The 72089-nt window shown below is 42.6% G+C and overlaps 1 protein-coding gene across 4 annotated transcripts; it reads right to left on the reverse strand.

The window, feature by feature from the left end:
* Window positions 1–11695: 11695 nt before the first annotated feature.
* On the reverse strand, window positions 11696–56860 carry LOC147622111 (Eukaryotic translation initiation factor eIF2A family protein). 4 transcript variants are annotated; one of them, XM_086823201.1, is made up of 17 exons: window positions 56725–56860; window positions 56535–56607; window positions 55947–56219; window positions 54188–54374; window positions 28929–29163; window positions 28702–28770; window positions 28449–28550; window positions 28261–28301; window positions 27989–28166; window positions 27800–27875; window positions 27590–27653; window positions 27365–27449; window positions 26954–27057; window positions 12984–13006; window positions 12754–12871; window positions 12384–12438; window positions 11696–12283 (listed from the first exon to the last, which is right to left on the reverse strand). In XM_086823201.1, exons 1-17 carry the CDS (start codon window positions 56750–56752, stop codon window positions 12108–12110), a joined length of 1887 nt encoding a protein of 628 aa, XP_086679327.1. In that variant the 5' UTR covers window positions 56753–56860; the 3' UTR covers window positions 11696–12107. The 4 variants fall into 4 exon arrangements, 3 of the variants coding, with proteins under 3 accessions (XP_086679327.1, XP_086679329.1, XP_086679328.1); XR_015269645.1 differs by lacking the exon at window positions 12984–13006; XM_086823203.1 differs by lacking the exon at window positions 55947–56219.
* Window positions 56861–72089: the final 15229 nt, after the last annotated feature.

A 72089-nucleotide genomic window follows, 5' to 3' on the forward strand; every position in this document is an offset into this window, starting at 1 on the left:
CTATGGCATCATTGGCAACTAGAACGCTCAGGGGCCGTTTCGATAGTTCCTAGCCTTAATACTCGGCAATATAATCACTTATCAAGATGGACTCTCGTTGAAGATCAGCAAGATCAACCAACAGATCCATATAAAGAGCCATGGACTCATCCATTGAAGACCAGCAAGGTCAATCAACCAGATCCATGCCCGATTTCAGAAAACAACTCCAACTCTGTTCCAATATCTTTCTCGACGCACGCGTGGGTATCCTAGGCGACCCAGAGCCCGAGCATCGTATGGTCAGCACCCTCTAGGATCCTTCGCAGGTGACCTAGCGCTTCACTCATAGGCCGCTTCCTTGGCCCCTCATCCACCGTACCGAAAGCTCACCATTTTAATCGCACCGAGGCTGGTCAAGACCTCGGCCGACCTTGCTACGCGAGACGTCCTTCATTGACTCCCCGTCAGCAGTTGCAACTTTATCATCACGACCTTAATCACAAGACGGTCAAAATGCTCCCCCAGCATTCTTGACATAAAACAATCATTTACAAACAGCATTTACAAACAGCATTTACAAACAGTTTACAATACAATTTCTATTTTATCTTTCATTTTTTCACATTATCCCTCATCAATCTACACTACTTATTCCATATTCCATTTATATGTATACTCATCCCATCACATCATTTCCATCTCATCACTTCAGATTCCCTCACATCACATATCGTATAATCACATCCATACATCCACATCTATATGCGTACATTCACATCTACATGCATACATCTACATCTCTATGCATACATCCACATCCACATTCACATTCACCTCCATACATCTACATCTATATGCATACATCCACCTCCACATTCACATTCACACCCACATCTATACATCTACATCTACATGCATACACCCACCTCTACATCCACATCTACATCTATACACCTACATCTACATGCATACATCCACATCTCCATTCACATCTACATCTATACATCTACATCTACATGCATCCATCCACCTCCACATCCACATCTACATCTATACATCTACATCTACATGCATACATCCATATCTCCATTCCCATCTACATCTATACATCTACATCTACATGCATCCATCCACCTCCACATCCACATCTACATCTATACATCTACATCTACATGCATACATCCATATCTCCATTCCCATCTACATCTATACATCTACATCTACATGCATCCATCCATATCTCCATTCCCATCTACATCTATACATCTACATCTACATGCATCCATCCACCTCCACATCCACATCTACATCTATACATCTACATCTACATGTATACATCCACATCTCCATTCACATCTACATCTATACATCTACATCTACATGCATACATCCATATCTCCATTTACATCCTCATCTACACATCTATTTCTACATGCATACATCCACATCTCCATGCATATATCCACCTCCACATTCACACTCACATCCATACCTCTACATCTACATGCAAACATCCATATCTCCATGCATAATAATATTCTTTTAATTAATCTAGGATGATAGTTCCTAGAATATGGTAGGAAGTCCTCTTTTTATGCTTTGAATGAAATTATTTTATGCGTAATTTCTATAAAAATTTTGCCATAGCTCCGCTACTATGACTGATAAGTCTCAATTTTTTCTAAGGGATAAGGTTTATCATTAAGAAAATAATTAGAATGGTCTCTAATTGGATCATCAATCCATAATGGATTGAATCATCGATAAACATAAACTAAAAGTATAGAAAAAAGCCATTAATTTGGCCTCAAGCATAGCTTAATCTTGGATTAAGGAAAAGCCTTATGAAAAGCTTCATTTGGATTGAAAAGGGTCATGAGTATGACCATTTCTTAAGTGAGAGAGAGAAAAACCATTAGAATTAAATATAAATAGAATCTTATGTAATTCTTTACTATCATTAATTAATTAACTTCAATAGCATTTCAAAAACCATATCAATTAAGCTTCTCAAGCTTGAGAGGGGTTGAGAAGAGAGAATCATTGAGAAATTATAGAAAAGATCAAAATTCACTATACTTATCTTATAATTTGCTTGATTCTTTGATCACGGTAGAGGCCCCCAACCAATCAATTGGTTTAGTATGTTGATGGAGCCACCAATGGGGATTGAAGAAAGAGAGAAGTGTCAAGAACTAGTGAATTATTAATGAATTCATAGTTCTTGGCTTAGGTGGAGTAGAGTAACAATGCACTAAACACTATATTTTTTTCAACAAGGGGAGGCTTCTATTTATAGGAAAATTTGAGCTCCTAACCAAACAAACTGATTCTAGAATTTTCCAAGTCAGTTTGGTCACTTTTTGACCATTTTTAGGTCAGTTAAGCTAACTTTTTGGAACTAGACTTGAATGAGGAGAGAGGAGAGATGAAATATCTCAATTTTTATGAGTTTAAAACTCATTAAAGCATGTGAAATATGCACCTCCTTTAAAGAACTCTCCTTCCTTACATATGTGTCATAGTTTTTTTTACTAATAAACCTTGTACATTTTCAACTCTTCATCTTATGTGAAATATGCACCTCCTTTAAAGAACTCCCCTTCCTTACATATGTGTTTTTTTACTAATAAACCTTGTACATTTTCAACTCTTCATCTTATGTGAGCATTTACTCATTTTCGGATACCCAAAATATCTCATATTTTTAATATTGCTCATAGTTTTTTACTAATAAACCTTGTACATTTTCAACTCTTCATCTTATGTGAAATATGCACCTCCTTTAAAGAACTCCTCTTCCTTACATATGTGTCAGTTTTTTTTTTACTAATAAACCTTGTACATTTTCAACTCTTCATCTTATGTGAAATATGCACCTCCTTTAAAGAACTCCCCTTCCTTACATATGTGTTTTTTTACTAATAAACCTTGTACATTTTCAACTCTTCACCTTATGTGAGCATTTACTCATTTTTGGGTATCTTCTTTTTACAATTTGGATTTATCTCCTCCCTACACATGGATTGATGCTATTGGCCCATAGGAACCTTAATTGGACCATAATCTAAAAATTTCTGAAAATCTAGACCCTTAGACTAAGGTTCTTTATACCTATTTCCAATTAATTCCAATTGCACATTGAAAAATTCTTTTTGAATTTCTGTTTCAAGGGAACTTATTTTAATAAGATGAGTTATTTTTCTATCCAAAAATATTCATAATCTGAATATTCTCTCTCTAGAATAATTTTCTCTCTCTAGGCTAAAACAGTTAGAAACAAGGCCTTTATATTTCTGAAGAGGGATTGATTATAGGGGAAGATACTAGACATTAAAAAAGGAGTGAGGGAGGAATCTTACATTCAAGAAGAGACCTTACCATGAATTGTCCAATTTAGGGGAACCCTCTAGATCACCCTTTAATCAATTGCTGTGCTACCAAGGTCACCATCCTACTAAATCCCCTCATCCACTCAAGGCTCTTAACCCTTCAAACTTACCCCCTCGAAACTTTTTCATGAATCCACAAACTAATCCTAGGGAAAGAGCTACTTCCATTCAACAACCCAGTCAAGTAAGAAACAAAGTTCAAGTCCCCAGAGGTGGATATCATGGAAGGGGTCATGGAAGAGGAAGAGTTGCTATGATCCCAATTAAAGAAGCAACCCTTGAAGATGATGAAGAGGATAGAGGACGAGTACATGCTACGATAGATCACCAAGGTGAACATCGGTAATTTTCAGTGATCCACACACCACCATCTGTAAACATTTTAAATTGTTGATTGATTCTAGAAGTACTCAATATAGTTATAGCTTGACAGTTAAGTTCACACTTTGTTTCATGAAAATTAAACATCCTACCATTTATGTTAGCCTTTGCAAATAAGAGGCATTGATTTTTAAATTTTTCCACAAAGAACCCAAGTGAGGATTGAACCTCACTTGTAGACCCTACTCAACCATTTGTCCAATAGAAGCTCGGTTTTCTGTAATATTGGGAACATAGAGTACATCTACCACCAAGTATTTCATTTTGCCATTTTGCATAAACAATGGCATTTTACCAACATGCACAATGGGGTGCACAATACCATCATATGTTTCCATATACCTTGGTTTTTTTATTTTTTTCATCTCTCAACCACTCACCATTGTTGAAATTTGAGCATTGTGATGAGCTATGGTGGATCAAACACTAGAATCAACATCATTAACAAAGTGATTAGCAAATAATTAAGACATAATTAGTGGGTAATTAGCAAATAGATTAATGTAAGCATGGATAGTCAAAAACCAACAAATTCTCATTAGGGCAATGCCTCAATTTATATAGTTTACATCAAGCATCAAATCCCACTGATTTCTCCATGATTCACTCCACCTCTTTTCCCTGATTCTCTCCACCTCTTCACTTTTCCCAGAATATTTCCCAGAATATCTCCACACTTCCTAAATCTTCTCATGCTACCCTTTATTCTCCCCCAGTAGATTCTTCTCACCTTTTCACAGGTTCTTTCACATTTACACATCCTCTTTTACAGCCTCTAACCAAGGGCTTGTTCCCGCACACACCCTATTCACTTGTATTTTCAACACCTCCCCTCAAGTGAATACTTTTAGTACACCTAGACCCTATACCAAGTTTGCCTCCCCTTACTTGATAGTCCGCGACTAGTGTCTACTCCTCCCCTCAAGTTATCTTAGCACACCTGGACCCTGTACCAAGTTTCTCTCTTACTTGATAGCCCGTGACGACCAGTGCCTCAAGTCCCTAAACTCCATAGTCCTTGACACTCTCTCTCTTTATGTGTCCAAGGCTACTATAAGTGCCCGCGACCTTGACTAAAGTGCTCACACATACATCTACCACGTGGCCTACATCCGGTGGCTCAGAGGTGGTTTTACTTTGTTGGGGCAGGTTACATTGGGTTGTGGGGTCTCTCTCTCTCTCTCTCTCTCTCTATCTCTCTCTCTCTCTCTCTCTGAGATTTTCACATGGCTCCTCACTCTTTGGAGCCTCACATCTTCTGTTTTCTTCAGTCTTCTTGTAATGGCAGCTTCTCTCCACGCGTCTGTCTCTTCTTTCAGTCTTCTTGGGGCAGCTTCTCTTCTTGTGGCAGCTTCTCTTCTCGTGTCCATATCTTCCTTTAGATCTTCTTGGTGTGGATCCTCTTCTTGGAAAGAGATATTCTTCTTCTTTCATGGCTGGGGCCATGAGCTCGTCCGTCAGGTCTTCTTGCTCCATGTGAGCAACATGTTTCAAAATTTTGCTGACAGTTCCTTTGGGTTTTTGATGTTTATCTTGTGTCATTATGTAATGCAAACCCAAATTTATGCGGGAGGTCTTACCTCTTGCCTTATTCTGGACAAGGGCAATGTCTGTTCCCATTTTTACACTGATGTAATGTGCCCAATACATAATGCGTATAGCATTCATTCTCATGCACATTCCCAAATGCAACTCTGGCTGTGAATAATCTTGATTTTGAGTGAGATTTACAGGCATTAACCAAGGGTTAAATGCAAAATGATGATTTTCACAAATTTATCAGCACAATTTTACCAGAAATTACATTAAATCAAGGGTAACCAATTTGTACGGGATGGTTGGAGTATCAAACCAACTCCGATTTGCAATATGAAGTTATAAGGATCTGTATCAGATACCTAATGGTTAATTTGAACCCTCAATTGCACCAAAATATAGTGATTAGTACTGATCACTGATTAGCAAATTAATGCTCTGTTTTGTGTGCAAAAAACAGAGTATGCGGGGAGTCTAGATCTGGTGCCTTAGACTTCAAATGAGCTCAAATGCTTTCAAAGGCATCAATAGCAATGAGTCTAGTAGAGGATTAAGCCAAGAAACAAAGGATTTGACCAAATATTGAAAGCTTAATCTCTGTCTTACCAAAGTCCCCTAACAGATTTGATGAAGAGCTTGGATCTCACTGTAGGCTTGATGAAATTGAATTCTGTCTTCACCAGCTTGTAGAGCATGCTTGAAAACACCTTGGGCTAGGAGGAATTAGAGACCTTTGATCTGTGCAAGCTGCAATGTCACTTTTACTTAGAAAAAAACGCGCCTGGTAAAAACGTGATTTCTCCCTCCTTCGCTAGCGGTTTGCTGCGCCGTTTTGATGAGCTTGAAGAGCATTGAAGTGGCTACCATATGCTAGAAGGGTTTGCCCTAATTGTGAGTGTGCAAGGTGAATGGACTCCTCCACTGGCTGGGGGTGAAGGGATGAAGTGAAAAATAACTAAAATTTTGATTATTTCCTAATTATCTACTAATCCTAATTAATTAGATAATGGGCTCATAAATCTGATGGATTCTAGGCATGGCTCTGATACCATGTTGAAATTTGAGCATTGTGATGAGCTATGGTGGATCAAACACTAGAATCAATATCATTAACAAAGTGATTAGTAAATAATTAAGACGTAATTAGTGGATAATTAGCAAATAGATTAATGTAGGCATGGATACTCAAAAACCAGCAAATTCTTATTAGGGCAATGCCTCAATTTATAGAGTTTACATCAAGCATCAAATCCCACTGATTTCTCCATGATTCACTCCCTCTTTTCCCTGATTCTCTCCACCTCTTCACTTTTCCCAGAATATTTCCCAGAATATCTCCACACTTCCTAAATCTTCTCATGCTACCCTTTATTCTCTCCCAGTAGATTCTTCTCACCTTTTCATAGGTTCTTTCACATTTACACATCCTCTTTTACAGCCTCTAACCAAGGGCTTGTTCCCGCACACACCCTATTCACTTGTATTTTCAAAAACCATGACTAGAATGTGGTTAGAGATGATAGAATCCATATCTCACACATCTCTTGTCGTGGAATTAAGCACATGTTGCATCACAAATAGTTGCTCACTTCTGTCATCATCATGTTAACTTGATGATGCATAGTTGTCTTGTTGCGACTTTCCACTTTTGATATGATTCTACTTTTTATAGAATTCCTTTGCAATTTACCCTAGCTAGCCATAATAATAGCACTTTATGCTATTTGTATTTTGATTTCTTTACCAACAACCACCTCGGTCTCTCTGGCTCTCCCTACCTCTAGAGTGGTCTCTTCCACCTATATGAGACTGATTTTCTTCTTGTTGTTGTTACCACTGCTTTTTATTTTCAAATCAACCACCACCATATCCTTTAAATGACGATCTTCCTCTATCTCTACCTGTCTAAGTAGAAGGCATGCTCATGTGAATTCTAGAGGATGAACCTCCCCCAAGATTCATCTCCTCTCATAGATGAGGAGAGCCATCAATTCCTCAAAATTAGAAAAGTTCTCTCGAGCTCCAATGGAGGTTTAAAATTGACTGTATTCCTTAGTACCAAGACCATTCAAGATCACCAAATTATACCATGTCATCATCATCTACTAGTAATTTAATATAAGCAAGGGCATTTTCAAACCCTTTAACTTTCATCAAATAATTATTTATATTCAGCATCCCTCTAGCCACATTATGTAGAGATACTACTTTAGTTGCACCTTTTGGGCTTGAGTGTTTGTACTGTACATCTTCACCAAGGTGTCCAAAGCCTCCTTCGGCATTTGTACGTCTTGCATATGTACAATAATAGAGTTTCTCACACTGACAAACATGTATGTAAGGTGGGATTTCTTTACTAATCTCTGGCTCCTTTTCATCACCTATGATAAATTCCTAATATCCTTTTTCCATAAGAAAATTGGTCATCTTGAACTTCCACGCTTGAAAGTTGTTCTTGTCTAACTTCTCGCTCACAATCTGGGATAGACTATCAGACATGATTACCTGTAGCAACTTACCAAAATAGTGCTTGCAAAAACTTCTGCACTTACACCAAACTAGCAATCTTCAACACAGTGGTACTATACACTTGTTATACTGCAATTGTATATGGAACACTCACACACACATAAATCTACCAACTATCTGCAATTCTCATATTCTCTACATAGACTATCCCCCTATAACTAAATTTATGCTGCAACTTTGCATCGAACCAAGAATTTAGCGTATATATAGCCAAAATCAACACTTTGAGAGAGTGCCTATAGAAAACTTGCACAGTATTCAAGGATGCCAATTTCAAATTTTGGGTTGTCTCATAAACTTGTTATTTGATTTACTCAAGCTAATCTACCAAAACTAGTTTACCTTGATAAATGTCTTATAAGGGTGGTGCACTACCCTCTGTGTAGAAAATTGAAGCCTTATTGTCTCCAAAAGCCCACGATTTTTCTTGATGATCCCAAGAGCTTGTATAAGTCTCAAAATTTATCATATTTTTAAGCCTAATTGAGTACTTAAAGCCTAGGTATTGTAATCATATGACTAAAGAGTATGTGCATCACTAAAATTCATGCAAAAGTACTCTCTTTTCTCAAGAATTTCGTATGGGCAAGGGGACAAAGATCAAAATGATGAGTCACCACTCCACAAGATTCCCTATTAACTCAATATTGGTAGCCCATAATATCCCATGCAACTCAATCTTAGACTTTATGCATCCTCTCATTTTCCATGCACCCAATGACTCCCACATGCATATCTACTCATACGTTAACTCCTACATATATGCACGGCTCGAGTATCTATTAGTCTCCATGCTTATACTTCATTTAATATTTAGTTTACTTCTTTCTATAGGAGGTTTATTAAGAAGTATGCCCAAGTGGCGGTGTCACACTCACTGACAAGATAAAGAGAGAATTCTTCTTCTAGAATGTCATTACCAAGAAAATCTTTGAAGAGCTAAAATATTACTCACTTCCGCTCCTATCTTGGTGTGTCCAGATTTCTCAAAGCCATTCACCATTTGCGTGGATGCATGTGGAAGAGGAATTGGTGCCATTCTCTATCAAGATTATGGTGTGGCAATACATGTGCATGAGCAAGAAATGATTGCCATATTATTGTAATCAAGAAATGGCATCATTATCTTTATGGTAGCCGATTCTATGTGAGAAGTGATCATAGGGTGTTAAAAGTATTTCATGTGTCAAGGCACTCTCGCACCTAAGTAAAGGAGGTGGTTGGCTACACTTCAAGGTTGTGACTTTGAAATCACATACACCAAGATATGGCGGCAGATGTACTCTCAAGAATGTGTGCATGCTTGGTTTCAACCATTAGTGAGGTGCATAATGATTGGATTGTAGACACATAGAAGAAGAATATTTGTTGGATGAGGAAGTATCTCAAATTTTTAAAAAATTACAGCATGGTACTCATGATAAGTTGCCACATTTTTTACTTCAAAATGGTCTCATACATTATAAGGATAAAGTCTACTTGGTGCCTTACTCATCATCCAAGCAAAAGGTCATGAAGGAAATGCATGCAAGCCCAATGGTGAGACACTTGGGAATCTTCAAAACCTATGACGTCAATGTGTATGCCCTTGCCAATTCAACAAAGAACCTACACTAAGCTCAATGGGTTGCTTCAGCCCTTGCCTATTCCCAAAGGCAAGTGGACTCATATTTCTATGGACTTTGTTACAGGAGTGCCTTCTACAAGAAGGGGATAGAAACAACTTGTATGTGGTGGTGGAGCATACAAGAAGGGGATAGAAACAACTTGTATGTGGTGGTGGAGCATACAACAAAGGTAGCTCATTTTATCCCTACCAAGATCAAATATACGACATCTTTGATTGTCAAGCAATTTATGAAGCATGTGTTCAAATTGCATGGTATACTAGTGGAGATTGTGAGTGACCGGGATGTCAAGTTTATGAGCTCACTTTGGGACACATTATTTGCTATCATGGACACTAAGTTGATGCCTAGAATCGCTTATCAACCAGAGACCGATGATCAAACAGAGAGGTTGAATAAGTGGGTGGAGACCTACTTGAGGCACTTTTGCTATGAGACACAAAGTGCTTGGGATGAATGGTTGCCTGGTCTCGCTGAATTTGCACACAATAGCACCCATCATTAGAGCATTGGCATGTTACCTTTTGAGGCGTTGTAAGGGTACAAAGTAAATGTTCCATGATGGTCACATAGCAAGATAATGGTGAATCAAAATGCAAAGGAAGAGACCTATAAGATGCAAGCTTTGCTTTCAACAATGCAAGGCACATATGAAGCAAACCTAAGAGAGTATGAAGCATTATGCAAACAAGCATAGAAGACGCTTGGAGTTCAAGCAGGATGACTATGTGTTCTTGAGATTGCCAAAATCAAAATATGGATCACTCAAAGACAATACTAGTACCCAATTAGCTTATCGGTATTATGACCCTCTTCGCAATCGAACTCTTTTGGAATACCTTGTGAAATGAAAAGGATTGTCCAAAGAAGAAGCTTCATAGCAACCCGGTTCTATGATGGAGCATCGCAAAGGATTGTTGGATAACTTTGATGAAGAAAATGTGGGGAAATAATAGTGAATGTACTTGCTGAAAACTACTATAAATTCACAGTCTTTAACCTATATGTGGTTGTGGAAAGCTCAATGGTTGAGGAATTCATCCAATTGATCCTTTTTTCAATGCATAATGAGATCTAGTGGAAACTTGTCTCTAGGAGACCATTACCAAACCTATGGAATTATTTCTTTATTAAAGTTGTACTATTTTTCATAATAGCAAGACACTTATACAAACAATTTATTTCCATGTCCAAGGTAGAATGCACTACTCAATAAGATTTTGCTTAACTACAAGACATGATGAGACTGGACATTGCTTTAAGAAGAAACAATGACAAGTGGAAGAATGATAAGACTATGGGATTCCTTATACATAGCTTGGTGTGCTAGCCAATTTCTCAACTATCTATAGACAACTTATATTCCCTATGGCACAAACAGAAAGTTTGAACCCATGTGGAATCATCATGCTTTTTTTTTATCAAGTGTGTAACTTGCAATTTGCAAACATTGTGCTTAAGAGGCACTCCTTAAGAACTATGAATATGGTCCATTAGCATATACCACCTATATATTGGGGATCCAAACCATCTTGTTTCCAAAGACCTCATTTGGTGTCCAAACAAAATGTCACACATTATCTCAAACTTGGCTTCTCCCCATTAATGAAGCCTTGTAAACATGAGCAAGATGGAATTACACATAATAGGGTGAATGTGTGTGTATAAACACCCATTATGTGTAGGATAAAGTTGATGGCTTGAGCCCTCCAACAAATGGGAAAAGTTTACCTTGACAGTCTTTATACACCTCCTTAGGCTTTTGAAGGCAATCGAGAATACTTAAAAGCTATAGGCAGCATTCCAAAAAAGGGGGCTTGCTTGGACACATCTACTCTATTGTAGTCGAAAACTAGTATATCATTAGCCTACGTGATTTTTTGGGTCCATCATCTAATACTACCTTGGCAGGGTCGGTCATTACAAGAATTTCCTCATGGAGCTTTCATCAAAAACATCAAAATTCTCACCCTTCCCAAATTCAATCCAAGAGCTTCCAGCATTCCTCTAGTCCAACAGCATCTCATCGTTTTCGTTGGTTGATTGTGTTAGGTGAGAACACAAGGTTAATAGGTGAAGTGAGGCTACTGACAACAGATTGGCAAGGACGACAAAGGAGTAAATGCAAACCTTGAATGCAAAAAGGGACACATTGTATGGTAGATAAGAAAACACTGGCATGCTCACATTTTGAGAGAGAGAGAGAGACAAGAGACAGAGACAGAGACAGAGAGAGCAATCCGATACTAATGCAAACACAACAATTCAAAACCCCTTGTTATGTCAAGCCATATGCACTTATTATCTTTTCATGGACCTTCAAGCATTATAAATTGCCATACCATGCATATGTTGGTGAAGCTATCCAGTTACTTTTCTGTACTTATTCCGAGATGTATATATCAATGTGGAGAAAGACATAGAACTGGTGCTTCCACATTTAATTCACCTTTTTTTTGGCTCCACATCCCAAATAAAGAGCACACCTTTCAAGCCCTATACCCTGGAATGACTGAGATAGCCCAAGAAGTTGAAAATTTGTAAGTTTAGTGCACACATCAGCAAATGGTGTGCCCAAATCCGCCATGCCCAATGGCCCATTGCAGAGTTATATGTGAGCCTCTTTGGAGCAATACCTGACAACTTTAGAATATAGTTACTATTGAGGTTCCAAAGTTCTTATATCTTCCCTAAGGGCAGCTTCTTGTGATAGTTTTTCCTGCTGTGCAGGAGTCAGAGAATAGCTTCCAGCCCCATCTATTAGCTTTTGCTTTATCTCTTCAATCTGTCGAAGCTTTTTGTAAAGTGACCTCAACTTTTTCCCCGCATCATCACCTTAAAAAAATGCACATGTGCCCACACACACTCACAAATAAGCTCGTGAATCAAGACTCCCTTCAATATGTGAGAGTGCTAAAGATGGTGCATTGTAAACCTGTAGCATCAGCATTGCTGTTCAGGACCACAGGGAGAGCTTCAAGTTGATTTCCCTGCCAAAGATAAAACAGAAAAAAAAATTTACTCACTTGAACTACAACATGCCTGCTGGGTCACCAGCGATAAAGAATAGATATGATTCATCAAAGCCCTATTGGGATGAATCAGACTAAGGCTGGTTACTGGTTACACAAAGAAGTGTGCCCACCACAGTGGGAAGCCTATCCCGGCTACCCGAGATGTGCCCCTACCAAACAAATCGCTCTTATGAATCAAGACCCATGACTTCAACTTCATTTACGACATCTCATAGGAAACTATGCTTTTGAATGTTGAAAACTATCATTAACATCAGAATCAGACCATACCAGAACAGAAACATCTTCATTTGAAGCTGGAACCAAATCTACAGCATCTTTCTTTTCCTTTTGCTTCTCTCTCCGTTTCTTATTTTTCAAGGCACTCTTGCTCAGCTCCGCACTGGATCTGCAACCTCCACATACAGAACCTCAATGAGTAGACTAGACTAGATGAAAACAAAGAATACGATACATAAGAGCAGAATGTGTTCCCAGCACAGATGTTGAGACACACGTACCCCAATGTATCTTCTCCAAGCAGCTTTAGACAGGTACAAAAGAGTCCATTAGCTCTCTCTCTCTCTCTCTCTCTCTCTCTCTCTCTCTCTCTCTCATGGATACGTTGTAACACTTTTGGTCTCACAGATCCTTTGGTCTTTTGTCGACGTTAATAGAACTTTCTTTCTTCCTCTTTCCAGCTCCAGATCCAAGGTATCCTTCAACTCCAGGATGTGATGAGTCGACATCGAGGTGCACAGGGAGGCACCACCTTAGGAAGTGGATATCACCGCCCTATACTCCATCCAGGACACATGAGATTTTTGTTTCTGCTTACTACAATGTAATAATGTATACACAAGGACCTACGTAGTACAGAGGCCCTGCTCTTTTTCTTTCAATGTTGTCTTGACATCCAGTATGTACTCTTTGGTCTCATAGACCCTTTGGGTCTTTAGACAACATCTCTCTCTCTCTCTCTCTCTCTCTCTCCCTCCACCATCGCACAGGCGCTGATGTTGCAGCCTGCAGGCAGCTAGGGTTTCTTCTTCTTATGCATCTCCCCACCCCCCGCTGGGTGCAGCCCTCCACCCAATCCAAAGGGGGCTCAGCCTTTAGCAGTGGGCACCCCAGGCGGCTACATCCGATGTCTTTTGGTCCAGCTCTGGTGACGTGACCTCTTTCTACAACCTTACAGTCCTGCATGTCCGTATATGCACTCTTGCCTGCCACCAACAACACGCTTGCTTGCTCCAAGTCGGCGCTTCGAGCCAATGCAGACCACAATGACGTAAAACCTAACTCGAGTTTCAGACTTTACACTTGCGTGTACAGGGGGAGGAAATAGTGGACATCACACGTCCCCATCCAACAAAGAAAAATGGATCAGAGATGCCCGGGTGTGTACTTGATGGAGCTCAGACCTACACAAGGATGTAGTGCTGAGGTAGCATGCTGAGAAACAGGCCCAGCCCCAACAGGACACCTCCCAGAGAGCCATTACAAATTTCTTTGTGATACACGCATCCACATCAGAGTCCACCACCCATACCATTGCCTCTCCTCCGTTTTTAAAGCCCACCACCCATACCCGAACTCCAGATCCGTGCCCTGAAGGAACAGATCCAGGAAGATCTCCGCCGACATGACATGCTCCCATCACAGAGGCCTGACCCTCTTTCTGCCCTAAGGAGGGATCATAGGATAATCATCTGCTATCTGGATGTATACACACATGGTGTTTTTTCCATTTTTCTTTTATTTCCTTTTCTGTTCTTCCATGGCTCAGTATATCCATGGTACCATTGTATTACTTAATGGTCTCATAGACCCTTGGGGTCTTCCGTAGACCTTAATCCGAGCCCGACGTCCCACTCCCTGGACCTCACCAACAACATAGACATCAACCCCAGCTTGAGGAGATCTTGGAGAGGCATAGAGCCACCTTCCCACGCCCAACAGATCTGCAGAGCCTTCTATAGGCTACCCCCATGCTTGATATCCTTGATGGCCCCCTCCTCCAACAGGGGGTTTAGCACCATAGGTTGTATGATGACGATGGTCCCATTTTGTATCATTTGACTCAGATTTAATCCGACATTCCTAGCTCATAGCGCTAGTCTTTGTTTTCTTTTGTACCAAGATGAGATTACATGGACACTATTGTATCACTTTTGGTCTCATAGACCCATTGGGTCTTTCGAAGACGTTTAATATAACTTTCTTTCTTTTTTTCTTAGGTATCTCCATAGACACATGTCACATTCCATGTGGATTGCTATTGACCAGCTGAGGGTATATCTCACTTATGCAACTATTTTGTTTGATAGGGAATTGATGAAACAATGTTGTTTACCTTTGAACAGGTGTAGCAAGGCAAAGGGTATCCCATGAGAGGCACGATTATGTAGACTGGGGAAGTGGAGACGTAGGAGCATTACCTATTCAGATGCCCACCCTACTATGAGATCTGCTGGGGATCCTAGTGTCTTTTCCGAGATGGATTCAGCCCCCTCTCAAATTATGCATTATAAGGATCAGAGATACTTGGGCATGTACTTATTGAAGCTTTTCCACCACAGAAAGATCTGTTGGAAACATGGCCAGGTCCAAGAGGGAGTTAGTGAGAGTGGAAGGAGAGATGGAGAGATCAAGCCATGGTGTGTGGATGCATAGACATGGATATGGAAGAGAGAGAGAGAGAGAGAGAGAGAGAGAGAGAGAGATGCAATAGAAATCAAGTGAGAGAGAGATGCAATAGAAATCAAGTGAGAGAGAGATTGAACATGAACAAAATGTTTGTATTATGAATGATAATACTCACACCATGAACAATGTATTCATAGGGCACTAAGGCCTTATCTTCTGACCCTTACTAAGAGGTGGTTCACACCTGGAGTGTTCACACCAAAAGACTCAATAACCCTTTCACACTACTGAGACTCCGATTATTCCAACACCCCCTCTCGGAGAAGCGACGGTGGTGAGACCCGAATGCAAAAGAAGCAACCAACCTCCAACTCCATCACATCACTACAGAGAGGCGACCTAGCCATGTGCACCTCTCGTGCCATGCTATTCCCACAATCAACTCATGACCGAAGCTAAGATTATTGCTTAGTCACCCCTCCTGACTCCTAACTCGGATAAGAATACATCTTTGCCTTTTATATCAAGGCATTACAACAACTCCAAAAAACATCCAAAATTTTCAGATTTCGGGAGACAACACGGGCAGACACCTTTGACTCAACATAGAATAGAAAATAGATTTTCCTTTTTCTTTTTCGTAATAAAAGATATATTACCAAAATTACTTTACAAATGGCCACATGGCCGCCATGTGATGTACTAGCTTGCCCTTACTAATTACTCCGAGCCACAGGTGTATCTCGGAGTACCCTCATCCAATATATAGCCATGTCATTCTCCACCAAATGAGCTGACCGCAAGGAAGAGACTTGCCACAATAGTAGCCCTTTAACACGACCTATGTGAGGTGTAATACCAACTTTTGCATCAAATATGAAGACATTCCTAGTTAACCAGATATGCCACAAACCTGTCCACCTAAAAAAATGAAATAAAACTGAATGTTAAGGGTTATCTGGCCCATTCGGAATCTTGCCAAAAATCTAATCTTTAACCTTTACGGGCCTATCTGTCAATGGAGTCCATACGCGAGAAAGGAAATCCCACACCTTCTTTGCCACCGGACATGAAATGAAAAGATGTGGACATGTTTCCAAGCATGTAGTACAAAACACACAATTACCAAAAGCAATCCGCCGCTTTCACAATGGTAGGCCTCCAACTAGCATGCGCCATAGGAACACCTTCCCTTGATATGGAATCTTAGATCACTAGCCCTGTAAGATTACTTCCTTCCACCTGGCCCTACTCTTCTTGATGTTCCATACCCTATTAGCCTTCTCAGTGATCCAGTGCTTATCTTCCACCATCATATGGTACACTTGATTTGTTGTACGTTGGACAATGTCTTGAGGCTTTCTAAATGCCCAATCTAACCAAGGTTGCTGATCCGCCAACTGAGGAATACCATCAAATGGTGTGAGTGCTGCCCTCACCTTCTCCCATAACTGTACATATCCACGTGGAACCCGAAAATATTAACGGATTTTCCGAAAAGACAATAAGCGGCCTCTACGTGGCAATAAAGCATTCAGAATTTTCACTAGTCCCAATCGAGCCATTCTATTGAATTTTGGCCGCTCAACAAGTTTGTCAGGCCACTCCAGAAGTCCTGAAGTAGCCAACACCTCACCTGCCATAGAATTCAACTGCAACTGCTGATCTGAAGGCTTCCATTTAGTGTGTGCCAACACCTCCTTCCATGAGATCATCAAATGAGAAAGGAGAGCTGAAGCCACCACTCGAACCTGTTGAGAACCGTTCACTACATCCCACCATCTACCATCAATCCTAGTATGACCATGCACAAGTGTGACCTCCTCTATAAGGGCCTTAGCCATTACCACCTATGGCTCTTGAGACACACACATATCTTCCAATAAAGGCCATCTCCTAGCGACCATATGTAATCTGACATCTAATAGGGCTGCCCCTCCACTCCTCTTCGGAGTAGTAACATGGTCCCAAGAAATCCACATCTATCCTAGCTTATTTCTTGCTCTTTTCCATTGCATAAATCAAATTGGCTGTTGTATCTGATGCAAAGCGTGGTCTCTCTATCTGAGTCCACCAATGGGTAGCAAGGCCTGGCGCCCATACCGCTGCTCCATACATCAATGCCGGTGTGACTAATGTGTCAAATAGCCACCCCTTCGTCCGGGGCTCCTGAAAGTGCGCCTGGTGGTACTGTCTCTCTAGCATAGCCAATGCTGCATATCCCCGTGTCAATCTAGCTCTGGATGCTGAACCCATGGTGAAGCGTGTGGCTGCTGTAGAGAAGGTAACCCCTAGGTACACGTATGATGTCACCACCTCCACCTGGCGTCCTGCGAGAGTGAATGTCAGCTGACTCCTGCCCTGTCTCGATGTATGAAAGACCATAACCTTGGTTTTCCCAAGGTTCACAGTAAGAAAAGACACTAATACAATATCATCACCATAAAGCATAATATGTACTGAGGTACCTGCTAAATCAACTCCATCTCCGCCCCCCGTGTAATAAAGTCAGCCACCTCATCAATGTATAACCCACATAGCGTGGGCAAAAGTGGGCATCCTTGCTTCACACCAATGGTGCTAGCAATAGTCTCGGACATACCTCCTGGACATCTGACTCGCCCAAAAACCTGCTCATATAATGCATAGATGCCCCATGTCATATCTGCTGGTATGCCAAGAGACTACAGGCGCTGAAAGAGCCTCTCTCGTGGTACTGTGTCAAATGCCTTGCGAAAATCCACAAAGCAGCAATAGAGCTTTCTCTTTCTCACTCTGGCCTGATCAATCATACATCTCAAAGTGAATACATGGTCAGTGGTAGAGAAAGCTCTCCTGAAGCCTGCCTGCCCTGATGAGCGTAAACCTGCTCACTCAGCATATAAGCTAAGCTCTTGCTCCAACACTGCACCTTAGAGTTTGGCCAGCACGTGGCCAACCATAACCGTCGTGTAGTTGCTCGGATCGAGCATATCCCCTGTTTTGTGAATCGGCACAATGGTGTGCATCGTCCACTCCGCAGGCAAACCCTCTGCTAGTGCCCTGTTAAACAGGTGTGCAAGAAAAAGAGCCAAAGAATCTACTGCATATATGAGATGCTCACCCTGCAGGCCCATATGGTCGGCGGCCCGTCCATGCTGTAGGCGGCGGATAGCTTCCTGTACCATCGAGTGAGTAAAGAAGCTAGCTGTGGTAGGTCGAGGCTCCTGTGGCTGAGGTATAGGTGGCTACTGTGGGGCGTGGTATAGGCCCTCTGCATATGTGTGCCATGTCTGTGGGTCTGCAATAGGTGTCGCTGTCCGGGGCTCTTTGAAGTGCCGCCATGAGACAGGGCTATCTCTACTCATGAAGAAATGAAAGATCTCTAGCTCCTGTATCTCTGCGAAGGCCCGCCTTTTGCGGCGAGTAAGTCTCCTCATCTCTCTCCTCCATTCCTGCTCTGTGATGGCTCCCAAGGCTCTCTGTATGCGGAGCCGTGAGTATAGGGCTCTGCACTCATCATCATACCATCTGTTCTGGGGCATAGTCCCAGATCTCGCACGCTCTCCTGAATGGACACGATGTGGGAAGCTCTGTAATGCAGCCGTGTGTAGGAGTGATGCCAGCTGGGCTGTAATGGTATCCATAGGTGCCAGGGGATCCATGAGTAGGAGCCCGCCAGTGTATATGTCTGCCATGTCATGTGTGAAGTAAATGGTAGTGTGTGGCGTCGGTATGTGGGGGGCTGGTGATACTGGTGATCCGGCTAGTGAAAATGCCAAGTATGTATGATCTGCCCCAATAGGACGAGGTGGAATGGAGAATGAGGTGACAAGCTGTGATGCCTCCAAAGACCCCATAATGTAGTCTACCACCGTGCCTCTGGTCCATGTATGACCCCCATGTGGGAAGCATGTCAACCCTCCTGATCCCGGCCACTGTAGCATCCCGTTATAAATAACGAGACGATGTCTGGCTCCCAACTCTAGTAAGTGGTCCCCATAATGTCCTCTGTCTGGTCCAGTGTCCTCTGATGCCCGACTAGCCGCTATCTCCTTTGGATCCACAAGGTGGAGGATCTCCATGTCATCATAGTCATACACCTCACACTGTCTGCTCTGTGTGTGGGCATTGAAGTTGCCCGTAAGAAATACTTCCCCTAGTGTAGAATAATGCATAATCTCCTCAGACAAGTGTATGGCGAGGCTCCTGTCTCCTCCTCCTGTGGCATGTCCTCTGTAATGACATAGGAGGATCCTGATGGAGAAAAGTACCATAGAGCTATGTATATAACCCTGTCCTGTGAGAACTGTAAGCTGATCCACATGTATCTGGCCTCTGGATCCTGTGCTACCACTCTCAGTCTCCCCTGTAGCTCCCGTCTGAATAGAAGTGCTACTCCCCCCAACCCTCTCGAGGTACCCTGGCGTGTGGTCCTCCTGTATGCTGACTCCCACTGGAATCCCTCTACTCGAGGTAGCCCTCTCTCTGGGCTCTGATGTGTCTCTATTAAAAGTATGATGTCTCTCCCCACCATAACATGCTCCAGTCGTCCAGGCTGCACCCATAGTGAACCATTACAGTTCCATACTGCCATGTGTATCTCTATCAGTGGCCTAGTCTATGTCCCATAGGCCCCAAACCGCTAATCCATGGGCCGGCCATCAATGATGACCCGACCATCTCGATAGAAGGCCTTCTTGCCTTCTCTCCTCGCGTGTAAGACTCGTGGCATGCAAGCTCTCCTATGCTCAAGCTGCATCCTCGTGAGATCATCATCCAAGAAAATAGGAGCTCCCTCTAAACCTCGTAGTATGACCCTCTTCCTCATGAAGGTGACCCTCTCCGTCTCTCCTGCAAACTATAGGATGAGGGCTCGCTTGCGTGTTGAGTCTTTCCCGGCTCTCCATGCTTTGGTGAAGGGGAGAGGGTGCTCTTCCCTGTAGCCAAGCTTCATGTATAGAACCATCTTTCTCGGGAGTGGAGTCGGGTGTCTCGGCTATACCTGTGACTCGAATGTTGAGGCGGCAGGCATGCCTCATCTTCTCCTCCTCAATGGTGGTGTGAATGATTTGGTGTTCTTCCCTTTGAGTCTCCTCCCTCACTTCTTTACGGATGTTCTTCTTCACCACCTCAACCCATCCTGACTGCTTGGCTTTGAGTTTTCCCTCCATGTCCTTTGTGATCTCCTTGGAGATCTCTTCTTTGATGGCCGTGAGAGTGTTGTCATTGATCTCCCCTTCTTCCTTCTCAGTATTCTTGATGGCTACCATTTCCACTTTCAATGCACTCACCTCCTCCTTGAGTGCCGTGTTCTCTTGTTCGAGGTTCGTGACCCGTGCTTCGAGAGCCATGATGTGCCGGTGTAGTTTGTTCTCCACCTCATTGAGGTTGGAATCGGATGTCTTCTTGATCTCCAAGGAGATCACAAAGGACATGGAGGGAAAACTCGAAGCCAAGCAGTCAGGATGGGTTGAGGTGGTGAAGAAGAACATCCGTAAAGAAGTGAGGGAGTAGACTCAAAGGGAAGAACACCAAATCATTCACACCACCATTGAGGAGAAGAAGATGAGGCATGCCCGCCGCGTCAACATTCGAGTCATAGGTATAGCCGAGACACCCGACTCCACTCCCGAGAAAGATGGACAGCTTCTATGCATGAAGCTCGGCTACAGGGAAGAGCACCCTCTCCCCTTCACCAGAGCATGGAGAGCCGAAAAAGACTCAACACGCAAGCGAGCCCTCATCCTACAGTTTGCAGGAGAGACGGAGAGGGTCACCTTCATGAGGAAGAGGGTCATACTACGAGGTTTAGAGGGAGCTCCTATTTTCTTGGATGATGATCTCACGAGGATGCAGCTTGAGCATAGGAGAGCTTGCATGCCACGAGTCTTACACGCGAGGAGAGAAGGCAAGAAGGCCTTCTATCGAGATGGTCGGGTCATCATTGATGGCCGACCCATGGACTAGCGGTTTGGGGCCTATGGGACAAAGACCAAGCCACTGACAGAGATACACATGGCAGTATGGAACTGTAATGGTTCACTATGGGTGCAGCCTGGACGACTGGAGCATGTTATGGTGGGGAGAGACATCATACTTCTGACAGAGACACATCAGAGCCCAGAGAGAGAGCTACCTCGAGTAGAGGGATTCTAGTGGGAGTCAGCATACAGGAGAACCACACGCCAGGGTACCTCGAGAGGGTCGGGGGGAGTAGCACTTCTATTCAGACGGGAGCTACAGGGGAGACTGAGAGTGGTAGCATAGGATCCAGAGGCCAGATACATGTGGATCAGCTTACAGCTCTCACAGGACAGGGTTATATACATAGCTCTATGTTACTTTTCTCCATCAGGATCCTCCTATGTCATTACAGAGGACATGCCACAAGAGGAGGAGACAGGAGCCTCGCCATGCACTTGTCTGTTAGAGGAGATTATGCATTATTCTACACTAGGGGAAGTATTTCTTACGGGCGACTTCAATGCCCACACACAGAGCACAGAGCAGACAGTGTGAGGTGTATGACTATGATGACATGGAGATCCTCCACCCTGTGGATCCAAAGGAGATAGCGGCTAGTCGGGCATCAGAGGACACTGGACCAGACAGAGGACATTATGGGGACCACTTACTAGAGTTGGGAGCCAGGCATCGTCTCGTTATTTATAACGGGATGCTACAGTGGCCGGGATCAGGAGGGCTGACATGCTTCCCACATGGGGGTCATACACGGACTGGAGGCACGGTGGTAGACTACATTATGGGGTCTTTGGAGGCATCACAGCTTGTCACCTCATTCTCCATTCCACCTCGTCTTATTGGGGTAGATCATACATACTTGGCATTTTCACTAGCCGGATCACCAGTATCACCAGCCCCCCACATACCGACGCCACACACTACCATTTACTTCACACATAACATGGCAGACATATACACTGGCAGAGTAGAGGATGGGCTCCTACTCATGGATCCCCTGGCACCTATGGATACCATTACAGCCCAGCTGGCATCACTCCTACACACGGCTGCATTACAGAGCTTCCCACATCGTGTCCATTCAGGAGAGCCTGCGAGATCTGGGACTATGCCCCAGAACAGATGGTATGATGACGAGTGCAGAGCCCTATACTCACGGCTCCGCATACATAGAGCCTTGGGAGCCATCACAGAGCAGGAATAGAGGAGAGAGATGAGGAGACTTACTCGCCGCAAAAGGCGGACCTTCGCAGAGATACAGGAGCTAGAGATCTTTCATTTCTTCATGAGTAGAGATAGCCCTGTCTCATGGCGGCACTTCAAAGAGCCCCGGACACCGACACCTATTGCAGACCCACAGACATGGCACACATATGCAGAGGGCCTATACCACGCCCCACAGCAGCCACCTATACCTCAGCCACCACAGGAGCCTCGACCTACCACAACTAGCTTCTTTACCCACTCGATGGTACAGGAAGCTATCCGCCGCCTACAGCATGGACGGGCCGCCGACCATATGGGCCTGCAAGGTGAGCATGTCATATATGCAGTAGATTCTTTGGCTCCTTTTCTTGCACACCCGTTTAATAGGGCACTAGCAGAGGGTTTGCCTGCGGAGTGGACGATGCACACCATTGTGCCGATTCACAAAGCAGGGGATATGCTCGATCCGAGCAACTACACGACGGTTATGGTTGGCCACGTGCTGGCCAAACTCTATGGTGCAGTGTTGGAGCAAGAGCTTAGCTTATATGCTGAGTGAGCAGGTTTACGCTCATCAAGGCAGGCAGGCTTCAGGAGAGCTTTCTCTACCACTGACCATGTATTCACTTTGAGATGTATGATTGATCAGGCCAGAGTGAGGAAGAGAAAGCTCTATTGCTGCTTTGTGGATTTTCGCAAGGCGTTTGACACAGTACCACGAGAGAGGCTCTTTCAGCGCCTGTAGTCTCTTGGCATACCAGCAGATATGACATGGGGCATCTATGAATTACATGAGCAGGTTTTTGGGCGAGTCAGATGTCCAGGAGGTATGTCCGAGACTATTGCTAGCACCATTCGTGTGAAGCAAGGATGCCCACTTTCCCCCACGCTATTTGGGTTATACATTGATGAGGTGGCTGACTTCATTACACGGGGAGGCGGAGATGGAGTTGATTTAGTAGGTACCTCACTACATATTATGCTTTATGCTGATGATATTGTATTAGTGTCGAGTCTCCAGGTGGTCTACAGTAGCATCTACATGCACTCGGTGATTTCTGCACACAGAGGGGTCTTACTGTGAACCTTGGGAAAACCAAGGTTATGGTCTTTCATACATCGAGTTAGGGCAGGAGTTAGCTGACATTCACTCTCGCAGGACGCCAGGTGGAGGTGGTGACATCATACGTGTACCTAGGGGTTACCTTCTCTGCAGCAGCCACACGCTTCACCATGGGTTCAGCAGCCAGAGCTAGATTGACACGGGGATATGCAACATTGGCTATGCTAGAGAGACAGTGCCACCAAGCGCATTTTCAGGAGCCCCGGACGAAGGGGTGGCTATTTGACACATTAGTCACACCGGCATTGATGTATGGAGCAGCGGTATGGGTGCCAGGCCTTGCTACCCATTGGTGGACACAGACAGAGAGACCACAGGCCCCGGACGAAGGGGTGGCTATTTGACGCATTAGTCACACCGGCATTGATGTATGGAGCAGCGGTATGGACGCCAGGCCTTGCTACCCATTGGTGGACACAGATAGAGAGACCACAGGCCCCGGACGAAGGGGTGGCTATTTGACACATTAGTCACACCGGCATTGATGTATGGAGCAGCGGTATGGGCGCCATGCCTTGCTACCCATTGGTGGACACAGATAGAGAGACCACAGGCCCTCATGATGGCACGCATGATACGCAGCAAACCGTCAGTATCTCATGACATTATCCGAGCAGAGTTTGCTGCGCCTCCTATGATGGTAGAGGCCATATTTCAGACTATATGCCTGCTAGACAGATTCAGAGAGATGCCACAGGACAGATTGTCATACAGAGCTTTTGAGGCATCTAGACAGCTGGCTGAGGCAGGAGACAGAGGATCATGGTATGCACAGGTCACACATTGGTTCTCACAGCATGGCCTAGACATGGATCATCTACCACCATTCCAGTATGACAGGGATACACCACATATCCGTCTCTCTCATAGTGAGAGGAACAAAGTATTGAGACAGGACCTATGGCAGCTCTATACACGAGAGACATGGATATCGCCTACATAGCCTCTTCCACCGAAGATGCTATACTACAGAGATCACTTCATGAGTATCACTGATGATGGATTTATAGAGAGGCCTAGATACATGGAGGGCTTTTTACCACACGGCTCCCAAGTGGCTATTGGTCAGCTTAGAGTTTCATCACACCGATTGGAGATTGAGACTAGCAGAGCAGAACGGATCCCCGGAGAGGAGAGGGTATGCAGATTGTGCAGAGAGGAGCTGGAGAGTGAGGAGCATTATGTATGCAGATGCAGAGCATATACAGCCATCACAGAGAGATATCCCATTTTATTCACAGAGCCACATTCCCTACGCCAGATCTTTGAGGCAGCAGACCAGCGCATACTGGGGAGATTCATTCTAGACATACAGCGCCAGAGAGAGACATCATTACAGGCTCAGACAACTCCAGAGGGGGGATGACAGACACAGATTACTACATTTTTTCAGAGATCCATCCCACTCCCAGCCCCTACACGACAGGGAATTACTCTCCAGAGATCAGAGACATTCAAAGCCCGCAGGAGACACAGGACACCTGGCTTTCGGACACCACGCCTATACCAGAGAGAGATGACAGAGATCAGAGCTCAGTTTCACAGAGAGGGTGCGGAGCGACTGGCTCGCCTCAGAGCACACCCAGGCATGTTCTTCAGGGAGCTGTGGACACCCCCTTCATTGATGTATACCATTTTATACCCCCAGTATGGTACAGGATGGAGCTAGCTAGGTTGCATATCATGATTGTATACTCCATGCATATAGCTTTGCATTCTCCTAGTAGTAGAGCTCCATCCCCTCCCCCACTCATTGCACACCCAGATTCAGTTTTTTAGTTCAGTACTTTTTCATTTTGTTGGGATGACAAAGGATACCCCATACAGGTACACCGATTTGTCTCATAGGCCGAGTTCGGTCTTTTGGAAGACGTTAATAAAATCTTTCTTTCTTTCTCTCTCTCTCTCTCTCTCTCTCTCTCTCTCTCTCAGCATCATGCATCATACAAAGGTTACTTGTACTCTGCTAGATAGCTAGTTTCTTTTCTAGTTTTTTTCCAAGACTGTACTTTGTCATGGATACATTGTACTACTTTTTAGTCTTATAGACCCTTTGGGTTAGACGTTTCGTCCAGAGACCAGGGTACCTTGATATATACATGTCACACGCCATGCGGATTGCAGTAGGCCAACTACAGGTAACTTCACACCACCTTCGGATAGAGACAGTGAGATCTGAGAGGATACCCCAGGAGGATAAGATCTGCAGATTGTACCAGCAAGAGTCAAAGGAGCACTACATTTGCCATTGCCCACTATACTATGAGATCCGGGAGAGATTTCATTGCCTTTTCAGAGAGGTCCTTGGGCCTCTGGCTAGGATCATAGACTATCCAGATCAGCACTGCCTCAGACTCTTCCTCCTTGAGCTCCATTGACACAGAAAGTCACTCCTCAAAGAGTCCCAACCCTGACACCGCCAACTTCCCCTCCAGCCAACCATCACCCGTTTCTTCCAACCACAAGAGGATAGGCCACAGACAGCCGACCCACCTCCCATAGTGCAGCCCAGAGTCTTGGCTGCACTATCCTCTACCAGGCCACACCCTGGACTCTGGAGTCATCTTGGATTGAGCCACTACACTCCAGTGAACCTGGCGCGCTGACCTCAAGGACCCTGCCCCCACTCCGCCCACCAGCTCTAGATTCAGGAGACTTTTAACTTTTAAGCGACATAGGGTCACTTTTCCACACCCAGACGGATTCATTGAGAGCCCGGAGTACAGACAGACACATATGTCACATGCCATGTAGATAGTGATTGGTCAGCTCAGGGTATCCTCTCACTACCTTAGAGTGGAGACTAGGAGGACCGGATATGCAGGGTATGCACTACAGGAGAGGTGGAAGGTGAGGAGCACTGCATGTTCAGATGCCTGGCCTACTATGAGATCTGAGAGAGATTCTATCCTCTTCTCTGAGGCGATTTTGATCTACTGAGGCGATTTCGGTCTACTCTCACGGGTGATGCAGTATGAGGATCAGAGATGCCTAGGCATGATCCTCATGGAGCTCGGACACCATAGAGAGGCAATATTGAGGCACCCTCCGAGAGACAGACTCAGCAGGACTCATCTCAGACTATCATCACATTTCTTTGACATACACCCCCATACCACAGAGGCCACGGTCCACCATTCAGACACACGACCCCTCGGTCCCATGCACCCAGGAGGGTTGCTAGTGAAAGGGCCCGATCTATACTACAGGCGAGACATCCCCAGCCCCGAGCATCACGATCCTCCACCCACCAGATGCAGATCCAGGATGCTCTCCGATGTCAAGGCAGACTCCCATCACAGAGGCTAGACATCCTTTCAGCCATCAGATCTGTACTGGCCAAGGATGGTTCACCATCAGCTGATCGTTGTTGCGAGGCTCCCACTCACATGGTGCCATGCACTTATACCACAGGCATTGGCAGCATTTGTTTTTCTCTTTTGGTTATTTTCTTTCCATGGCAATATTGTATCACCTTTTGGTCTTATAGACCCTTTGGGCCTTTCATAGATGTTAATGTTTTACTCTCTCTCTCTCTCACACACATACCTGAGCCCTAATAGCAGCAGCAGCTTTCGCATGCGGAGCTTGATATGCCGTGGGCTTCGATGTAGCTGCTGCAGGTTTGCTTAAAGCAATTCCAACCTTTGCCCCTGTCAAAGCACAAAGCAAATCAGCATGCATGTCAACTCTTATGAGCATTCCATTCATCAAAAAAGTATGTCTTTCCTCTACTTCAACCCTCCATAATGTATCAAACAAATGACAAAGCATTTGGGCGTCACTACTCATGCTGTCCCATGTACCTCTATGGAAGGTTGGTCTGATAGACAGGCTGCGTTAGGACCAGCAAACCAGATGTGGGCAGCCAAACATGCCCAATCAGGCCCCTCCTCTGTTCTATTGTTCCATATAATTGCATCACGGTTCTAAAATTGAGGTATTAAAAGAAGGGAAGACCTTTGTTTGTTTTCTTATCCTTGCCAATCGGTGGAGAAGCTGGTCTATCTTCATAAACTCCGATGGTGGCTGGTCTCCATTCTGCCTGCAACTCACACCTCACAGGCAATTACAAAGCAGAAAAAAAAACACAAGCACAAGCAGATGCAAGCTTAGTTCAAAAAGACCACAATTAGGTGATCTACATTTTCTGATTGTTTTATTTTTTTTTTAAAGCAACCACACCTGATATAGCTTGTCATACTTCTTTTCAAAGTAAAGAGAGCCATCATATTTGAAGATTTTTATCCTGAAATTTTCCCAATCGAAGCCAATTACATTAGGGCATCAACACATCATCTATGGAATGCATGCATGCATGTCGGCTTCTAAACCAACATGCATGCATGCATGTGAGCTGATGTGCAATGTGAGAAAGAAGGCTCCCTATTTCACCTGCAAAAAATTGAGAAACCCTTCAACAACCATAGGAAATGGGCAAAGATTTTCATAAACCACGCACCCCTCCATGCTAAAAAATCAACAGCAAAACTTCAGAGCGCCTTTGAAGGCTTACTACTTGGGTCTTTTCAAAAGCCCCATCAAAGAAAGGGATTCTCGTCGATTCAGTGCTAATGTACTCACAAAAAACAAGCACCAAATTCAATAAGTAGACTAGGGTAAAGTACCCATTATCTACTTGCAAACGAGGAGCTGTTGTTGCCGTCAAAAAGTATCTACCGTCAGCTGACCATTCACTGGTAACTGAGCACTCTGCTCTTGTACTTCCCAGACAGTTCAAGCCTGTCCGCTCCCAAAACATCTGCATAGAAACACAATAAGGAGAAGTCCAATGCAAAAAAAAAACATGTGAATATAGACTTTTTTAGGAAGAAAACAAATAATAATGAACCCACCATGTCTCCAGGGAGATTGCCGAAGCCAGCCAAACACAAAACTAGAAGAACAATGTAAACAAAACAAGGACCACATAGAGGTTTTCACACACCAAGATATGAAAGATTTCTCAATTAAGGTTAGTCTAACCATCATAACATCATCATAACATGAGTAAACACCAATGCTTCCATCCCTTACAGGATACATCTCCCATGTGGGTTCCATCGGACCGTGTTGTAGGGTCCACTCTTGAAACTGTAGAGGACTCTACACTTGTCATCAAATAAGGTTGCACATGCAGGCATAACTGTTTCCACATTAAGGAATCCGAACGACAAAAAATCTTGTAATATCAATGACAGTTTATTTGCGACATCAATCTAACCACCAACCCAAAATCAAAGCAAACCATGACTGTTTTGTACAAACGAGCCATTGGAACCAGTTATAGTGGATACATCCATACACAACCAAAAACTCTGTGCCTGTCGGAGACCATTGAACATCGTGTACAGGTCCGTCCTTACCTGTAAAGCTTGAAACTTGAGCTAAAGCAAACTAAATGGTAAGAACGGACTATGCCCAAACTTAACAAGTTGCATACTACTCAAAACAAACAACAAAAAAAGAGCCAACAAATGATAGGGGAAAATCTACAAAGTTCTAAGAATGATGAGAATCTCACTTAAAGGTACAGATCCCTCATGGCTTCCATTACTCCTAAGATAGTGCAGTCGTGCCTCCCCATAATAACTTTGATTGGTCTTGTCAACATCTGATTGTGCCAAAACTAAAAGTCCTGTAGATCCGTGATTCCAAAGCAACCGAGCACTAGAGGACTTGTAGAAACTTCGACGAGCCACTGCATCACCTTGACGAACTTTCTCCCGGTCATAAATGCATACACTCGCTGGTGAGCCCTGAAATGAAGCAAGTAGGAATCCTCTCTCTCTCTCTCTCTCTCTCTCTCTCTCTCTCTCTCTCTCTCTCCAGCCATATACTGTTGTACTCACTGTCACTTTTGTGCTCCCCCATATTCATGTATTCATGTATCCATGTACCCCATTTTGACTAGTAGCATTAGCTTCCCACTCTCCCTAGTTGCTGCTTCCGGATGCTCCCTACTGATGTATTGTAGGGCTATATACTTAACTTCAGTTCTTTCTTTTCTTTTCCAGATAGTGTATCAGATGTCACATGGTTGTAACTTTGGTCTCATAGGTCACTTTGGCCTTTTGAAGACGTTAATATAACATTTCATTTCATTTCATTTCTCTCTCTACAGAGATGGTAGGGTCATTATCACTGAGCGCCGTCCCAAATAGGGACGCGGGGTCTATAAGACCAAACACCTGAGGTTAGCAGTATGAAACTGCAATGGCATGCTATGGTCGAATCCAGGAGGCTTGAGCGAGATTCTCATAGGCAGGGATGTCATTTTTTATACAAAGACTCATCAAAGCCCTAAGAGGGGCTTACCATACATAGCCGGGTATGAGTGGGAGTGAGCTTTCCGAGGCGAGACCCGCACATCAGGAGTACGTGGCTCTTGACGGGTAGCTGTCCTTTTAGATCCCATCTCCAACAAATTCTAGGCATCATCCGAAAGGACGAGGATGCACGGTATCTTTGGGTGCGGCTACAACTTAGCAGTGACAAAGTCATCCACATTGCTGTGTGTTATTTTGCACCACGCCACTCCCCTTACACCGCACAGCATGGCCAGTCACCGTACTTAACATTACATGGGGATATCACGGAGTTCTCACAGCTGGGGGAAGTCCTCCTGCTCGGGGATTTCAACACCAGGACGGGAGGTCAGCAGGTCCCACTACTCGATCTAGACGACCCTATCAGACTACAGGAGCTGGACATCAGTGACATAGGGCTGCAGCGATCATCACAGGACCGTGAGGAGGTCACAGTGTATGGGAGATATTTCTTAGAGCTGGGAGCTATACATGGTCTCGTTATCTATAACGGGATGTCCCGATGGCCCTCCTCCGGCGCCCTCACCTCCTTCTCTCACTCAAGAGGTACTAGCACCGTGGACTACCTTATGGGATCTCCGGCTTTGGCACACCTTCTCCCCGACTTCTCCATCCCGCCACCCCCTTTTGAAGCTGACCATGCCTACCTCTCTTTCACTCTTACGTGCACACAACCCGTCCCTCCACCACCACCCCCCATCTCACATTACACTCAAGTCCTTTTTGATCACGAGCTTGACCTTGTTTACTCCAACGACATCTACCACCAACTCCAGGATGTGCAACCTACTGTCCCCCTATCCACCCTCACATCACAGCTCACCACCATACTCCACACATCCGCCACCGCTTCTTTGATTTGCACGCGGCGGTCTACCGCCAAGCCACCTTGCGGTTCCATGCCCCAGAACTGCTGGTATGATGACGAATGCCGGGCCACACGCTCCCGTCTTAAGCATGAGGTACGGATTGGGCAAATCACGAAGCGCCAAGCGCAACGGATTTCTCAACGGCTCACCCAATGCAAGAAACGGGAGTTCTATGCTCGGAAAGAGGATGAGTTATACCGACTTTTCTTAGGGCCGAATTGCAAAGAGGCCTGGAGGAAAATCCAAGAACATTGCCCTCCCACACCTATCACCTGCCCGGACACATGGCACTCCTATGCACGCTCCCTCTATCATATCCCCCATCAGCCACCCCTACCCGCACCACCAGATCCCCGTCCCACCACCACCACCTTCTTCACAAAGGGCATGGTCCTCAAGGCCATTCGTAGACTACGCAATGGGCAAGCCCAAGATCATGAGGGACTCAATGCCACAAGTACATCTCGCATGCCGATGATACCCTGACACCCCTACTAACCTACATGTTCAATAGAGCCCTTTGTGAAGGATTTCCACCCTCTTGGTCCACCAACACCATCAGCCCCATCCTCAAAGCCGGAGATCCACTTGATCCTAATAACTACAGGACGATCATGATTGGCTACACATTGGCCAAACTCTATGGATCACTGCTAGAGGCGGAGCTCAGTTCATTTGCAGAGAGCCAGGGATGCAGAGCGTCAGGACAGGCTAGCTTTCAGAGGAGCTATTCTACCCTTGACCACATCTTCACCCTCCATGCCATCATTGAGGAGGGTAGAGCATGACATCAGAGGATGTATGTTGCTTTGTGGATTTCCGCAAAGCTTTTGATATTGTACCCCGAGCCCGCCTCCTACACCGTCTACAAGAGATCAGAGTCCCATCTGACATGGTTTGGAGCATCATCACCCTCTATGAGCCCGTCATCCAATCCTCATCGGATAAATCTGGCCCCAGAAAGCTGCTCCATACATCAAGGTTGGTGTGACGAGGGTGTCAAAAAGCTAGCCCTTCGTCCTGGGCTCCTGGAAATGTGCCTGGAAGCACTGCCGCTCAAGTAAGCTCAAGGTTGCATATCCTCATGTCACTCTGGCATGTGTTGCAAGAACCATGGTAAAGCGTGGGCCATTGAAAGTGACACCAAGGTAGACATAGGATGAGACAATCTCCACAGGATCCCCTCTATATGTGAATCTCAATGTGGATGTGAAGAGGCGAGAGGTATTGAAGACCATTACCTTGGTTTTACGAAGGTTAACAGAGAGGTCCCGTTGAGTGCAAAAGTCATGTAAGGCATCCAACTGTCTCTGAAGCCCCTCGGCTGAGTCTGAGAGGAGGACGATGACATCTGCATAAAGTAGTATGGGGATCAATATGCTTGCAATGTGGGACCAGCCCCGCCTAATCTGTCAATGAAGCTCAAGATCTCATCAATGTAGAGGCCGAAAAGAGTGGGTGATAGAGGGCAGCCCTGTTTCACCCCAATAGTGTTGGAAATCTCCTGTGATGTACCTCTTGGGGCTCTCTTGAGGGCCACTCTGGAGTATGGTATGCATTAGTTTCCACTTGGTTCTCAGTATATGGGCTTCGCATGGACCGCCTACCCCCCTTCAGTACAGTTTGGACTCCCCTTTTCTCCGGCTCTCTCACCAGGATACCAACCGGGTTATCCGGTTAGATCTTCTCAGCCTCTACACCCATTGCACATGGATCACACCTCTGGAGCTCCCCACGAAGATCACTTCCTCACACTCACTGAGGATGGATTCATCTAGCAGGCTAGCTACTTGAGTGTTCACATGTCCCATGCCATGCAGATTGCGATTGGCAGATACGGGTTTCATCCCACCGCCTCAGAGTGGAGACAGGTAGAGCTGAGCGCATCTTTAGAGCCAGGAAGCTCATACGGAGACCAAGAGAAGAGAGGATCTGCCGATTATGCCACACAAAGGTTGAGACGGAGGAGCATTACATATGCCGCTGCCCAGTATACTATGAGATCCGTGAGAGGTTTCACTGTCTATTTCATGAGGGATTTGGTCCACTCTCCAGGATCATTGACTTCCAGGACCAGTGTTGCCTAGGCCTCTTCCTTCTTAAGCTCCGCAGACATAGGGACACCTTCTTGAGAGAGCTTAAGCCCCAGCCACCCCACCCCCTCCCTCGCCAACCAACCATCACCAGTTTCTTCCGGACCCAGGAGGTGGAGGACACCGACATAGTGGATCTTGTGGACCCTCCACGAGCTGGTTTGGACCTACCTCGCCCGAGAGGAGTTACCTCGGACCAAGCCTCTGCACTCCAGCGTGCCCGATGCCCTCGGCCACGATCACCTCATCAACTCCAGATCCAGGACATGCTCTGCCACCATTGAGCTACCTTTCCACGTGACATAGCTGAGGGAGACCTCTCAGCCATACTCATTAGCCGCATGCTTGATATTTTGGAGAGTGGTATACCATCTACTCGAAGCTGATGTTGCTCTCATGTTTCTATGTTCTTAGTATTCCATGATGAGTTTCCATGGACAGTTTTGTATCACCCCAGTGAGATAGCTATGTTTATGTTTTCTTTCTGTTTTATTTTCCATTCCATGATGAGATATGCCATGGACATTATTGTATCACTTTGGTCTCATAGGCCCATTGGTCCTTTAGCAGACGCTTAATCTATCTCTCTCTCTCCGCACTCCAGCATGCCTGACACCCCCGACCCCCCGGCCGTCGATCACCTCATCAACTCCAAATCCAGGACATGCTCCACCGCCATCGAGCTACCTTTCCACGTGACATAGCTGAGGGAGACCTCTTAGCCATACTCATTAGCCCCATGCTTGATATTTTGGAGGGTGGTATACCATCTACTCGGATATACAGCCTTGAGCTTACTTGAGCGGCAGTGCTTCCAAGCACATTTCCAGGAGCCCAGGACGAAGGGCTGGCTTTTTGACACCCTCGTCACACCAGCCTTGATGTATGGAGCAGCTATCTGGGGGCCAGATTTATCCGATGAGGATTCGCAGCGAGTTGAGAGGCCCCAAGTCATGATGTTCTCCCGTATGATCCGCGGCAAACCATCAGTCCCACACCAGATTATCCAGGCAGAGTTTGCTACAGCCCCGATGGTAGTGGAGGCACTCTTCCAGACAGTCACGTACCTTCATCGCATCAATCACATGGATCCCCATAGGTACCCGAGGCTTGCCCTAGAGTCCTCCAGACAGCTAGCACTTGAGGGGCACTCTGAAGTATGGTATGCACTAGTTTCCACTTGGTTCTCAGTATATGGGCTCTGCGCTGCCCAGTATACTATGAGATCCGCGAGAGGTTTCACTGTCTATTTCGTGAGGGATTCGGTCCACTCTCCAAGATCATTGACTTCCAGGACCAGCGTTGCCTAGGCCTCTTCCTGCTCGAGCTCCGCAGACACAGGGATACCTTCTTGAGACACAGGCCCCAGCCACCCCGCCCCCTCCCTCAGCAGCCAACCATCACCAGTTTCTTCCGGACCCAGGAGGTGGAGGACACCGACATAGTGGATCTTGCGGACCCTCCACGAGCTGCTCTGGACCTACCTCGCCCGAGAGGAGTTCCCTCGGACCGAGCCTCTGCACTTCAACGTGCCCGACGCCCTTGACCCCCCCCCATACTCGTCAACCCCATGCTTGACATTTTGGAGAGTGGTATACCATCTACTCGGAGCTGATGTTACTCCCATGTTCTTATGTTCTTAGTATTCCATGACGAGTTTCCATGGACAGTTTTGTATCACCCCAGTGAGATAGCTATATTTATGTTTTCATTCTGTTTTATTTTCCATTCCATGATGGGATATGCCATGGACATTATTGTACCATTTTGGTCTCATAGGCCCATTGGGTCTTTAGTAGACGCTTAATATCTCTCTCTCTCATAGGCCAAACTCTATGGTGCAGTGTTGAAGCAAGAGCTTAGCTTATATGCTGAGCGAGCAGGTTTACGCTCATCACGGCAGGCAGGCTTCAGGAGAGCTTTCTCTACCACTGACCATGTATTTACTTTGAGATGTATGATTGATCAGGCCAGAGTGAGGAAGAGAAAGCTCTATTGCTGCTTTGTGGATTTCCGCAAGGCATTTGACACAGTACCACGAGAGAGGCTCTTTCAGCACCTGCAGTCTCTTGGCATACCAGCAGATATGACATGGGGCATACATTGATGAGGTGGCTGACTTCATTACACGGGGAGGCGGAGATGGAGTTGATCTAGCAGGTACCTCACTACATATTATGCTTTATGCTGATGATATTGTATTAGTGTCTGAGTCTCCAGGAGGTCTACAACAGCATCAACGTGCACTCGATGATTTCTGCACACAGAGGGGTCTTACTGTGAACCTTGGGAAAACCAAGGTTATGGTCTTTCATACATCGAGACAGGGAAGGAGTCAGCTGACATTCACTATCGCAGGACGCCAGGTGGAGGTGGTGACATCATACGTGTACCTAGGGGTTACCTTCTCTGCAGCAGCCACGCGCTTCACCATGGGTTCAACAGCCAGAGCTAGATTGACATGGGGATATGCAACATTGGCTATGCTAGTGAGACAGTGCCACCAGGCGCATTTTCAGGAGCCCCAGACGAAGGGGTGGCTATTTGACACATTAGTCACACCAGCATTGATGTATGGAGTAGCGGTATGGGCGCCAGGCCTTGCTACCCATTGGTGGACACAGATAGAGAGACCACAGGCCCTCATGATGGCACGCATGATACACAGCAAACCGTCAGTACCTCATGACATTATCCGAGCAGAGTTTGTTGCGCCTCCTATGATGGTAGAGGTCATATTCCAGACTATATGCCTGCTAGACAGATTCAGAGAAATGCCACAGGACAGATTGTCATACAGAGCTTTTGAGGCATCTAGACAACTGGCTGAGGCAGGAGACAGAGGATCATGGTATGCACAAGTCACACATTGGTTCTCACAGCATGGCCTAGACATGGATCATCTACCACCATTCTAGTATGACAGGGATGCACCACATATCCGTCTCTCTCATAGTGAGAGGAACAGAGTATTGAGACACGACCTATGGCAGCTCTATACACGAGAGACATGGATATTGCCTACACAGCCTCTTCCACCGAAGATGCTATACTATACAGAGATCACTTCATGAGTATCACTGATGATGGATTTATAGAGAGGCCTAGATGCATGGAGGGCCTTTTACCACACGGCTCCTGAGTAGCTATTGGTCAGCTTAGAGTATCATCACATCGATTGGAGATCGAGACTGGCAGAGCAGCACGAATCCCCCGAGAGGAGAGGGTATGCAGATTGTGCAGAGAGGAGGTGGAGAGTGAGAAGCATTAAGTATGCAAATGCAGAGCATATACAGCCATCAGAGAGAGAGATCCCATTTTATTCAGAGAGCCACATTCCCTACGCCAGGCAGCAGACCAGCGCATACTGGGGAGATTCATTCTAGACATACAGCGTCACAGAGAGACATCATTACAGGCTTAAACAGCTCCAGAGGGGGGACAACAGACACAGATTACTACATTTTTTCAGAGATCCACCCCACTCCCTGTCATGTGCATGAAAGATGCCATGGACATTCTCAGATGCTGGTCCAGAAGAGGCAGCCAGATATAGAGTATGAACCCGATAGAACCAGAAGTTGGAGCACACAGTGTTGATTTGGCAGTAGTGGGGACTTGGAGATGACCTAAAGATGATGTCGGTCAATTCCCCAAGCAAAACCAAAGGCCTATAAATAGGCAAAGAGGCTCCTCATTCTATTCATTCACTCCCACTTTGGGTGTGGGTCTAGACTAGGAGATTTTGGTGTTTACCACCTTTTATGTAAGGCAGCCTATGGTTGTAGATTAGGGTACCTTTTTGTACCATATGAATATATTGAATTTCTAGCACATCTCTCTCTCTCTACTCTCTCTCTATATCTATGTTTTGCATCAGATGGTTTCCAAGAGTGTTTAGGGCTAAAAGAAGACTCCCATAGCTTCCGCGTGTTACACTCCCAGTCCCTACACAGCAGGGAATTACTCTCCAGAGAGCAGATACTCAGAGCCCGCAGGAGACAGAGGACACCCGGCTTTCGGACACCACGCCTATACCAGAGAGAGATGACAGAGATCAGAGCTCAGTTTCACAGAGAGGGTGCGGAGCGACTGGCCCCCACTCCCAGCCCCTACACAGCAGGGAATTACTCTCCAGAGAGCAGAGACACTCAGAGCCCACAAGAGACAGAGGACACCCGGCTTTCGGACACCACGCCTATACCAAAGAGAGATGACAGAGATCAGAGCTCAGTTTCACAGAGAGGGTGCGGAGCGACTGGCTTGCTTCAGAGCAAACCCAGGCATGTTCTTGAGGGAGCTGTGGACACCCCCTTCATTGATGTATACCATTTTATACCCCCAGTATGGTACAAGATGGAGCTAGCTAGGTTGCATATCATGATTGTATACTCCATGCATATAGCTATGCATTCTCCTAGTAGTAGAGCTCCATCCCCTCCCCCACTCATTGTACTTATTGCACACCCAGATTCAGCTTTTTAGTTCAGGCCAAGTTCGGTCTTTTGGAAGACGTTAACAAAATCTCTCTCTCTCTCTCTCTCTCTTTTCGTAAAGGTAAGAACGTAATATTATGCAAAGGTAATGTACACAGGCCTCATGGCCAACAGTTGGGCTAGAACACAAACAAACTCAAAAAAAGGGAGGAGAGGGGACAAAAATAGTAGACAATCCAGACAACCAATACATTTTCCCGTGCAGTGACGATGCCACCAAGAAAAAATCCTCTATCAACTATGGACGCAATGGAACTGTGCGGACAATCCGAATCCAAGAAGCGGCCAACTCTCCGCCTACCATGGCCGAAAGCTGCCACAACAGCAAGCCCCAAATTCATCCAATATGGCCCTGTATACCCGATTGGCCATCGAAGATGAATGCATTTCAGGTGAGCAATATGTGCCACAAGCCAATCCACCTAAAGAAATGAAACAAATCCACAAGTGCAGCCTCCACTATTGCACCCAGAAGATTGCTAAAAACCCAATCCCTAACCGAAACATGTGTGTGTGCAATGGACCACCAAGCTGGGGAAACAAAATCCCAAACACGTTTAGCAACCACGTAATGCATAAATAAATGGCAGCTATTCTCTGGGCAAGTGGTGCAAAAAACACAAAGTCCTGCTGCAAGCTTCCTCCTACACAATTGATCCCCTGTAGGCAAACCTCCCACCAACACCCGCCAAACAAAGACTTTCCCTTGAAAAGGGATCTTGGAACACCAAAAACCCATCAATGTATGTGCAGCCCCGATAGCATAGTCACTGGCATCAGTTTCAAGAACATAAGGCCGACTAGGATCGGGTAATGCTAAGATAGGTGCTTCCTTGACTTTATCTTTCAAAAGTCTGAAGGCCATATCCAAATCGTTATTCCAAGTGATAGGCTGATTTGACTTACGTCTTACGTCCACGACCTTTCAATAAGTCAGTCATCGGTAGTGTGAGCTGAGAGTACTCCTGCACGGATTTCTGAAGAAAAACAACAAAACCGAGAAAAAAACGAAGTTGTTTCACTGTTCCCGGTATAGGCCAGTCCAAAACCTTCTGAACTCGGTCATAGTCAATGCTCATTCCATCTCGAGTGATCTTGTGTCCCAAGTAAATGATGTCGGTCATAAAGAACTCACATTTACTTAACTTAGCATATAGTCGATTCTGTCTTAAAATAGATAAGACAATCGTGAGGTGTCTGACATGATCCTCAAGAGTATGGCTATATATCAAAATATCATCCAGGAACACCACCACAAACTTCCCCAAATGTTCACGAAAAAGATCGTTCATCATTTGCTGGAAAGTGGCTGGAGCATTGGTTAACCCAAAAGGTAATACGAGAAACTCGTAATGGCCATACCTAGTCCGAAAGGCGGTTCTTTCGACATGCCTTTCATGAATACGTATCTAGTGATAGCCAATACGTAAATCTATCTTCGTGAAATATTTCGCTCCTGCTAACCGTTCAATCAGGTCATCTGATCTAGGGAGAGGATAACGGTTCTTAATGGTCAGCTTGTTCAATCTCTTGTAGTCTATACACATTCTCCAAGTATTGTCCTTCTTTCTCCTAAGCAACACAAGTGCACCAAGTGATTTACTTGGACGGATCTGGCCCATTCTCAAATGTAAGGTGGAATACTGACAGGATGAGCACCAGGGATCAAGTCAATACGATGATCTACTGCCCGTTCAGGTGGTAAACCCGATGGCAGTTCCTTAGAAAATACATCTTGAAACGAATCAAGTATCTTCTGTAATTCTTTGCTTTCAAACACACTTAATTCATTTACATCCAAAGAAGGGATGAGAAAGGAAGAAAGTGGAATCAATACACAATGGAAAGCGGTATACAAAGAAGAATCCATTATATTTCCAAAATCAATTGTATTTACAAGAGGTCCCTGAGAGGGATAAATACAATCACCTAAAATACTATACTGGGTGTCCCTATGCTGAAAAGAAAAAATATGACTAGACCAATCTATCTAGACTTGAAGAGTCTTAAACCACTCAATCCCTAATAACAAGTCTACATTCTCTAGGTACATAACATAGCATTCCAGAGTATCTTTGTAGTCCTGAATCTGGATTGGAAGCATCTCCACCTTTCGATCCCATACTTGCCTTCCCGCAGGTAAGCGTACCTCATAGGTATGATCGTTGGGTGTCGTATCAAGACTCAATTTCTGCACAAGTTTGTAGTTAACAAAGTCGTGTGAGCTGCCAGGGTCTAGAAGAATGTGAATCTTATGGCCATTCACTTCTCCATAAACTCGGAGAAGATCATGCAAGCCAAATACTTTAGAATGGAACAGACAATCAAAACAAGTACTAGGGCGAGAAAGTACAGTAATTGACGTACCTGTCAAAGACAACTGGTTAGCTGCCTTGGGCTTGGGTCCTGCGTTTGTCTTGGTACCCTTTTGCTTTGGGCACTCGTTACACGTGTCCTTTTTCTTCGCTGATAAAACAACGTCCTTTCTTCTTGAGCTTTAAAGCCCTAAGGAGTCGTTTCTTCTTTACTGGTGTCGAACTTGAATTCTTCGAAGGTTGGTCCGAAGACTTGCCTTCAGTCGTGTTAGCCATAGGTGCGGAGAACTTTCTTTTATGCTTGTTCCCCTGCTCGGTAACGGGTTTTGACTTGGAAGAGACCATTGTATCATCATAGATACGAGCTGAATGAATGGCCTCGTCCAATGTTTTACATTTGTTATTTTTAACCTGTAATCGGTATGAGTCTGGTAAACCAGCTACGAAGAACCCCAAAAGAGTAGTGGGATCCATCTTTGTAGCTTTCATCTGCAAGTCCCTAAACTTCTAGAGGTAGACCTCATAAGTGAGGTGCTGCGAGGTCATGGTCAAAGCTGAAAACCGGGCAACAACATCATAATCATCCTCTTTCTTGAGGAATTCTTTCTTGAAGACGTCTTTGAATTGTCCTTAAGTCGTTGGCTTAGGGTTGAGTTCCTTCCACCAAAGCAAAGCTTTGCCGGACAGGAAACCTGCTATTAACTGTATCTTCTTTCCATCATCATATGGATGAAACTGAAAGTGAACTTGCCACTTATGTAGCCAAGTGTCCACGATCTCCTTGGTGCGCTGCTTTTGCTCGCCCCCGAACGGTTCCGGAGTAATGTTGGGGCCTAAAGCAAAGGCCAAGGTATCCATTCCCGATAAAGTAGAGAGGGTAGTGGTCAATAGAGCGATGGAGTTCTGCAAAGCTTGCATCTGGGCTGCGATTTGTGCCTGACGTTCCGACGAAGAAGCTTCGAGAGCTACTTTGAACTCTTGGAAATATGATTTTGACACAAAATCGTCAAAAAGATCGGCATCGGTACCTTCCGTAGCCGGCAAGCCTTCGCGTTCCACAAGGGGCTCCAACTCCAATTCTTGGGTCGACATTGTGAAGAGGGTAAGTGGAGAGAAAATTCGATCTTTGCACAATGAAAGTGCAAGGGAACTTGAGAGCTTGAGAGCTTGAAAACTTGAGAGATGTGTGGCAAGAAGCCCACTTAAGGGAGTTTATAAAGGTTTCTACAAAAACTAAAAGTCCCCAAAAGCTATGTTTGGCTTTTGCTTTTGTGTTATATATATATATATATATATATATATGGATATATATATTCTAGTTTCTTAAAAAAATAAAACACCTTGAAATCTTAAAGAAGGGGGTTTTAAACTTTTTTTTAAAAAAAATAAACTCAAAAAAACAACGAAAGCTCAAAAAAACGAGTGCTACCCGCCGGCGTGCTGCTGCCGTCACCTGCCTCTGCCGGTGCTTTTACGCCAACCTGCGCCTGCGCCAGCCTGCGTGGGCCTGGGCGCCTGCCTGGCCTGGCCTGGGCACCTGGATTAGCCCGCCTGGCATAGGCGGCGTGGGCCTGGGCATCATGGCGCCTGCCGGCCTGGCCTGGGCGCCTGCCCGCCTGGCCTAGGCGCCTACGTGGGCCTGGCCTGCCTGGCTACGCAAGCCCATGCGCCCGCCTGCAGGGTCGCCTACAGAGGCTTGGTCGGCTGCCAGCCTCCGATAGCCAACCGTAACACCCGTCAGCGCACATCTTCTCACACGTGCTCTCTCTCTCACTCGCGAAAAGCAAACCTGCTTTTGTCTGTTTTCTCTCTCTGCAGTTCATGCGACTGCACAATAAATCTCTCCTCTTCTTTGCAAAGCAAACGACCCTACTTAGACTACCACCTCCCATCAACATGGGTTTCTTTGATGAAGAAAAACACATACTCAATCTGAAAATCCCCAGAGATCTCCTCGTGATCGCTCCTGGTACGAGACTCGAATCCTACAAACAAACGAATAAACAACAAAGGGGCTCCAGGCCTAACTCACCTCCCAACCATGACAGCCGTGGGCAAGCCCACAGTCTTGGCTGTCCCCACCGAGCCACGAGCTGAGCTAACTAGGTTGACGTACCAACCAATCTCCTCCTCGCGACGTCCCATACCGCCACGAAGCTGCCCTCGCGGGCCTCGAGATTGCTGCCGGCCTCGGCTGCGTAAAGCAGGTGCACGTCTGCACTAGATGCAGGCTCCAAGACCATAAAGCTCTCACAAACTCGCGAGACTCTTTATATCCCAATAACTAACCTTGGCCACCCTTTTATAGGCTCTTGGCCGGTCATTGGGCGTCCAAACTTGGGCGCCCGCCCGTCCATACTTAGGTGCCCGCCCGTTAGTCTATCCCTAACTCAGCTCGTCAATCAGCCTGCCTAGCTCCAAGCTTCCCCAAGCCTCGAAACTAGTCTTGCGTGCGTGTAGCACACGGTAGATACACACTGTGCACATGACAGCAAGAAGTGCTACTTCCGCTGCTAGCAACCCCAAATTCGTTGCGCGGAGGCGGCAGGGATCTTTCAGCTAGTATCAGAGCAAATTGGCTAAAGTGGATTAACCGAGAAGCCATAAATGTCAAAAATTTATGAAGTAGCAGTAAAAAGTTGTAATTGTGTGATGAAATTCATACAAATTGATATTCAAAATGAAGATTCATAAATAGGTAAAGGGTCTTCAGATGGAAGTACCGTAATTGTATGAAATCCTTGACTTGCTTGAGGCCTAGACATGATGGTATTTATCTTATAATTCCAAGGACCATGACTACCCGTATATATCGAGGGTATAACTGCAACTCTTTACTGGCAGTATATACGAGTAAATCTAAGACCTTGAAATTATAAGCAAAAATGCTATCCAAATGATGAATTCGAATGCTGGTTGATATGATTTTAGAATTCTGGTTAAGAATTGATGAGTTGATTTGGATTCTGATTGAAAGATAATGATTCATGAATTCTAGTTGAAAGAAGATAAGATGAACAAAGCTAAATGAGGATGAATGGGACGAATCCCAGTGATGACGATAGTAACTGGAATGACGATTGTGACTTCAGCAAATCACTATGAGATTAGTGGATTGTACTGACACATTGTTGCTGTTTGACCCTTAACCCAATGGATCTAATTAAGGGATGACAAATTGAAAACTTGTATAACTGAAATTCCTGAGGAGAAATGATCAAATGGAAGTTTCGATCTGATGGACTATTACTGTGTTAAAAATATGAATGAATTATTCTCTGATAATGAGTTCTGTATGTTCTTCTGTTAGAAGGGATCTTTATCCCATGATTCTGTGGGAGGCTGACCAATCTAAAGAACCCCAAAATCAATTGGATCTAAAGTCAGATTTGAATTATAAATAAAGGGACTTAACAAGAATTTTCGTATTGATAGGATCATGGATTGAGGTCGTCGTGGTAGGAATGATAACCCCCAACTTGATGAGGAAGAGCTCGACTTGAATGTTCGTAAAACTCTTCGTAGATCATAGCCTGGACTTTTTCAAGGGTGAAGGGAAAAACTTGGGCGAGGCGGTGGGGAAGTGGATCGAAGCAATGGAAGAATACTTCGATGTCACCGGGTACAACGAGAAAAGTAAAATGGCTCTTGCAAGGCTGAAGATAGTAGAAACAGCCAGAGTGGCATGGAGAAACCACTGCGAGACAAACCGTCTGGATCATATCAGAACACCCAGACATGGAATGATCTCAAAATTTACCTAAGGAAGAGATTATGTCCTCCCGGCTTTTTGGAAACCAAGATGAACGAATTCTTACAGTTAACCCAGGGGAGCAGAACTATTGAAGTGTATCACCAAGCATTCGCTCTCCTCCTCAAATACTCGTCATCGCTGGACGAAGAACAGTTGATGGCCAGGTTCATTCGGGTACTGAATGAACCTTTGAATATCCTAGTGAAGAATGCCAAGCCAGTTTCCATGGCCGAAGCACTGCAGATGGCGAAAGATTTCGCCAAGGCCTTTGATATCAAGGTCCCGCCGAAGCCAGCACCATCATCTTTCAAAAGATTTCTAGCTCCTGAAGGTGATTTCAACCTTCCACCGCCTAAGAGACAACAAAGTCAAGCTCAGGATATGAAAAGTTCCAAAATGGAAGAAAGGTCCTTTTCCCGGAACTCAATCCCCTGGAATTCAACTTCAGAAATTCCACCCTTGAACAAGGAAGTGAAATGCTATAACTGTCAAGGATTTGGATATCACAGTATGGATTCCCAACTCTTTTTGGATCAAGGTTTTCAGGGCAGGAAAATCAGGGACCAAGATTCCAGACTCCAGCTCCTTCCTTCCAGAGTAATCAGATTCCTTTCCGCCAAAATCAGAGAAATCCCAGAGGTAGACCCTCTAACCAACCCTCAGTTTCGATCCAAAGTAATGCAAGACCTCCGCCTCAGAATAGGGGAAGTCAAAGAGATGTTCTCAAATCGACCGTCCACTTTCAAGGTAGTAATACTGGAAGCGATTGAAGAAGAGAAGAAGATGAAAGAGATCATACTCCACCTGCGAGATAAGGACATCTCGCGTTTTTTAAGTGGGGTAGGATGTAAGATTCCTCCCTCAAGCTTTTAAGGTGTAAAGGTATAAGAACCTCCCCTTCTGTTCTTGTAATTATTTCCCTCTCTGGAATAAAAGAAAGATCTTGTTTTACCTTGTTTTGACCTGAAGAGAGAAAATGTCTAGAGAGATGTAATCCAAAATTGAGATATTTTTGGATATAAAAATCCTCCTAGTGTCTAAAATGGTTTTCCCTGAAACAAAATTTCAAAAAGAACTTTCCAATGTGCATTTGGAATTAATTGAAAATGTGTATAAAGGACCTTAGCCTAAGGGTCAAGATTTTCAGAAATTTCTGGATTATGGTCCAATTGGATTAATCCAAGTGTGGGGATGAGATAAATCCAAAGAATTAAAAAAAATACCCAAAAATGAGTAAATGCTCACATAAGATAAAGAGTTGACTGAGTACAAGGTTTATTAGTTAAAAACTATGAGATATTACTAAAAAAATAAGATATTTTGGTATAATGATACATTTTTGACACCTTGGTAAGAAGGGGGAGAGACTTTAAGGAGATGCCTATTTCACAAATGTGGTGGAGTTTTTAATTCAATAAAATTATGATATTTTTATCTCTCCTCTCTCCTAGATCAAACCAAATCAAAAGGGAGCCAAACTAGGCCCAAATCTTTAAGGAGATGCCTATTTCACACATGTGGTGGAGTTTTTAATTCAATAAAATTGTGATATTTTTATCTCTCCTAGATCAAACCAAATCAAAAGGGAGCCAAACTAGGCCCAAATCTTGTCCAAATTCACGCAAACTGAACCTGAAAAATTCTAAAACCCAGTTGGACTTCGTTAGAGGCCTCCCTCATCCTATAAATAAATCCTTAGTCTTTTGTAAAAAAATCTGTGAACTATATCATATCAGTATTACATTAAAATAATGATATCTTCTATTATTCTTTAAAAATCCTCTACATTTTGGAGAGATTGGAACTTCTCTCTCTCTTCAACCTTCCTTAGAGCTTTCCTCTTAACACACTAACCAATTGATTGATTGGGGGCTTCTTCTAAGATAGAGAAGCAAGCAAAAACAAGAGGTAAAGTGTAATTTTATGGTTTTTCTCTACTATTCTCAATGTTTTCACTTCTCAACCCCTCTTAAGCTTGAGAAGTTTCTAAATTAAGTGTTTATAATGCAAATCAAGCTTTTCTTAAGAGTTATAATTAATAATTAAGAAAAGTTTACATTTATGCTTAGGATGCTTTTTATGTTTATCTCTCTCTCCCCAAAAGAATGGTCACTCTTATGACCAATTCTCTATTCAAATAATGCTTCTCATTAATAAATTCTCAATTCACAAATCAAACTCTAGACTTGTGAAGCTATAGAGGTTAAGAAAGTGACTTTTATACTTTTATGCTTCTAAAATTATGATAATCTTATGATTTAAATTCATAAATTGGATTTATGTTTAAAAGATAGTTATACTATCATAATTGTATTACTAAGTTTATTCTTTTCAAAAATATTAAAAATTATCAGTAATAGCAACGGAGCTATGGCAAAATTCTTAAAAAATTGATACATAATTCATTCTTATGCATAACGTGAAAAGAGAACTTCCTACCATATTCTAGGATTGGTCAGCCTATGCTAAAAGAATGGTTTTCATCACATTCAATAGAACACTAATTTTTAAGGTTTTATGCATAATTAAATAATTAAAGAAAATATTATGATAATTTTATTTAAATAATAAAAGAAAAATTCCCATGACATTTGGAATTCAATCATTTAAACGAGAAAAGTGAAATTCTTCGCATATTGAATTAATGGATATTTTTATTAAAATTCAAAGCTGAATTTTAGATAAATTTATTTTATGCATGAGAAATATTTAAATGATAAAAGAGAAATTTTCATAACATTTGGAATTCAATCATTTAAATAGTAAAAGTGAAATTCGTAGCATATTGAATTAATGGATATTTTTATTAAAATTTAAAAAAAATTAGATAAATTTATTTTATGCATGAGAAATATTTAAATGATAAAAGAGAAATTTTCATGACATTTAAAATTCAATCATTTAAATAGTAAAAGTGAAATTCTTGGCATATTAAATTAATGGATATTTTATTAAAGAAAAGAAGAATTTTAGATAAATTTCTTTGATGATAAAAGAGTAATTCCCATGACATTTAGAATTCAATCAATTAAATGTAAAAAGAGAAATTTTCATGATATTTGAGATCCAAGAAATTAAATTAAAAAAATTAAAATTTTTATTATAATTCAATTTATGAATAATTATCGAAAGTGAAATTTTGAACATTATTGAGAAATATGGGTAAAATTGATTTTTGTAAATCCATGAATTCTTTTATCCCATTTAATAGCTTTTTCTACGTCGATACCGACGATGGGACTTTTTCTAAATTTCTGCCAATTGCTTGGCCTAAGTAAAGGTTCTTTTTCTCAAGACGGCTATTTTCATATTCTTTCTCAAATTCCTCAAGTGAAATATGTTCAATATTCTTCTTTTGAATAAAAGAATTCATTGGATTTACAAAAATCAATTCTACCCATATTTCTCAATAATGCTCAAAATTTCACTTTCGATAAATATTCATAAATTGAATTATACTAAAAATTTCTCTTTTTCTCATTTAATTTCTTGGATCTCAAATATCATGGGAATTCCTCTTTTTACATTTAATTGATTGAATTCTAAATGTCATAGGAATTCCTCTTTTATCATGAAATAAATTTATCTAAAATTTCTCTTTTCTTTAATAAAAATATCCATTAATTTAATATGCAAAGCATTCCACTTTTACTATTTAAATGATTGAATTTCAAATATCATGGAAATTCCTCTTTTATTATTTAAATATTTCTCATGCATAAAATAAATTTATCTGAAATTCCTTTTTGAATTTTAATAAAAATATCTATTAACTCAATATGCCAACAATTTCACTTTTACTATTTAAATAATTGAATTTCAAATGTCATGAAAATTTCTCTTTTATTATTTAAATATTTCTCATGCATAAAATAAATTTATCTAAAATTCTTCTTTGAATTTTAATAAAAATATCCATTAATTCAACATGCTAAGAATTTCACTTTTCTCATTTAAATGATAGAATTCCAAATGTCATGGGAATTCCACTTTTATCATTTAAATAAAATTACCATAATTTTCTCTTTTCTTAATTATTTAATTATGCATAAACCTTAAAAATTAGTTTTCCACTGAATGTGATGAAAATCATTCTTTTAGCATAGGATGACCAATCCTAGAATATGGTAAAAAGTCCTCTTTTCATGTTATGCATAAGAATGAATTATGTATCAATTTCTTAAAAATTTTGCCATAGCTCCACTGCTATTACTGATAATTTTTAATATTTTTGAAAAGAATAAACTTAATAATACAATTATGATAGTATAACTATCTTCTAAACTTAAATCCAATTTATGGATTTAAATCATAAGATTATCATAATTTTAGAAGCATAAAAGTATAAAAGCCACTTTCTTAACCTCTAGAGTTTGATTTGTGAATTGAGAATTTATTAATAAGAAGCATTATTTGAATAGAGAATTGGTCATAGGAATGACCATTCTTTTGGGGAGAGAGAGATAAACATAAAAAACATCCTAATTAAGCATAAATGTAAACTTTTCTTAATTATTTATTACAACTCTTAAGAAAAGCTTGATTTGCATTATAAACACTTAATTTAGAAACTTCTCAAGTTTGAGAGGGATTGAGAAGTAAAAACATTGAGAATAGTAGAGAAAAAACATAAAATTATACTTTACCTCTTGTTTTTGCTTGCTTCTCTATCTTAGAAGAAGTCCCCAGCCAATCAATTGGTTAGTATGTTGAGAGGAAAGCTCGAAGGAAGGTTGAAGAGAGAGAGAAGCTCCAATCTCTCCAAAATGTAGAGAATTTTTAAAAGATAATAGAAAATATCATTATTTAATGTAATACTGACATGGTATAGTTTACAGATTTTTTTACAAAAGACTAAGGATCTATTTATAGATGAGAGAGGCCTCTAACCAAGTCCAACTGGGTTCTAGAATTTTTCAGGTTCAGTTTGGTTGAATTTGGACAAGATTTGGACCTAGTTTAGCTCTCTTTTGATTTGGTTTGATCCAGGAGAGAGGAGAGATAAAAATATCACAATTTTATTGAATTAAAAACTCCACCACATGTGTGAAATAGATGCCTCCTTAAAGTCTCCCCCCCTCCTTACCAAGGTGTCAAAAATGTATCATTATACTAAAATATCTTATTTTTTTAGTAATATCTCATAGTTTTTAACTAATAAACCTTGTACTCAGCATAGTAGCAGGGGAACGTCGTTTCCACCCCTTGGGAACGGTGGAACGCGTTCCCCTAAGGCTGAGATGCCTAAACCGGATGGAACGTGCATGGGGGAACGATTTGGCATGGGAACGGCCAGGGGAACGTGAGGGAACGTGGGGGAACGGTTTCATGGAACGTTTGGCTGTCGTTCCCCCTTTGGAGAACGTTTTTTATGTTTGGCCAAGAAAAAAAAAAAAAGAGAAAAAGTGTACTTGTTGTTGCAAGCCGCCTGTGGATATCCTTGAAAGACGTACCCTATTGTCGCCTGCCCGCATACTTCCTAGGCCCGTGCGGCGTGCGTACTTGACAGCTCTGAGTCACGAGTGGGCTCCTCTCTCGAGTCTCTTTAGACTTTGACTCCTACTTTCCAAGGCAAGGCAGCAAGGCTACTTACTTTTTCCTCTCTCTTTCTCTCTCGTTCCCCCTTACCGTTCCCCCTCGTTCTCGTTCCCCATGTGGCCCGTTCCCGTTCCCCTGATGGGGCTTTCGTTCTGTTCTCGTTTCCGTTCTGTTGCTACTATGGTACTTAGTCAACTCTTCATCTTATGTGAGTATTTACTCATTTTTGGAATTTTTTTTTTTCTTTGGATTTATCTCATCCCCACACTTAGATTAATCCAATTGGTTCATAGAAACCTTAATTGGACCATAATCCAAAAAATTTTGAAAATCTTGATCCTTAGACTAAGGTCTTTTATACACATTTTCAATTAATTCCAAATGTACATTAGAAAGTTCTTTTTTAAATTCTGTTTCAAGAGAAACCATTTTAAACACTAGGAGGATTTTTATATCCAAAATATCTCAATTTTGGATTACCTCTCTCTAGACATTTTCTCTCTTCAGGTCAAAACAGGGTAAAACAAGATCTTTCTTTTATTCCAGAGAGGGGAATAATTACAAGAATAGAAGGAGAGGTTCTTATACCTTTACACCTCAAAAGCTGGAGGGAGGAATCTTACATCCTACCCCACTTAAAAAACACGAGATGTCCTCATCTCGCAAGTAGAGTATGATCTCTTTCATCTTCTTCTCTTCTTCAATCGCTTTCATCTTCTTCTCTTTCATCTTCTTCTCTTCTTCAATCGCTTCCAGCGTTACTGCCTTGGAAGTGGACGATCGATTTGAGAACGCCTCTTTAACTTCCCCTATTCTGAGGCGGAGGTCTTACATTACTTTGGATCAAAACTGAGGGTTGGTTAAAGAGTCTACCTCTGGGATTTCCCTGATTTTGGCGGAAAGGAACCTGATTACTCTGGAAGGAAAGAGCTAGAATCTGGAATCTTGGTCCCTGATTTTCCCGCCTCGAAAACCTTAATCCAAAAGGAGTTGGGAATGATGAGATGAGAATGAGATGTGAGGTTATGTGAAAGGATGAGATGTAAAGTAAATGGATGTGGATGTGTATGTGTATGTGAAAGAATGTGATCTAAATGAATGTGATGTAAATGAATGTGTATGTGTATGTGAAAGAATGTGATGTAAATGAATGTGGATGTGAATGATGAGATGAGAATGAGATGTGAGATTATGTAAAAGGATGTGATGTGATGTAAATGGATGTGGATGTGAATGTGATAGGATGTGATGTGATGTAAATGGATATGGATGTGGATATGATAAGATGTGATGTGATGTAAATGGATGTGGATGTGGATGCGATAAGATGTGATGTAATGTAAATGGATGTAGATACGGATAGAACATATTTCACTTGAGGAATTTGAGAAAGAATATGAAAATAGCCGTCTCGAGAAAAAGAACTTTTACCTAGTCCAAGCAATTGGCAGAAATTTAGAAAAAGTCCCATCGTCGGTATCGACGTAGAAAAAGCTATTAAATGGGAATGAGATGTGATAGGATGTGAGTGGATGTGATAAGATGTGAATGGGATGTGATAGGATGTAAATGAATGTAGATGAGATGTGAAGTAAATGGATGTGGATTTGAATGATGAGATGAGAATGAGATGTGAGGTTATGTGAAAGGATGAGATGTAAAGTAAATGGATATGGATATGTATGTGAAAGAATGTGATGTAAATGAATGTGGATGTGAATGATGAGAATGAGAATGAGAATGTGATGTAAATGAATGTGGATGTGAATGATGAGATGAAAATGAGATGTGAGGTTATGTGAAAGGATGTGATGTGATGTAAATGGATATGGATGTGAATGTGATAAGATGTGATGTGATGTAAATGGATGTGGATGTGGATGTGATAAGATGTAATGTGATGTAAATGGATGTAAATGCAATAAGATGTGATGTAAATGGATGTGGATGCGATAAGATGTGATGTAATGTAAATGGATGTGGATGCGGATGTGGAATGAGATGTGATATGTAAAGGGATGTAGGTGTGATGTGATGTAAAGAGATGTAGATGTGAATGTGATGAGATGTGAAGTGACAGGTGTGAATGTGAATGAATGGATGGATGGATGTGAATAGTCGTGCATGTGAATGACTGGATGGATGTGGATGGATGAGATGGGATGTGTATGAATGAGATAGATGTGAATGTGATGTTAATGAGGATAGAATGTATGTGATGGGATGGTGATGAGAATGAATATGATGGATATGAAAGGATGTGATGTGATGAATGTGAATGAATGTGATGTGATGGATGTGAATGGATGTGATGTGATGTGATGTGATGTGAATCGGGAAAGATGTGAATGGATGAGATGTGATGTGAAATGAATGTGATGTGATGTGATGTGAATCGGCATAGATGTGAATGGATGAGATGTGATGTGAAATGAATGTGATGTGATGTGAATCGGCATAGATGTGAATGGATGAGATGTAATAAGGATAAATGTAGATAGATGTGATGAGATGGAATATGATGTGATTGGATGAGAATGGATGAAGGACTATGGGAATACATATGATTGGACATGGATTAAGAAATGTAGATTGATGTGAAACAATGTGAAAAGACGAGAGTTCGTTATAGAAACTGTATTTATGATCTGTTTTTAAATGACTGTTTTATGTCAAGAATGCTGGGGAAGCATTTTGACCGTCTTGTGAATGAGGTCATGGAGACCTAAGTGATAAAGTTGCAACAGCTGACGGAGAGTCAATGGAGGACGTCTCGCGGAGCAAGGTCGGCCGAGGTCTTGGCCAGCCTCGGTTCGATTTAAATGGTGAGCTTCCGGTACAGTGGATGAGGGACCAAGGAAGCGGCCTATGAGTGAAGCGCTAGGTGACCTGCGAAAGATCCTAGAGGATACTGACCATACGGTGCTCGGGCTCTGGGTCACCGAAGATATCCACGCGTGCGTCAAGGAGGAAAATGGAACAAGGTGTTAGAGTTGTTTTCTGAACTCGGACATGGATCTGGTTGATTGACCTTGCTAGTCCTCAACGGATGAGTCCATGGCTCTTTTATATGGATCTGTTGGTTGATCTTACTGATCTTCAACGGAGAGTCCATCTGGATTTTTATAAGAGAATATATTTCCGGGTACTATGAGCTAGGAACTATTGAAAAGGCCCCTGAGTGGACAAGTGGTGAGCGTTCTGGATGCCATAGGTACCCTGATGAAGGAATGATTGGAAACTAGAATTCAACCGGATATTTTGGAGGATTATGATCAGTGATACTATGGTTTCATTAAAAGATTGTTTTAAAGACAGCTGAATCTGTGAAAAAGGCAATTTCATATTGGGTGTGTAAGTGATGTGACTATCTTGAAGTTTACATGAAGCGCCGGCTAGGGGACCTGGGAACTCTTTTCCCTGGTACCTAGGACAAAACATAACCAAATTCCTAAACGGATCCTATCACTACAGTAACCCATGGGACTGGATGGGGTTAGGCTGGATTGATGGATCCCTAAAATGAGACTCAATTCTGTTATGGTACGATAGATGAAGTAAATCCCGGACAGTCCTTGTTCTATGGAAAAGAATCAACGGCTGTGCCTCTTGATGAGGAAAAAAGCGTTGGTCTCTATGATCCAAGTGCAAGTCTTTTCCTTGATCTGACCATGTAACTTACGGGTTCGGTTGGATCAATTCGGTTAGTTAAGGCTCTTGACTACGTTAGAATAAAAATATCCTGTTATGCGGTGACCAGGCGACCAAGCGGCGGGCAGATCGTGGGCGAGGCGAGCCAACGTGTGGCGAGCAACAGGCGATGCAGATCATAAACACTGGGGGAAACCTCCAAAACGATTCTATGAAACAGCGAAACTCCTCCATCAGGGACGTTTCGCCCAAATTTGATATAGCGTTTTTTTCCCATTTTTTTTCCCCAGTGTTTATGATCTGCATCAGAGGGACTATGCATTAGAGAGGGGTTCGGTCCTATTAGCTTTTCTGTGACTATGCATCAGAGGGAGCCTTTTGAGAGAGGGGTTCGGTCCTATTAGCTTTATCATGGATTATTGAGACCAAAGATGCCTGGGCTTGTTCTTGCTGGAGCTATGATGACATAGAGAGAGCCTCCTCAAAGCACAAACCTCACAAGCGCAGATCCAGCACTTCATTAAACTAGGATAGTATCCACGAGCATAGGGGTCACTCTACCACGAGCCACAATGCTCCGACGTGCAAGACCACCTCGGCCCCCTGGACCATGACCACCACCAGTCCATCAGGCCCAGATCGATGTTATCCTTACACGTCACCGACGCACGATGTAAGCCTCTTCTTCTCAGCCTCTCTTCACTATTTCAAATCTTGCGGCGACCCTCTCCTGCCTGATGATGGATCTCCTCCATGGACAGCTCCCTTCCATAGATTCGGGATAGAGTGCATTATGATCATTCTTGTATACTTTATAGCATGCTCCCCTGTTTGTTCTGTGCATTTACCTAGCACTTAGCTCAGTTACTAGATTTCCAGTTTCAGTTTCAGTTTCAGTTTCAGTTTTGTTTCAGTTTTCCATGATGATGATATTCCATGGATACTTGTAATCATCTTTTGTCTCATAGGCCCATCAGACCTTTTGTAAGTCATAAATATAACTTTCTTTCTTTCAATAGCATCAGCATAATAGTAACAGCTGTCCATACCAACTACGCCCCTACTAACAAGCATATACAATCAAAATTTAGAGTCTCATTTCTGATGATGGGGGTCTCCCACTTCGTTTGCAAAAGAACATCTGCATTTACAATTCCTCCACAGAACGTGTACCACAAAGCCCCAAGAAGTCCCTTACAATAAAACAGCAGCACAGCACAGTATTCCTATATCAGCAATATATACAGCATAGCAACAACAGTGGATTCAGCAATATATACAGCAGCACAGCACAGTGTTCCTATATCAGCAATATATACAGCATAGCACCAACAGTAGATTCAGTTAGGGCTCACGAGACAGCCTGTACATGCATTACATACCCTGGACAAGTCACAAATGAGTCCCTACAAACCCAGCAGGTCCCTGGGTGTGCCCATATGGTCACAAAAGCAAAATGTGTGTAAAGCTTGTGCATCACATGCATCTATGCATCTATGCATGAGCGGGAAGCAAATGCTCACCTGTGAGTGCTGTGCTTGCAAGAAGAGCACCTGCTGTGACTCTCAATAATCTTATGCAGCGTAACGATGGATTGGAAACAATAATATAAGCAAGAATCTAAAGAAAAGGTCACTCTTAGACTACCATTGCAAAGTCTAATAAGAAAATGAGACAGTAATAATTATATTGAAACCTTGTTGTATCATCTTTTTGAAAGCATAAGAAGAGATTGAACCTTCATCTCAGGTACATAGGCAGCAATATGTGTTGGGGGTGAGGTAGCAAGCTGTGCACTTGCAATTCCAGAAAGCCGAAGTCTGTCCACTATGCCTCTAGAAAAATCTCGAGGATCAAAAAAATGAACTTCATTTGTCACCATCCGGCAGGCCACAGTCTCGTCATCACTGAACTGAATGGTTGGCCTGTAGCATGAACTTAGACATGTTAGTTCTAACTTTTGTAACCTCATTACTCTTACAAATTTTACTTGCAACTCTCTCTCTCTCTCTCATAAATAAATTAAAGCCAGATAAGAGCCTGCCCGCATAGGCGGCGGGTTGCATTTCTACACCCCCGCCCTGGGGAGGTCATACAGAGGCACCTCCTCCTGTCCCATTGGTAAGCAAATGACCTATGAAGATGTTAATATAACTCTCTCTCTCTCTCTCTCCCTCTCTCTCTCTCATAGGCATGGGCAGAAGGACAGCAATTGAGGGCAACAGGTCAGGCAGGTTTTAGGAGGAACTATGCCACCCTGGACCCATCATTGAGACAATTTGTGAGGAGAGGGACCTTCCAGTGAATTTTGGCAAGACCAAGATTATGCTTTTTAACACCTCACATCAGGGTACAACCAGATATGCTTTCTTATACAGTGGTGAGGCACTTGAGATGAATATTCTTATGTGTACCTTGGATTCACAGTCCATATTCAATCTTCAGCTGGCTGCCAAGGTGCGACTGGCAGAGGGGTATGCCACCTCAGCTCACTACAAGAGAGTGCTTTCAAGCCTACCTCCAACAACCAAGCACAAAAAGCTGGCTCTTTGACACATTGGTTGGACCAGCTATGATGTATGCAGCTTCCTTCTAGGGACCGGGTTTGGGAGACGCATCCAGAGCTTCCTACAAAGTTCAAGTTCTAGAGTATGGTTTCATTTGACAAATTCAGATATATCATCTCACACCACGTGGATTGCTATTGGCCAGCTCCAAGTATCTTCTCCCTTGAGACACGATGAGTTAAGGGTACTCCACGGGAGGCTTGGATGTGCAGATAATGCTCGACTAGGGAGATAGAGTCTGAGGAGCACTACTTGTTTTAAGTTTTGATGCTGAGTATATTATGAGAAAGGAGGAAATTTCAATGTCTCTTCAGAGATGGTTTTGGTCCCCTCTCACGGGTGATGCTCGGGTATGTATTTGCTTGGGTTGCGCCAACATCGAGAGGCTCTAATGGTCATGATCCTCTGGCCCCATGCACACAGGGAGCCATCAAAGAGAGGCAGTCTCCCTCCAGACAGCCAGTGCCCACGTCCTTAGAGATCCAGGGCCTCCACCTGCCAGCTCCAGACCAAGACATTCATCAGTGCCACATAGAGGCACCACCACAGTAGTGGATATTGTGGCCCTTTATTCGATTGTTGACCTAAGGATGAGACATGATGAGTCTGGACACAAGGTTTTTCTGCCTACTCCATATTGTACACAAAGGGCCTACGTACTAGGCCCTGTTTTTCTTTTTCATGTTGTCTTAACACCTCTTTTTGGTCTCATAGACCATTTGGATAGATAGATTATAAATATATATATAATAACACCTCTTTTTGGTCTCATAGACCGTTTGGGTATATATATATATATATATATATATATATATATATATATATATATATATATACCACATGTGCATATGCAGGATGTTTATGTGCTTATGCACATGACAAAATACGAAAATTAAAAATAAAAGACTGCAGTAAGCTTAGAGAACATGCCAAGCTGATTTCGAAAAAGTCTTTTGGAATTGCTGGAAAGCAGCAGCTCCTGTCATAACATTCCAAAGAGTGACATTTTTCTGTGATTGAGTCGAAGGCTCGAATGTTTGCAAGAAGGTTCCTTTCGGTGAAAAGGCAGCCGCTTTGACCCCAGCAACTTGGAATGATTGGATCTTGGAGCCATTTCTTGTATCATAAATGGTCAAGGAATTCTCTGTAGTTACAGCTAACAGGCTGCCATCATTACTAAACACTGCTGCCACACATGGTATTCTGTAGAATGTGTAAACCATAAGCATTAAAATGTGGAGAGTAAATACAAGAGGCTATGCCCAGATACAAATGATGCACATGCACATACGTGTGCCCGGACACACACACACACACACACACACACATGCACATAACCTACTATCCTTGTGTTTTGTGATCTAAGCCCAATCACACATGATGTACACGTACACATCCTGCTGCTTCTTTTTTGGCCACAGGGGTTAATTAGTGGTAACCTTGATGTAACACATACTGTTTTGCACGGAAATCCTGCAAAATCTGATAAATAAGATTTTTTTGTTCTATTGAGTTTACCTGTGGAGTAGAGCAGCAGGCTCTCCATCAAACGGGGGTCCAGTGAGCAATGACAATCCATCGAGCCCTTTGACTGCAGAATTACATCAGAAATAAAACAAGGCGACGTATATATACATATATATATCCATTGAAATCTCTATCCACAAAAGAAGAGGCAACAATAAGAGGCAAAGAGAGACGCCCTTACCATAGAAGCTCAGAGGGGGGCACGCCATGGATACAGGCAGCTTTAATGTAGTCGTGAAGAGGTTTGCCACTTGGTTGTGGTGTTCACTGTTGTATGTTCTGAAATTGTGCACCTCTTATATGTTGTGGTGAGTTACGTACATACATAAAAGCATAATTATTATAGGGCTTAAGTTACAATTACTTTTTGTATTCTTTCTTTGAGAGATTAATTATGTAAGATGTCAAGTTTCAAACCGTGGACCTTTCAAACCCTTTCCTTACCTATGGACTACTCTCCCTTAAGCCTAATTGCTCATGCTTACGTGACATAAGGTTTTTGGGAGAGTACTTTTGTGGTGCGAGAGGGCTCTAACGGGCTCTGGTTGAAAAACACATAAGTAATTGTAACATGGTGGGGTATGAACATGCACATATTAGGTTAGGGGATGGGCCTATGGCCAGCAAAAACGGGGAGTGTTAAAGCATATTTGCATAAATTCTTGAAGCTCTTGTTATACATAGGTGCATTGATGAGCACTATTTAGTAGTGAAGTACATCAGATGATTAAAACCTTACATTGGAGGGGATGTCAAAGCTCAAAAACCTATGTTTTTGAAGGAAGCTATGATGCTAGCCGAGATCTATGAAGAGAAGTATGCTAATAAATGGGCTAGCAAAGGAGGATCAAAGGCTAATGTACCTTTAAATGTACTTTGAAATTTCATAAAGTCTGCTTCATCAATTCCTATTATTCCAAAGTATCCAAACGTCTATGGTAGGGGTGGAAAGCCAAGCTTTAAATGTACTTTGAAATTTCATAAAGAACGCTTCATCAACTCCTACTATTCCAAAGTATCCAACCGTCTATGGTAGGGGTGGAAAGCCAAGCTTTAAATGTACTTTGAAATTTTAGAATGCTTCATCAACTCCTACTATTCCAAATTATCCAACCGTCTATGGTAGAGGTGGAAAGCTAAGCTTTAGGGGGGCTAGTTGTCCTTCTTCAAAAGCTTCAAATGGGGATGGAAAAGATACCTACTATGATGTGAAGAATAGAAAATTTGTTAAAGAGGACCGCATATACATTGAGGTTGAAAACCTACATTAATGGGACGTGGGATTACTCACACTTTTGATCATACAAAGTCATTGCAAAATCTGAAAATTCAGCCTTCATAATTGGATCATTTGCAGATGCCATTGGTGCACAAATGCAATGCACAATGGTGTGCAAGAATTTGGGCTTGGTGTTTGACAAAGAGTACTCATGCAAAAAGTTGAATTGATAGTTATAGATATGGGTCCAAGGTGTGATTGCCTAACCACTCTAGGCCATGAATATTCAACAAGGTTTTATGAGTTTTCTACAGGTAAAAGGCATAGATCATCTCATTCATGGGTTAAAGCTGAAAATGATTAATGCTACACAACTCAAAGAAGAGTTAAAGAGTATGGGTCATCTATATGTATTACAGTTTTGCCATGAAGAAGATAAGGAGGGAAACAAGTATGTGTTGGATTTTGCACAAATTTTGGAGCAGTATAAGGATGTGTTCAACATGTTGAAATGTCTACCACCAAAGAGGGAAGTTGACCATGCAATAGAGCTTGAGCCAAATGCTAGAACGATTAAACAAGCCTCCATACCACCTCTCAAAGGTGGAAAAAGATGAAGTGGCTAAGCAAGTTCATAAACTTTTGGACATAGGGTGGGTACAACCTAGTCATTCACCATTTACTTCCCCAGTGTTACTTGTCAAAAAGAAGGATGGAACATTTTACATGTATGTAGATTTCTAGGATTTGAACAAGGCCACTGTCAAGAATCGCTACCCCATTCCAAGAGTAGATGATTTGTTGGATAAGTTGAAAGTTACATGCCTCTTCACAAAAGATTAATTTATGTTTGGGCTATCATCAAATTAGAATAAAGGAAGGAGACGAGTACAAAATGATATTTTGGATCGAGAGGGGTCTATTCCAATATATGGTTATGCCATTTGGTCTTTGTGATACACTTGCTACCTTCCAAGCTTTGATGTGAACAAGATGCTCCAGCCCTACCGTTTCAAATCAATTTTAGTCTTCTTTGATGACATATTCTCTAAATCAGCTATAAAAGCTGAAATATGATCATCGTTAGGGCCTGTGAGTAACATGTCATCAACGTATAACACGATGACCAATAAAACATGATTAGTCCCTTTAATATAAAGGGTACTGTCAGTTGGGCTGTTGGCAGAAACCATGTGCAACCAAGTAACATGTATTGTTTCATACCATGCTCTAGGAGCCTGCTTAAGACCATATAAAGCTTTCTTCAATTTGCATACTTTTTATTCCTAACTTTTATGAACAAAACCATGAGGCTGAGATACATAGACCTCCTCGTGCAAATCTCCAATCAAGAAAGCAATTTTGATATCCAACTCAGGTACATTCCAACCTTTATGTGCTCCAAATGCAATGATAGTCTGCATGGTAGTCATACGACATGTGGGTGCAAAGGTTTCACATAATCAATGCCTTTCTCTTGTGCATAACCCTTTGCAACAACCTAGCTTTGTATCGCTCAACACTGTGATCTACTTTAAGTTTGAGCTTGTAAATCCATTTCGTATCAATGGCCTTCTTGCTCTAAGAGACAATCTATCAAATCCCATGTATCCTTTTTGAGTATCGAATTATACTCAGGTTGCATATAGCACTCATCCAATTTTCAGATTCCTTTGCTTCATCTAAGGAGACAGGTTCCTCTTCATCACATAAACAGGCAATAAGAGCATAACATGCATCAACAAGAGATACATGATGAGAGCCTGCACGTGTTCTGCTAGGCAAAGAAGTGGCCAATTTGTCATCATGTAGTGTTTGCACCAGCCATTTTGGCATACTTTTAGACTCCTCAATTTCCTTTCTTTCCTCATTAATTACATTATCCACATTTACCTCATCAATATATGATGCTGATTTGTGGACTGAAAAACATGATGATTTGTGTGGACTGATTTTCAGCATTTCTTTGATTACCTAAATGCTCCAAATCAATGTGTCTTGCATTAAACAATGGAAGAAGAGTGTCGAATATGTCTTGCGAACATACATTTTGCTGTTTTTTAACATGAAAGCAAGGGGTGAATTGCATCTTCCATAAATACAACATCTCTACTCACAAGAATCTGCTTCGTAGTAGGATGATGGAGACGGTAACCTTTAGTTTTGGAGTTGTACCCCCCACAAAAATACATTTAACAACCTTATCACATCAAGCTTGCTGCGAAGTTGCTCTTGCACCAAGTGCATAAGCAAGACAACCAAAAATGTGTAAGTGAGGCCACGGCGGAGGGCTTTCTGTCATTCCAAGCTTCAAAAGGCGTAATTGTATGCAAAGCCTTTGTAGGACACATATTCAAAACATATGTTGCACACATGATTGCTTCTAGCTAGAAACCATGAGGTAACTCCTGACTTTTGACCATACAATGTGCCATCTCCATGAGAGACATGTTTTTACGTTCAGCTACACCATTTTGCTGAGGTTTATAAGGCACAATACATTGGTGTTTTATCCCATGATCAGCCATGTATGCATGAAACCCCTTAGATATATACTCCCTCCCTCCCTTCCCCTCGCGATCAGTATGCAAGGTACCAATGCCAAATTACAAGAGTTAGATGGTGCTATAGTCTTCCTGATATCTCACGTTGATTAAGGATTTTGCTAGAAGTTATTGTCTGCTCTACGGTTTTTCTATCTAAATCTTATGGAAACTAGAAAGGACTAGACAATACAATATAATCCAAAGATAACAACAAATACGAAACTAAAAATATGAATATGAATACGACATAAATATCACGTGTGGAAGAAGGATCCACACACGTCCGATGGAGGGGGGGGAGAGGAGGGGAGATTTCACCCGATGCTTTTGTCTTGTGTAGTGAAGTATTTCCATTCATGTCTTTTCAGTTCAAGTGTTTCCATTCATGTCTTTTCCGTTCAAGTGTTTACATTCACCTCTTTTATGTTTTGTCTTATTTTTCAATTTAATCAAGTAATTTAATTTTATGTTTTGTCTTATTTAATCAAGTAATTGAGAGTATATGGTTTAAGTTTTGTACTTGAAGAAAGGTCCCGTTTCACATATAGCCATGGATTTCATTATTGGGCTTTCGATCACCAAGAGAGGATGGAATAGCATTTACTTAACTAAGGGCTTGGGTGGCCAATATCTAATAATGTATAACTTTTATAGTGCCTTTGCATGACACTTATTAATGTCCTTAAATGGAGGAGCATATTTGTTAATCCAAAATGGGATTAACATCCCCCCCTACTTGATTGTAGGTTTTGTCTCAGAACCTATTACCGAGGTCAAAAGACTTGGTCGCCGAACTCAGTGTGATCTTCTGAATGCAGCGTGTGATCTCCAAAACCCAGTGTCAACCATATCCTCGAATGTGACATGCATGTATGCTGCAGACACCTTAGGCGATGATAAAATAGCATCATGCCTCTGTCACTAGGTCCTTGATTCATGTCAAATTACAGCTGATCAACACCATATCCATCATATCTTTCTTTGGGTTGATCGATGAGGACCATGATCAGTTTCAGGAATCAAAAACTGGCCACAATTGCTGGGTCCGGAATGCGGCGCCATGCATGTATCCATTTCAATATTTTCTTTCTTTGCTCTCTTATATCTGTAAATGTTGCTGGCAAGAATATAGGGAAGTTGTAGCAGACATGTGAATCTCTTTGCTTTACCTCTTGAAACTCCAATGGTGTCCACCTTCTTTTCAGTGGCATGTACAAGGGCTCCACTCTCTGTGTTGGTGGTGCACATATATATTGATGGCTATATTCTAGAATGTAAAGGTACTCTTTCCTCCAATCTGATTGTATACCAAAATCTTCTAGTTTAGGGTTGCCATCATTTGTGAGACAATGGCCGTATAACCCCCTCTTGTGTGGATTGGATTAGCCTTTCTTCACCTGCGGTGACGGAAGTAGTAACTGATCATAAATGTAACAATTCTGATTTTCAGTAGATCTGCCAAGTGTGGGTTTGCCAGCTTTGTATGTCGTGCCACATTGGACCATAACGTGCCCTCTCTAGCCAAAGGCAATAGCTCTTCTAATTCTAGTCTTGGTGCTTGGAGAGGGTATGGTACATACGGCTGCTTTGTTGGTGTAACATCTGAATAGGCTCAAGTAGAATCCGTCGAGTAGGTTCAAAGGTTGTTATTTGCATTAACACCTTGAACATTAGCTTTGGCTTGAGTAGAGGATTCCCAGATCTTATTAAACCTTCGTACTCTGCAGTAGACAAAGACTCAAGAATAGAATCATCAGTAAATGGCTCAAGTGTATCTTATGGCAGAGTGTGACTAACCTCTTGAGTTGGCCGTAGTGGAGACAGGTCTGGTGCCGGCAACTCCTCGGGGACGAGTGTTAGTGGGAAATTCTAAGGGTTGAGAAAGAAGTCTAGAAAATATACAGTCGGCCTGAGATTTATCAATAGGTGGAGCACTTGGATATGAATTAAGTAATTTACTTGCAACATTTGAATATACAATGTAAGTAGGATTAGGTGATGAACTTGATGCTTCCTCTTGACCCTCTCTTGAACTAGGGGGTGGGTAGCTCGGTTTGTTGAGCTTCATAAATTCTTGCAGCTCAGTGATATCCTCCGGAGATATGTTAGGATACTCAATATGTGTTTTATCAAAATTATAAAGTACGGTGGTTAACATGGCTTCTAGATGTTTGTGGACATTTTGATATAGTTTAAGAATACCAAAAGGATGATATAATGTGGACTCACACAGATTTAAATGTTGGTGAGTATTATATACCTCTAACCACCCATGGCTTATGATCCATTGATAATTGCGAGCTACAACCTCGTAGTTGGTCGGTGTTTTAGGAATATCATATGGAACAAACATGTCTAATTTATCGACGCTGTTGTCCAGGATGTCTGAGTTTTGTAGCACCCGACACCAACTACGAAGGTTGAGCACAATGGGGTGCAATGGATAGAAGAAAATATCTTTAGAATCAGTCAGTACTACTAAGTCCCCCCGAAAAATTCCCATGATGACAGTAGGGTTAGCATCACGCTCTATATTTTGTTTAATAAGTGTTAGTTCTCCTAGGCTCAGGTCATCAGACATATTGATATCATAGTGGAGTAAAGAGAGGGTTAGTGTAGACAAAAAGAGAGTCAGAGTTTGAGGAGGGGCCCGAGGAGTTATTGGCAAAACGAACTATCTTTGACGCTCGCTCAAGGAGTAAACGCATCTCGTTGGTTGGTTCTTGTCATTGGCTGCGTTCCTGGATGGCCAACTGGTGCTCCAACTCTTGTATGCGCGAGTCCTTGGTGGTGAGAAGATCGGAAATAGTTATTTCTTATACCATCCTTCTTGCAGCATCCAGTTTTTCAAATCACCTTGTTGTTGCTGCCTTCTGTGCTCGTCTGGCGCGCAGTCTCGTAAAGTCTTTCTGTGGCCAAAGATTAACTTGCTTGGAGTTGCTGTGTTATTTGCATCATCGCTTGTTTGCGTGTATCCATCATCTTTTGCATTTTTTATTTATTAGTGCTGATGATCTCATTGAGTGCTTGTATTTTTTCTGCATTTGCTCTGTTGCTTTGTTCTCTTTCTTGTTGGAGTTGGAGCACTCTTTGTTTTGCTTCTTTCAGAGTTGAGGATAGTGAATTTAGTCTTCCTTGTAGTTCTTCTTCCTTGGCTTGGGAGGTGTGTTGTAGCTCCTGTAGGTGTTTAGCCTGGATAATCGCTTGTCATGTGTGACTTCCCTTTGAATTTGGTCCTTGGCTTGTTCCAGTTGTGCTTTCAATTCTGTATTTTCCTTGATTTTTTGCACTAAAGTTTGACTGAGAACAAGATTGTTGTTTTTGAGTGTTTGGTATCTGACTTCCTGCTCCTTGGCAACCTTTAAGCTTTTTAGGATGACATCCTTGTGTGTTGCTTTTGCTGCTGTTAGATGCTCTTACAGTGTTTGAACTTGATTGGTGGCCTCCTAGACCTGCTTCCATAGTGTTGCATTTCCGTCATCATGAAGCATATGGGTTGTAAGAAGATGGCATCGACATACTCGCTGCTCTTGTTCCCAAAGGGAAGCACTTATTGTTGTTGCCCCTTCCAGTCTAGAGTGTGGTAAGTGCAAGAGTCCATTCAGGCCTTCCACAGTCTCTTAAAAGAATTTGTTGTAATCCATATTATGTAGGAAAGATGTCTCTGTAATCTCCTCTGCATCTTCCAGACGTTGCCTTTTATTGGGACTTGGTGTCTCTTCAGCCCTTTGTTGTTTCCCTATATCCCGTGGCTCTTTTGGGGAGTCCTACTGGGAGTGATGTGGCTTCTTCATGTCCTTGGGGCTTTGCTTCTGGCAACATTTCCTGTTGAGACTCTTTATGCAGCTTAGCAGAAGCAGGTGTATCTGACATTGTTGAATTTTTAAGAGGGGAAAGGTTTTTGAAAATTAGATGTGTCGGACTTTGAAGGGGAGTTAGATAATGTGCTTTCATCCTCTGTGGAGGTGCTGACAAGCTGAGACTTGCTGCATCTTGTTGCCCCAGTACTTCTTGGTATGACGCTATTTCCTGGGCTAGCTCGTCGATCCTTTGTGTCTCCTCAGCAACGTAAGGTATAATGCCTCTCATCTTCTTCTCAGTCTTCTTCTTTCTCCCTTTCTTGATCTCCTTCATGATTTCTCTTGTTTCCACCAGTATGGCTTGTCCTTCCTGCATCTCTTCAGTGGTAAGTGGTGGTGGTGCTGTCTATACACTGCCAGTTATATCCTTTCTTTTGGTTCCACATCTGGAAGAGGCCTCTAAGCTATGTGATTCTGCACCTGTGTCATCAAATAAGGGTTACAGATATTGGACTGGTGTGCCTTTAGATAATTTTCCATTTCTCTGTGGATGTAATAAGCCAGTCATCTTCTTTTTGCTCATGTACTTTGGCTATCCTATTAAGGGGCACCCTGTTGTACCTGTCTACTGGCTTTACTTACATTATGAGTGACATTGCTCTGCAGGCCTTTTCTGTCACTTCATCCCTAATGTTGCCATACTCGGCCCCATTGGAGTTGTAAGAACTTTTCTTCAGGGGCATCTGTGATCAAAACCTGCTCTGTGGTGCCATCCGCTTTAGTTACCTTTCCCCTCTTCGTGGCCTTGTCGTATGTCTTGATGTACTCTACACAGCTCTGTATCAATGGTTTGGGGGAGACATTGTGCCATCTGCCCTAGGCCCACTCTCTCTAGTTTTTCCTTGACTTCAGCATCCTCCAAAATTTGTAAGCACTCACAGGACTATGGTATTGCAGAGCTACCTTTCCATACGCAGTGATTGTGCCATGGAACGCCTATGCATACTGACCCAAATAGCTAATTTCGGACCCCATGTGGATCTTCTCTTTCTGCTAAATTGGTGATCCCGTTGCACTAGCTTGTGTTACTGCCAGAGTCTCTTCAGCTTCTAGGTCAGTGGTAGTTGTGGTTGACATCTGTAACATCGAGAAGAAGGTTAGTCTACTGACTGGTGAGGGCATGTGCCAGCCTTGTTGTTTCCTCTTCTTCTTCTTCCTCTTCTTCTTCTTCTTCTTCTTCTTTCTTCTTTCTCTTTTTTTTTTGAAAGTGTCAAGGTTAAATTTTATGGAAAGTGTGTTAGTGGTGTGAGCAAATAAGGATGTATGAATGTAAATTGAGAAGGTGCACATCGTGATAGTATCGTGAGACAACATGGTCTAAAACCCGTGAGGTGGGTAAACACTATGAAATGTAGGCTTTTTAGCCATGAAAGGTGTTTCTGTGAAATGGCCTAAACCCGTGAAATGGTGTCTCCCTGAAAATGCAGGTTTTAAGGCTGTGAAAGATGTTCCTGTGAAATGGCCTAAACCCGTGAAATATGAACAAACCGTGAAAGTGCAGGTTGTGGTTTCGTGAAAGTGCAAGTTTTAAAGCCGTGAAAGTTGTTCCCGTGAAATGGCCTAAACTCGTGAAATAGTGTTTCCATGAAATGAACAAATCGTGAAAGTGCAGGTTGTGGTTTTGTGAAAGTGCAGGTTTTAAGGCCGTGAAAGTTGTTCCCGTGAAATGGCCTAAACCCATGAAATGGTGTTTCCGTGAAATGAACAAACCGTGAAAGTGCAGGGTTTAAAGCCGTGAAAGTTGTTCCCGTGAAATGGACAAACCGTGAATATGCAGGTTTTATACCTTGTTTTTGAAGAGTGAATTGGTGAGTGTAGTTTATGAATTAGTAAGTTACAGTACAAAAGATTCGTATCCAATAACCATGCATGATGTGATTTACCAATAGAGTGCGGGGTTTGTGAGATGATGATAATGTATGCAATTGATGACACGAGGAGTAATCATTCACGCTTATTCAATCAACCACTTTCAATCATTCACGCTTATTCAATCAACCACTTTCAATTATGCAACTTATGCTCAAGAAGAAAAGAATTGAAAACACGAAAAGAAAACACAAAGGCAAGGTACAGGCTCCCACCTCAACCCGGATATGTTGACTTCGCAAGCAGATATTAGACGACGGGAATCGAAATCGTTGAGATGTAAGCTTGAGGGTTGCGCACACGATGAAGATGACGAATGCAAAATGCACGAAAAGGGAAAGAAAATTAATTTTATGGTACAGTCATCGGACTGGGTGGTTGCCTTAATAAAGAATGCCACGTGGCTTTCCATGATTTGTCGAGAAAATGTGACCATTTCATGACGTGAACTTTTGAGGACCAGTTCACGGCATGAACTATTTTGAACGATTTCACGACGTGAACCCTTTTGAACCAGTTCACGATGTGAATTGTTTTGTGCCAGTTCACGATGTAAACTATTTTGTGCCAAGTGTGTGCAAGGTTGATACCCTACATTCCTTTCATGTTCAGACACTCAATCATGCATTCAAAGTTTAGATGAAGTGAATGATCCCCATTTTACCTTGTATCCATTTTTGAGTAATGGATACCTTTATTTGTTTATTGCCATGGAAACCAAGGTGGTACTTTGGCACTTCTGGTTAGTTGTTGCAAGCGTTTTAACTCCGTGTGAGAGTGCTTGATCTTTCCCTCCATCCAACTGAAGAGTGTTTCTACTGAGTGCTGTGGATTGGGGTTTGTATTTGTGTCCATTTGTTGCACCATCTTTTTCTTCTTTTCAATAACATTGCCCAGCTCCTTTATCGTGGTGGTTACAAGTAGTGGTTTTTTTATATTTAGCTCATCCTGTTGGATTGGCTTCTTTCTCCACACCAATGTTTGTGCATTCCTAGCATTTGTTTTAGTCAGGTTCTGAAATCCTTTACTGTCCTTTTCTTTGTATTTGTAGGAATTTCCAACAATGGGCTTTGGGTGGAATTTGGGCACCCATATTGTTGTATTGCCCTGATAATAGCCTTGTGCCACTAGCAATTCTTGTCGAACCCATTGCTCACGAGGGCCTTGTGGAGTGCTATTTTGGTTGGAATATTGCCAGCTTACATTTGAAGACCATTTTTGTCTCTTGTCTGCTCTGTGAACTTTTTTCCTTGATTCCTTATTTACGCCCTTCTCATCTTTGTATAATTGGTTTCCAAGTTGACCCTTAGGCACCCACTACTGAGTACCTTGTAACTTTAGCTGGGTTTTGCGTGTGGATTGTGGGGTTGATACCTTCTTTGGTACGTGAGCTGCTGTTATCGTGCTTGGTGTTTCCATATCCTCAATCATGGCTTGCTTCCCTTTGTTTATTAGGCTTCATAAGGGCACCCAAATGACATTGTTGCCCTCGTTCAGTTGTGCTATCCTCTTTTCTCATTGGATATTACAGTTACTGGTGCAAATCCAAGATCGTCCTAGGATTATTTCCTTTTCCATCGATCCTATAGGTATAACAAACACATTCCCAACCAAGGGATTATTTCTAATGGAAACATTAACACTTAGAAATCCCTAAGCTTTCGTAGTTGTCAAGTGCACACTTCGTACTTGTGCATTGGTGGCCTCAAGATGCGGTTTGTGTAGAGCTACCCATGTCTCATACGAGATCAGGTTATGACTTGATCTCGTATCTATCAATGCAATGCTCATTCCATGACATTTAGTTGTAGAGACTCCCCTGGCTGGCTCAATGTTTAGTTCATTCTCGTCAAGGCGAATTAGTGAAGCCATGTTCACATGCAACATCCTCTTTTGGAGTATCTGTTTGGCCTTGGCCTCTCTTGCCTTAGCTTCCTCTTGAGCTTGCTTGATTTTTTCTTTTGCGAGCTCCTTCCGTTGTTTTAAAAGATGTTCTTGCAAGAGCATCTCTTGGGTCAGTGGTCCAAAATATTTTTTAATCTTACTTCCATTGACGTAACTCTCCATTTGTACGCCCTCAATTGTTTCAATTTTAACCGACCCTTGAGGTGTGAACTTGGATACTCAGAAAGGTCCTAACCCTCTGCACTTGAGTTTCTTTTTTCTGGTGCTTCCTACACCATACATGAGGACAAGGTCCCCCATTTCTAGTTCCTTTTGTTTTAAGTTATTGTCAAACCAATGTTTTCTTAATTTTTTGATCATAAGTCCATGTGGTGCAATTAGTCTGGTTTCATCAAGTTTCTCTAAATCTATTAGCCTCTCAGCAGCTAATGCATTCTCAATCAAACGTTCTTGCACTGCAATTCTAAAGCTTGGAATTAGGTACTCCATAGGCATTATCGCTTCAACACCATAAGCTAGACAGAAGGGAGTATCCATCGCTACCTTATACGATGTTCAATATGCCCATAAAGCTGCCGTTAGCTTATGTTCCCAATCCGTTTGACTTGCTTCTAATGTTTTTTTCAAGATAGTACACAAAATCTTATTTGTACTCTTCTCTTGACCATTAGCTTGTGGATAATAAGGTGATGACTTTCGGTGGACTACAAGGAATCCAGTATCATGTAAGTGATCAATCACCTCATTAATGAAGTGTGAACCGCTTTCACTGATTAATTCTAATGGGCAGTCGAATCTCGAAATGATTTGCTCATATAAGAACTTAGCTGCTGTTCATGCATCAGCTCACTTAGAGGCTTTGGCTTCTGCCCATTTTGTGAAATAGTCTATGGCCCACGATCACATATCGGGCTTGTGATGGATGTGTAGCTGGACTAATAGGTCCAATCACTGACACTCTTCACACCTTTTGACAAACTCTATGGCATCCCCGAACAATGTAGGTCACCATAGTCCTGCTTGAAGCGCCTTGCGAGCTATAATGTCTCCAGTGAAATGTCCTCCAGCTATCCCTGATTGTGCTTTATCCAATATTGTATAACGAACTCGTCTTCTCTCATGCATCTCCTTAAGACATTGTCCTTACCCAGCTTGTATAGTTCTCTAACAATTGATTGATAAGGTTTAGCCAGCTTAACAAGCCGTTGTAGTTTATCTTTGTTCAAGGGTCGTTCTTGCGAAAAACCATAAGCTAGATAATCTGATATCTCTTCGCTCCATTCGGGCACCATGTCCAATTTGAACAAACAAGCATCGAGGAGGTCATCAATCATCAAAACTCATTGCCGGTTCCCCATTTGGAATCCTCGACATATGATCGGCTAACACATGCTGTGTTGCCTTTCTCACCGTAACCGTTAAGTCAAATTCCACTAGTAACAACCAACATGTGATTCTTCCCGTGGTGCAAGTCTTGTTCACCAAGTATAATAAAGCCTGATGGTCCACAAAGAATACAAATTTGTTGGCCAATAGGTAATGTCGATACTTCTTGATTGCATAAACCATGGCCAACCCTTCTTGTTTTGTGGTGGTATAATTCACCTCTACATTATTCAATTGTTGGCGACTAGCGAAGCAGACTGGGTAGTCCAATTTGAACTCACCAGGCTATGCCAATACGCATCCAATAGCAAAGTTTGATGCATCTATGTGCACATGAAATATAAGGTCCCAATTAGGTGATCTTAGAATTGGCACACTGGCCAATGCTTGCTTCAATCTATCATATGCTTCCTGGCATTCTTCAGTCCATTCAAAGACAATGAGTAGCTTATATAATGGTCTAGCAATTTCAGCATAAAATATTATGAAGCGGTAATAATACCCAACGTGGCCCATAAATCTTTGCACACCTTGGGTGGGGGCAATTTCAAGATCAACTTGACCTTGTTGCTGTCATCAGTGGATATACCGTTCTTAGAGACAATGTGTCCAAATATCACATCGTGTTTAACCCAAAATTGGCATTTTAAAGGGTTTAAGGATATACGATACAATCGACATTGCTCAAACACCTTTCTCAAGCAAGTCAAATGGTATGTCCATCGAGAGTGTGCACACATATCATTAATGAATACCTCCAACCACTTTTGCAAGTAGTCTTTAAGGTTATGCACAATGTTGCTGGGGAATTGGTGAGACCGAAAGGCATGACTTTGTAGGCAAACGTCCCCCACATTGTATTTAAAGGCTATCTTATGCTGGTCTTCGGGTGCTTTAGACACCTGATTGTAACTTGAAAATCTGTCTAAGAAGCTGTAAGCTTCTTCACCAAATACTCTTTCCAAAACGTGTTTCGTATAAGGCAATGGGTAATGGTCCTTCATAGTAGCTGTGTTGACCTTTTTGAGATCGACACATACCCTAAGTTTCCCATTCTTCTTTGGCACTATTTACGATTGGTGACAACCAATCCGTATGTTCTATCTCGTAGATGAAATCCACAGCAATAAGTTTATCAATTTCCTCCTTTATAATTTCGCATATTAAAGATTTGTCTGGTATGGTTTTTGCTTGGTTGGTCTTGATCCATCCATGATTGGGATTGTATGTTGCATCACTTTAGGTGATACACCCTTCATCTCTTTGTAGTTCTAGGCAAAACAATCCTTAAACTTTTTAAGGAGAGCAACAAGCTCATTTTCTTCAGCCGGAGTCAAGTCCTTATTAGCGATATAAACAGGTTTAGTTTCGTCTCATGGTTTTGAAATATTAATCTCCCTGACTTCAGCTGGTGGGCCATTGTATGATGTGGACAACCCATCTTCCTTAACTCTTTTTGCCATGAGTCGAACAACCTTTTGTTTCGTCAATTGTGTATGTTTTGAAATGGTCTGGTATTGAAAGCAGGTTTAGTTTATCCTCATTCTCACTTTTTATTTTAGCCATAACTTTCTTAGCTTCTTGCTCAACTTCTGCCAAAGCTTTGTTTCGTTTTTGGCGCCTAGCTTTCGTAACCTTAGGCGTTTTCGATTCTCAAAGGATGACTTCCTCCCTCTGTTTCCCTTCAAGGGATATCTTACTCAATTCCTCACCCCAATCCTTAGAAAACTCGTCATGTACCTTAGTAGCTTCGAGGTATCTTAGCCATTGGGCATCCGTGGGTTTTCTTCATAGCAAGGCATTTCGTCGAGCGATATATTATTTTTGCTTTTGCCGTCTTCTAAGTTGTTGGGCGTTGGTACGGCCTTGTGATCTAGCCCCTTCTATGCTAGAAAATTCCTCCTCTGATTCCTCATCAATGGTGACCATACAGACAGAGGTAGTGGGTATAGTCCCAGATACCACATATTAGGTTCCTTGGGGTTGCATCACATCCAACAAGACATGTATGTGAGGGGTGTATTTTAGGAAAGATGCATCGAAAATGATTCCCTAAGGATGGAGCTATTAGAGCTGAAAGTAAATTACAGCTCATACACAGTGATGTATGCGGTCCAATGCGGACACCATCCATAGGGAGGCATCTTTATTTCGTCACATTCAGGTTTGCTTGGGTTTACCCCTTGAAAGTGAAAGCAGAGGTGTTTACAAGCTTTTGACACTTTATAGCAATGACTAAAAACATGTGTGGATGTAAAGTCCAAACACTCCGCTCAGATAGAGGTGGAGAATACATGCCAAATGTATTCAAGGACTATATGTTTCAAAGGGCATCAAACACCAATGTACTGTGCCTTGTACACCACAGTAAAATGGTGTAGCTGAGAGGAAAAATAGATCTCTCATGGAGATGGCAAGATGCATGGTGAAAGCATAAAAATTGCCTCACAATTTTTGGATGGAAACTATAATGTGTGCAACTCACGTGTTGAACATGTGTCTGAACATGTGTCCAACAAAAGCTTTGAAAACCATAACACCATTTGAGGCTTGGTATAGCCGAAAGCCAAAAGTGGATTATATGCATACATTTGGGTGTTTGGCATATGCACATGTGCTATAACAACTCCGAACAAAGCTATATGTAAAGCAATAAAATGCATTTTTGTGGGCTACAACAATGAGAGCAAAGGATACTGTCTTTATAATCTAGCAAAACACTGGATTTTTGTTAGTAGAGATGTGGTATTTGCTGAAAATT

Source organism: Cibotium barometz, chromosome 29 (assembly GCF_041138505.1).
Source record: "Cibotium barometz isolate CiBa-2024 chromosome 29, ASM4113850v1, whole genome shotgun sequence".
Classification (NCBI taxonomy): domain Eukaryota; kingdom Viridiplantae; phylum Streptophyta; class Polypodiopsida; order Cyatheales; family Cibotiaceae; genus Cibotium; species Cibotium barometz.

Excerpts from the sequence above, each read along its gene's own strand:
- LOC147622111 (XM_086823201.1), bottom strand. The coding sequence starts at position 56,752 with ATGGCGTGCCCCCCTCTGAGCTTCTATG. Across the intron at positions 28,771-28,928 it reads TGAGGGATCTGTACCTTTAA|GTAAGGACGGACCTGTACAC; the intron begins GTGAGATTCTCA and ends CAAGCTTTACAG. Across the intron at positions 12,284-12,383 it reads CAGCAATGCTGATGCTACAG|GTGATGATGCGGGGAAAAAG; the intron begins GTTTACAATGCA and ends CATTTTTTTAAG.